Raw genomic sequence first — 71,569 nt, forward strand, 5'->3', positions numbered from 1 at the left:
AAATGGAGACCTTCGCTAACTCTCGGTCAACAATGAAGTAGGTACCTACCTCCACCTACATGTGGACAAAAAACAGGACAAAATTGGAAACTGGAGTGTAATAATAAGTCATATTACATTATATACCTAGTTTAATAAATCGTCAGTACAAATCAGACAATCGATTTACTTAAATACATATATTAATAATTTACTATCACGAGAATAGCTTAGTTAGTGTCAACATCAACATCATGCCGCACTTCGACATAACTGATAATATTATTTAATTGAGCTCTATGCTTACAAACACTTTCTTAATTAAAAAAAAATCAGTAGGTACCTAATATTATCCTTATGGGAAATTGAGCTTTGCTCGGAAATCATATAAAAAATTTAAAATGCGCGTTTTGCCAAAGATAAGAACTAGCTAGATCGATTTTTCGCTCCGAAAACCCCCATAGCAAATTTCATCTAAATCGTTAGAGCAGTTTCCGAGATCATAAGTATACAAGAATTGCTCGTTTAAATTAAATGTATAAGATGAGGTCTAAAAATATTTGTAAATGAGGAAACCTTTCCTGAGGTTCTAATTTTTATTGAGTAAGACCAACGAACGATCGAAAATGTTCGCGGTAAGCCCTCAGGCCGCGTAGCCAACTCGCTTACGCTCCGTAGCGATCGAAACGCAATTGTCACTGTCGCACTAACATGGAAGAGTGATAGAACAAAGCGTTTCGTTGTCGAAGCGATAGCGATTGTCAGCTTGCCTAGGCTGGCTGGTCGTGAGACCGTGGACGTGGACACGCGATTTCTGCAGTTAGCTTTTCAATCAGTCCTAAAAATTAGACATCCCAAGCCGCCAACCAAAGTGAATTTGCGCTTTCGTTTGAGTCGACTAAAAATGGTTTTGGCAATAGAGTTCTGTTAAGCCCTTGCTACACGGTCGCCGACAAGCCCCTCAGACCGCGTGGCCTTGGTCTGGACGGACCGTGTAGACAGTTGTTTCCAACAAAATTTGACCAAAACTGACCAAGGTCAGACCAAGGACAGACGGTTAGAAGGCTTGTCGGCGACCGTGTAGCAAGGGCTTTAGGCTCACCACACACGATACTGCCCCACCATGTCAAATAAAATGTATAATCGCGCGATATCTTCGTTTTGTCATATGATATAAATAATGTTTATTACTGACATAAAATTGAAATGACGATGATGAATGGAGAAAGAGGGAATAAAATCGAAATGCAAGAATACTATAGCATTTAGTTAAGTAGAAAGCACATAAATTTAATTATTGAGAAGAAGACACAAGTTTTATTTAAAAAAGTGATGATAAAAAAAAACAAAGCAAATTACACTAAGTAAAATGAACTCGTAGGTAAACATAATACATATTCATAAAAATCCTGAAATAAATCAATGTTTCCTCAATTCATCTATACAAAGAAATAACTACATAATTATAATTAACAAATAACTGAAATAATATAATACACAACCCGTACGTACGTATGAGGCTAATAACATTGATGAAATACCACTTCGGCGAGTGACGACACTGACGACCCACAGCAGCACACTAGTTATGCGGTGAATTTTATTTTACAATCCGAAATACGCTCTTTAGAGTATGTGCGGAAAGAGAAGAGTCATGGAATGTATGGAGCCCAATACATTCCACGACTCTTCTCTTTCCGAACAGACTCTAACACAAACTAATTTCATTTTCAGTTCGAAAATCTCTACATGTACAGTTGTGTGCAATATAATAGCAGTCAATAGGAAAATGAAAATTAGGGGAAAACTATAACTTTAGATCATTTATATTGGATATTTTCTTATAATTCTTCTGCATTACTTGACATTGTTTCAAAATTAGCTGTAGCCTTTACTTAAATAATATTGGAAGTAAAAAAAATATCATGAAAATCGGCTTTTTTACTACCTCGCGGAAATTCTTATAAAGACGTAAGAACCTACGAAAAAATACAATTGTGTAATATTATTGTAACTTAGTATTTTGCCTATTATTTCCAATCAATTTACATCTAAACCTATGTCATCAAGAAAAAAATAAACCTTTGTATAAGACGATCTTGTTTTACTTCCAATATTATTTAAGTAAAGGTTACAGTTAATTTTGAAACAATGTTAAGTAATGCATAAGAATTATAAAAACCGGCCAAGTGCGAGTCGGACTCGCGCACGGAGGGTTCCGCACCATCAACAAAAAATAGAGCAAAACAAGCAAAAAAACGGTCACCCATCTAAGTACTGACCCCACCCGACGTTGCTTAACTTCGGTCAAAAATCACGTTTGTTGTATGGGAGCCCCACTTAAATCTTTATTTTATTCTGTTTTTAGTATTTGTTGTTATAGCGGCAACAGAAATACATCATCTGTGAAAATTTCAACTGTCTAGCTATCACGGTTCGTGAGATACAGCCTGGTGACAGACGGACGGACGGACGGACGGACGGACGGACGGACGGACGGACGGACGGACGGACGGACAGCGGAGTCTTAGTAATAGGGTCCCGTTTTTACCCTTTGGGTACGGAACCCTAAAAAGATCTAAAGTTATAGTTTTCCCCTAATTTTCATTTTAATATTGACTGCTTGTTTAAGTAGATTCAAAAGTCTATGACAATCTTCATCACTATTATATTGCACACAACTGTACATCCATCTTAAAATACGCTTTACAGTTAGCGTACCTATTAGTCTAGTTGGAATCGCTCCCTTTGATATGTAAACTTTTGCCGAGTTTATCGAACACGTCATTCTTGCACATTATTTTAAGAGATCTGAGATAGTGACAAAACCGATTGTTTCTTTTAGAGTTAGTGTCAGTTTTCTCTTTTTCAAACCTGCATATCGCCCGGCAGGACGACCAGTAGTCTAACGCGAGGGCTCTCCTGTCCAGTGTGGCGCCTGGGCTTAGATGAGTTGATATGCTATCATGCCGTTTGACTATTCTGTCTCTATCTCTGTAATAGAAAGCAATTGTTAGGTAGGTATTTCTTTATTCAATATTTATTACAGACACCACTTTTCCATTTTGTCGTTGTCCTTAAAAATTACATTGATACAACGAGTTTGGTTCTCTTTTTCGGTGTTCATAGAAAACTATAAGAAACGGGGACCAAGAGAAATACACCAAGCAAACAACTGCTTAGGTATATTGTGAATGCAATATGGTCCATCAATGTTTTTGCGATTGTGTTAACATTGTTACTATAATAAATGACAAGCTATTAATAATGATAACCTCCTTACAAAGCTGCAATCGCTCGAAATAAGGAGAATCACTAGGTGACGTCTAATAATGATTTGAAAGTATGTTTTATCACCATCTTGCCTTCACGTTTGTTATTTCAAGTTCCAGAAATACATACTTATATTTTGTAATTATTATAATACCAACCTTTGCACCGCCATACTAGTTGGTCTCACATACAACTCTTCATTGTATTGTAAGCACTTCTGTGTGTTGCAAATCGATCTGACTACAAACGTTTTCGATATATCATCAGCAACATCGTGGCTTTTGTTGTAATAGTTAAAGTTTTCGAATTCTGAAGAACTATCACATTCAGTAGAGTACCACGGTTGTGAACAAATATTCATCTTTGTATCTGGTCTTAGACGTCCAAAACAATCTGCTGCAGATATGTTGTCAAAAATATTAGCTACTTCTTCTAGTTCACGGGTTTGACTATGTTTATTTTTTTCCTGTGTCCCATTTTGAGAAGTCATTAAAAAGCTTGGTATATTCCACCATACATGCCACAAGTCGGAAGGAAACCTGATGTGTAGCAATTGCGATTGTCGTTCCATAAAATATTTCCACAATGTGTCCCCCAACTGTATACTTTCACATGCTATGTTACGTTCATCTTGGTTTTCCGATGCAGCCCACGATAGACTTGACGATTCATCACATAAAGCCTCTATATTTTGCGAATTTTCTTCTATTTGTCTAGTCCCTTGTGTGTGGGTAGTTGCATAAAATTGAAGGCAATTTATGGTTTTCCTGATGTCCCCTTTGTATAAGTCTAACAATACTGAGCCTAGGCCTGGCCAACATGTGCCACTATCAGCTAAGCACATTATGTCTAGCCATGTGCCAAGCATTCTGGGTAAAAGTGGCTTCATAGTCATAATTTTCGCGCTCTGCAAAAACCTTTGAAGATGCGGACAAATTAAGGAACTTGTAACTAATATAACTGGCCGTTTGGAATATTGGACTAATTGACTAATAGCAGAGCAAAAGCCATCATCTTGATCAAACACAATGTCGGCATCATCAATCAAAATAAGTGACATTCCAGTCCTAGTAGTTTCTTGGCTATTAGTTGACTGACTGCCTGTATCATTTTTTGGTTTCGTTAATACAACATCTTTAACTTTTTTGGGCCTTCCTCGTTTCTTAGTTTTTATAGTTAAATCAACTTCAGCTATCTCCTGGGATTTTTGAGAATTTTCGGTGCTAGTACCTTTTCCTCTATTGACTTTGTGGGACTGGGTAGCCTCTTGTAAATCCTGTAACATTATTTTTCCGTTTCTCTTACTACTGGCATTCACTTCAATGACTTTGATGGCTAGATCTGCAGCTACCGCATAAACACAAGAGGTTTTCCCACAACCAGTAGGACCAGTCAAGATGAGAAGATTATCAATAATCTTTACACTATCTCTGCTATCTGTATCCGAATGGTAGAAATCAGACGAGTCAGAGTCAGCACCATTAGTTTTTCGCTTATCGTCATTTGCAGACCAAGATTCTAACCATTTTTTTAATTCTTTTGTGGTTTCAAAGTTTCCAATGATTTGACTAGTAACCATAGGCTTATATTTGTCTGTCCAATTCAATTTATCCACTTGGACTTTATTAATATCTACTGTATTATTCATTATTTCTATGCTGTTTTCGAATTCAGGAAAGTTGTTGCAGTCTCCAAACTCTCCTTTGCTTTTTTCTTTCAATAGTTGGTATGTACGGTAAACTGGAAATTTAGGATATGATAGTTTAATATTTTGCAAAACTTTCCTTATGCTGCTATCTGGTTGTGCAACATGTGAATTATTTGCAGGTTTTTCAGGGCTTAGTATAGCCTTGAATAATTTATCACTGCACTTCACGGGGCTCACATCAGGTGACTCGCATCTGAATGGATTAATGATTGGGCTGCTAGATATATCATCCATAGAGTCTTCCATTTGCTGTACATGGACAACTATGGAAAAACAATTACCTTCTGTCTCAACTTGTTTGAGTTGTTTTGCAATTTTCTTTAATTTTTCTGGCACCCCACTCTGAAGAAATCTCTGTTTTGCTTCTAATGCTGCCGGGTCTAACTGTGGTTTAGGTGCAAATATGGGAGCCAACTTAACATTGGTATTTTTATTAGCATCATTCTTTTTTGTAGATTTCTTAATATCTTTTTTGTTTGGCTTCATTTGTATTGTTCCATCACTTGTCTTGGATTTAAGTTCTTTGATCAATTTTGGAGTATCACTTTGTTTTTTCTTTTTTGGAGTAAATATATTATACTCTTCATCTGAGCTAGATAAGAGAAAATCGTCTTTATATTGTATAGGCTTTTTAACATTTCGCTTTGGCCTTTCATTTCTAATTTCATTTGCTTCTAAAGATTCGTTCAGACATTCAGTGTTTTTAACAATCTGAGTGTTTTCTTCTTTAGAGAGTTGCTCGCGCTTTCGTTTTCTCGACTCATTTTTAGTTTCTGCAGGAGTATTGTTTACGACAGACTCGTTTTTATTATCTGCAGCTGCAGATATATCAGTTACAATGGACTCATTATTATTTTTAGTGGGAGTGTAAGATGAGCCTACATCTCTGATTTCTTCACATGTATTCTTATCTTCTAAGTCGAGAGATTTTTTATCATTTAAACTTAATTTCTTCTTTTTTAGTTTCTTCTTGTTTCTGGCTCCAAACTTGACTTTTATTATAGGACTCATTTCATTGTTATCAGTGGTAACAGGTGGTGAGGAATCGCTATCCTTATCAATCTTTTTAAAATAACAAAGCATATTTTCCTTCTTTCTAATTGAAGGAGATAGCTTTTTGATAAATTCTAAATCTTCTTTGGGTACAAATTTTTCTTTTAAGCCGTTTGTAATATTTGACTTGCTGGTTGGTTCATCGAATATATTAATTAAATGGAGTGCACCATTGCTTTTTTTGGTTATTGGTAGTGTTTCAGGAAGTGCTGTTACATTATTAATTGTAGGCAATTTAATGTCTGCTACCTTTGTTGCTAATTTTGAATGTTCTTTTTTGGGTTTCACTTTCTTACTGCCATTATTAACTATCATATTAGTCAATCTTTCTGCTCTTTTATCCATTTTTCTTTTGATAGCTTCTTCCAGTAGTTCCTCTGTTTCCTTTTTCTTAAGAGATCCTTTTTGTTCTGCCATTTTTTGTAAAACTAAAAGCCTCTTAGCTTTAGTGTTTTTCTCTTCTGTTTTTAATTGTAGTTCAGCTTCATCGGTCGGTTTTTCTTTACCAGGTGAATTGCCTCCAATACTTTTATTTCTGGATTCCATCATCAATTTGAAAGCATTGGTATGCTTTTTATCTTGACTGTTAGGAGACTGTTTTTCTTTTTCAGTAATTTCTGTACATACATCTGGAATGTGTATAGGTTCATTTTTTTCCGGAACCTCCTTAAACAATGTTTTAATGGACTTGACATTTTCAACGTCTTTCTTTCTTCTCACCATTTTGGACAGATAATTCTTTGGTCTCTCTATATCATAAATATTTAGTTCTTCATTATTATTGATACTTGGAGATTTTATTTTTAAAGCGGTCTGAAATATGTGGGACACATTTATAACATCTGGATCTTCTTTGCCATCTCTTCTGAGTTTATATTTTTTTAACTTATTTTTAAGTGCTTTATTGCATTTATGTTTAAAACTATTTTCTTTATATCTTATTCCATGCCCTGTTTTATGCCTTATAGTAGCTAAATTTTTATTAATTCTATTACTTGGTTTTTCTTGCAGTTCCCAATCTCCGATAATTGGCGTAAGCACAGTGGACATTACTTAATCTGCAAACAGAAAAAATAGAATAAAGTTTTACATTAAATGTACATATAAAAAAACCAAAGAAACTCTAGGGAGTCTAGGGATATTACTATCCCCACTAATATTTAAAATGCAAAACTCACTCTGCCTATCACCTCTTCAAACCACTGACAAACTATTTCCACACCATTTCCATACCTACATTTGGAAATAGTTCCATCTAAATTGGTTCTGCGGTTTAACACTGAACAGGTAAAAGACAGAGATTACTTTCGCATTTAAAAGTAGTAGTAGTAAAAAAGTAAATTCCAATTTTGCATTATAATTTAGTGACAATATACTTTAGAATTCATCTGAATGTAAAGCCCGAGTGGAATACCATTTAAACAACTACATGAATAAGGAACAAAGAGGGTTTTCATTGTTTTATCAAACACTAAGGCCATTTGAAAATAAATTGCAGCGTATACAACAATATCCATTTTAAATGAATGAATACATTCTAAATCAATTATTTATTTCCTTTTTACTTCATCTTCCTCGCGTTGTCCCGGCATTTTTGCCATGGCTCATGGGAGCCTGGGGTCCGCTTGGCAACTAATCCCAGTAATTGGCGTGGGCACTAGTTTTTACGAAAGCGACTGCCACCTGACCTTCCAACCCAGAGGGTAAACTAGGCCCGTATTGGGATTAGTCCGGTTTCCTCACGATGTTTTCCTTCACCGAAAAGCGACTGGTAAATATCAAATGATATTTCGTACATAAATTCCGAAAAACTCATTGGTACGAGCCGGGATTCGAACCCGCGACCTCCGGATTGCAAGTCGCACGCTCTTACCGCTAGGCCACCAGCGCTTCTATTATTTCCTTTTTACTTAAGTATGTAAAATTAATTATTAGGAAATATTTGTTATTTTGGTGATTACCTAAATTGGAATTTGATTTATATCTAAGATATACAAGCATATATTACAGAGTTCCTTTCAGTATAAAGGTAAATTTTTAAATAACTAACTTTTTAAATCTTTGACATGAATCTGAATTATAAAAAATTTGCAGGAAACAATAGTAGAGTGGCACACAGAATCATCAGAAGCATGCATTGCAAATTGACGCATCCAAATCACACAGAGAACTTATCAATTAAATTGAAGTCAAAGAAATCCTGGCATGGAATCATCAATCATCATGTTAAAAACACAATAAGTAACTGTTTTTTGCCAAAACAGCAATTTTTTATAGTAGCTACATAAATATGTGCTCTGAAATTATTTATTTTTGGATTTACGTGGTGCCTAATGCATCATAACACTAAAATCTAATAAGATGAGATCAAATTTAGCAGCCATTGCAAGATAAAACTGTTATAGGTTACACCAAAGGATTAAAACGAGAACACTTTGATATTTTGACATGAACCACACGAAAGCAACTGGGAAATGGTAAAATATTCTTCGTACTAGCCCTTTATTACCCTTTAAAACCAATGCATTATCAAAATAAGCCACGCATACTAAACAAATGAAAAACGGTTTCAGCTCAGCTTAGCTTAAACCAGAGTCAGTGTGTTACCTAGTTATTACAGAGTATACGAGTAGAATCAAGTAATTAACACGTACACAATTATCGGTGTCGTTTTCTTTCCGTCATCACATAAAATAAATTCATAATTTTCTAACACAACAACAACTAAAACAGCAAAATTGGCGGTAAACAAAACTGTCAAGACTGTGAAGACTGTCAAGTGTGTAGTGAAATGTCACTGACCGCGGGCGAAGCGATCACATGGTTTGTCAAATATGCTATTTAAGCTACTTTTAAAAACACGTTCAGTGGCACGTACAAAAGGCGTACTTAACCTGCTTACTGCCAACCATGAAGTTATAATGTTAAGGTCCGTGCTGCCAACATCGAAAACCCGAAAATCAATATCTGCCTCTCTATCGCTCTTGATTATAAGAACGACCGAGGGGCAAATTTATAACGTTTTCCGAGTTTTCGTTGTTGATGGTGGGCCCTCTGTTTCTATTATTTTATTTCTCAATCAAGCTGTCTTGAAACAGAAATAAAATCTTTAATTTAATCAACCTGCTTAAAATCTACGAATCCAAAGAACAGTGAACTGACAGAAACTGTCAAATAATTAAAAATCGTATTTTTCGATCGATTTGGTGGTCGTGCCACTGCCAGTGTGAGTGCCCGAAAACCTTAAAAAATTGGCAAAATGGCATCAAACGCACTGAAAAACTCTATAATTCGTCACGCTGGGGTAAATATCACCATTCGATTATGACTTATGATAGAACTTCAAACCTATAATGTTCACCTTAGTACCTAGCTGTCAAATGCCTGTTATGTAAAAGATTTACCTATGATTATTTTACATAGACACCAACAGAAATGATAGATAAATGTATTTCAGGCGAGAGGTTACGCTCAGGCCGCCCAGGCTGCCGTGAGGCAGCAGGCTGCTACCCTACAGTTCGGTACGACCCAGAACAACACATTCGTTGCTGCTTTGGACAACGGGTCTCCAGTCACAAGGGTGACTGTAGCCTTCAAGTAAGGATTTTACTATGACGATATTTCTCTGACTTTGTTAAAAGCTGAGTCAAGTTCTAGGTGGTCATGGTTAACTTGAGAAATGTTAGGAAATTTCAAGGTTAAGTGTTACAAAAACTTAAAAACATGGGATACTGAATCTGTTGGAGAAAAGGACTGTTGAACAGCATACTATTGTTGTATAACAACCTAACTCTTAAGATTGGTTAAACTAAGCAATGTTAGTTTAAACTAACACAATTATTAAGACTAATTTAAATATAAAACTAAACTTAATTACTTGCACTTACTTTTATTATTTGGCCTGTTGTTTGAAATGAATATGTTGGGCCAAATAATAAAACTAAGTGCATGTGATTAAGTCCTGTTCACATTCTAATGCTACTTCATAAGCACCGCTGTGTTACTTGTAAGAAAACATAGCTTGGCTTAGCTCTAGTGGAAAAGCAGCCTTACCACATGCTTGAAAATCAATACTTTTGTGCCTTCTCGTTTGCTGGCTTCTACAAAGGGCAAAATCATCATAAAACTTTATTTTTCTCTGTAAATTAGTCAGATCATTTTCTTTGTTGTATTGTTCCTTACCTCAACAAAATTCAAAATAATTATGTTGGTTGTAAATTAACAAGTTGATAATGTTATAGGGGTTATGTGTTATTTTGTGTTCTCTTTTGTTAGTTTTTAAGTTTGTTATTGTGCTAATAAATGCTTTTTCTTTCTTTCTTTCTTTCTTATAGGGCTGGCTCCCGATTTGAGGCTCCGACTGAGCTTGGTCTGACGCATGTCCTGCGCACAGCGGCTGGACAGAGCACCGGGTGTGCCAGTGGCTTCATCATCGCTCGTAAACTGGCCCAGCATGGAGCCTGTGTCACTTGCTCTGGTGATCGCGAGTTCATCTATTACACACTTGAGGTGAGGGACAGGGAAAGAGAGATTATAAAATTGGATATAGATGTCAAATATTTAAAAAAAATCAAACAATGACTCTGGTGTTTAGGCTAGATTTGAGCTAGTCACAGCTTTCATAGCCTTTATCATTATTCCTTTAATAACGGTAATTTTTTTTAGTTCTAAAAATAATGAGAAGTGTTCTTTGTTGAACAATAATAATTTCTGAATTTAGTTGTGTTAGCTAAGTTATTGCACTATTACTTTGCTCATATTAAAAGAGCTCACATTATCATTATACAATACACTTGTGTACATAATTAAAGCATAAAAAAAATACAACAAAATTAAATGTTTATAAACAAGCATAGTATAAGGCAGGGATCGGAACCGGTTTTTTGCAAAAACTTAGAAATAACCATATTTTTCGAATTATTTTATACTCGAAATGTAGGACTCAGTTGTGTTTTTAGGTTACGACTTCGTATTATTAGATTGCCCAATTAGAAATGAAGTAATTAGCAAAGAACGAAAAACTACCGTTTCCGTTCCCATACAAAAAATACCGGTATCCGATCCCTGGTATAAGGTACACATTTATACCCCTTTTTTCAGATTAGAAATTTTAAACCTCAAAAGTAGTGGTAACTTTTTTCCTCCAAAATGAAATCTGAGTACTATGCACTGAATTAAAACTAGCTACAATAGTTATAATGGTCAACAAAATAACTCCTTAAGTGCCACTTCAGTGTGACAGTGTGACAAAGCCTTTACAGTGACCACCATAATATATTCTTTTCTCCCTAGACGACAAAGGAAAACTTGAGCCCGGCTCTGGAGTGCCTGAACAACCTGATCTCCAGCCAGGAGTTCAGGCCCTGGGAGCTCAGCGACAACGTGCCCCGTCTGAAATACGACATTGTTGCCCTCGCGCCTCAGGTAATTAAACCTACCTGTAATTTTCGCCTATATGGAAATAACACTTTCTTCATGACCAGGCTCAAATTAATTACAGTCAAAACCTTTTATAACGATTTCACACCGCTGTACTGGCCCCTGTCATGCCTCATTATTATTGCCCGTAAAGCCAGTCCCTATTATACGTCAATGGTTCGGATAAGTAACAAACTGACTGAAAAGAAATGAGAAAGCGGGCTTTGGGTTTCGATTATACTGCATATACGTGTACCTATTTTGTTTTTGAGAAATACAATAGACCCTAAACTCGAGTTGTTTTTGTTTACTTTTGCGATCTTGATGACTTTAGTGTGCCAGATGTGGGAAGGGGATACTGCCCTCACCTATTCAAATGTTTACAATACGGCTGGTCGTTCTAACAGATATAATTCTCCGAAAATATCAGTTAAATGTAGTCGCTTAAAGAGATATGTTGTAATAAGCGATGTCGTAAAAAGCGGTGTTATTTATAAGGCGGTCTAATAGACATCAGCCGGGACCTTTGATTTTGGTCAATATAACCGGTATCATTAAGACGGCGCGCGAACTCGTATACGATTTTATGTACATTGCGGACCATTGAGGTTACATCGACTCAGCCGACCGATCAAATGACATGAAATATGATAATGAAACTCGCATGCGAGTTCTCGCACCGTCTAAATGAGCCCTAAAGGTACACGAGGTTGAAAATGTTCCGAACAGATTTGTGAAGAGCATTTTAGGGCTGTGTCTTTGTTTTGGTTCGACATGACGTATTTTATGTTGCTACGCTGTATTTTATATTGCATAGTAGACAGCGCAAAACATTTTCTAATGTAGGGTAAAACACCCACAGTTAAAACAGTACAATTACATTTTAAAGTGTTATATTATATATTTTTATATGAAAGGTGCGCGCCGTAGACCTTCTCCACAAGGCAGCGTTCCGCAGAGGCCTGGGCAACTCACTGTTCATCTCGCCGAAGAAGATCGGTAACATCTCTTCGGAGTCCCTGCAGCACTACGCCGCCTCTACCCTCACCCCGGCGCGTTGCGCTGTCGCCGTAGTCGGCGAAAACAAGGTAGGTCTGATTTCAAAGGCCACGGAGACTTCATTTCATAGTGTTTAAAGTGTTAAAAAAAACTCGAGGTCCATGTGAACAAATGAGTTTAGGGAGATCGAACTACTCTCCATTTATAGTGTTTTGTTTTTAGGGTTCCGTACCCCAAGGGTAAAAACGGGACCCTATTACTAAGACTCCGCTGTCCGTCCGTCCGTCCGTCTGTCACCAGGCTGTATCTCACGAACCGTGATAGCTAGACAGTTGAAATTTTCACAGATGATGTATTTCTGTTGCCGCTATAACAACAAATACTAAGAACAGAATAAAATAAAGATTTAAGTGGGGCTCCCATACAACAAACGTGATTTTTGACCGAAGTTCGGACTCGCAACGTCGGGCGGGATCACTACTTGGATGGGTGACCGTTTTTTTGCTTGTTTTGCTCTATTTTTGTTGATGGTGCGGAACCCTCCGTGCGCGAGTCCGACTCGTACTTGGCCGGTTTTTATTAGTTCTGTCCCATCGACTTAACAGGAAAGCAATTGTTAGGTTGACGGCAAAACACGGTAGCAAAAAGCCGTTAGAGATTTAGAAGGTCCAAGGTATAATCTTTCATCAAATACCTAATAAGTATATACTATACGTGAAGATGGTTGGACACGTGAGTGTCGTGGGTGGCATAATTTCTATTGCACCGCAATTTCAATAAATCATTCTTATTCAATATTTATATTGGGTGTCCCTAAAACCAACGCTAAGACTTAAAGGTTTTAAAGATTTTTTTATAAGAATCCTGGTTATAAAAGGTAAGTGTACAAAAGTGCTGATAGCTCAAAAACTCTGAAGTTTCCTTTAAGGGTAAATTTGCATAATCTTGTAACCCATCAGCTGTTTTTGATTTTATTCTTTTGGCTTAAACAATTGTATTGTTTTAGGAAACTGCCACCATGATCGCTCAGGCTCTGAAGCTGAACTCCTCCTCGGACGCTAAAGGCGAAGCTGGCAAGTACTTTGGCGGAGAACTGAGGTAGGTTTGAATTCCCATTTGTCCTTATCTCTTTCATGTGGGACGGGAAAAACTTGATTAGTGCATAATTGCATATTTATGTACCCCTGCCCATTTCTCAAAAGCTTGTAACTTGTAATCAGAGATCGGCGGGGGTGAGCTATTTACCTTATAATTTGACATGTCTTACGTCATATTATAAGGAAAATAGCTCACCCCGCCGATCTCTGCTTGTAATACAAGTGGAAGTCCTTTTCTAACAAGATGTCAAAAAGTGACATCCGCTTGTATTACAAGTTACAAGCTTTTGATAAACAGGGCACTGGCGCCTAGGGTTGCCAACCGTTCTATATTATATAGTATTGTACTATATTTTGGCTCTCTGTACTATATACTTTTGGAAAAATACATAGTACGCTAAAATACTATATTTCCGATTAAACTACACTTATGTTTAGTATTTTATTACACTTATGATTAGTATTTTATCTAAAAGTACTATATGCCTTATTCTTGAAAATACTATATTCCACCAAAAAATAGTTGGCAACCCTACTGGGGCCCGTTTCTCAAAAGCTTGTAGGTAACTTGTAATACAAGTGGATGTCACTTTTTGACAGCTTTTGTTAGAAAGGGACTTCCACTTGTATTACAAGCTTTTGATAAACGGGCCCCAGGTCGTTTCACGACAGCTGGCACGAATGGAATGAACGAAACTTTCATTGTGTGAGTGACACATGTATCGGTATACAGTCAGGAGCCGCCATTTAATTGGTTACTGTCATTCACACATGGATATTTTGCATTGCCAGCTCTTGTGCATTGAACTGTACTTCTGTCTTTCCTGTTCACTTAAAATTAAACTGGCACAACACAAAGAGTCTTAATCTGTCCTATCCCAATGGCTCAAATATGGGTCGTAATAATAAGGCGTCGAGACACAAAATAGATACAGTACAGAAATCAATCTACATACAAAGTGCGCTCGAGCAACGCACACATAGACGCTGCTCACGGACACGATATCTCGGACCGGTTGGGACCAGTGCGAGCGCGAGTGCCATCCGCTTGAGACACGCGTCTGTGAGCTTTTTTGTGCAATAATGGAGAAACAAAAAAAAAGTTATTATAACTGTTCAGTGGACGGTTATTTAAATTCAACATTAAACGGTGAGTTGTCGTTTTTTAAGCTACCAGTGGTTTCAGAGAGGTAAGTAGGTATCTGCTTGTACTTCGATGGTTCGTTTTAACGTTAAACAGAACAGTTAGGTAGGTAGATATGCACCCCGCTCCGGCCACTACTAGATACGAGTGCCACTATCACGATAGTTTTTTTGTGCATAAATCATAGTTGACAACCCTAGAGCGACCGCCGAGCGTAGGTATGAAAAGTGAAGTACATACATGTGATTGACTTCTGTACTGTATCTATTTTGTGGTCGAGAGGTCGTGGGATCGGTAACATTCGTTGGTTTCAGGAAGGAGAGCGGCGGTGACCTCGTGCACGTAGCCCTCGGGCTGCAGGGCGCCAAGGCCGGCACCCCGCAGTCGCTCGCCCTCGCCGTCGCCGCTAAAGGTAAATCAAGTTTCAACAACCAACTTATAGGAATTTTAGACACTTAATTAGCGCCACTTGCACCAACCACATCCCACTAATCCGGGGTTAAGCAGTTAAACCGTTAACCCAGTGTCAAATTGTACTGGTAACCATGGTAACTCCAGATTTAACCGGTTAACCCGGGTTAGTGCAAGTGGCCCTTAGTGACCTTGAGCCCAATTAGAACACAAACACACTATTGATTTCAAAATGATGTGATTTTGCTGTAATTCGCGCATGATAAATAAACGTAAAGCTTTTAATCGTAGGGAATGTTATTACGCGTCAAAAGTGTCTATACCGTTCTCCAATTGAAATACCTTTGGGGCGATGTTTTATATGCTATATACATACCGTGGAATCCGTTTAATATGACTCCGCCTATACTGACCAACCGCTTACTATGACGTAATTACTGTGCGAAGTTTGGTTTTCATATAAAATTCTTAGTGACAAAGTCCGATAAGATGACTTCGCTTATAGTGACAAACCGCTTACTATGACCTATAAATCGTATTTTCATGAAATGATGTCCGGTTATAATGACACGTACGCTGGTTTTCTGTTTTCGTGGCCGTCCCACGTCTTTCCCTGCGAGGACGTTAGTGCGTGCGTGGCGTATAAGTTGTTTTCGTTTTGATTCTCAGTGACAAGTTGATAAGTGGTACCAGGTTATTAAAACTCATTTCTTACAAGGGAATTCGAGATTAATTCGGAAAAAAATAATAAAAATAAGAAGTTAATCAACTATGTTTTATATGACATCCGCTTAGTATGACGTGTTTGTCACTTCCCTTCGATGTCATTATAAGCGGATTCTACTGTACATTCATAAAATTGTTTTTAGCTTTGGGCAACGGTCCGGTAACCAAGTGGGGCGCAGACAACTCTGTGCTCGGGAAGGCCATCGGCAACATCGGGCCGTTCGCGGCGGCCGGGTTCAACGTGGCGTATTCCGACAACGGACTCTATGGCGCTGTGCTGTCCGTGCCTAAGGACGAGGCCGCACAGGTAAGGCCTTGGTTCCCGGTCAAACGCTGTAGGCAACGCCGTAGCTTTAGCGGTCTTTATATTACTCCCAGTGGTCGCTGAATTGCTGTCGAATGTGACCCAGCATTTTTTTGTAAATAAACGACGTCATAGGTTCGAACGCTCACTCTAAAACGTTTTGAATACCCTGTGAAAAGGTCTGACTTCGATTTGCATTTAAGTGGAGTCCAGACGAGACAATTTTTCGCCGATCTGATGAAATTGTCCGATCGAATCAGGCGATTCCCCAATCAAATCAGCAGGTGCGGACACAAAAATGCCAATTTTCGAAGTTAGTATCTATGGAATTCAAATTGATGATTAAATTGTGTACGTGTGGACGCTAGATGAGATTGTGTTGTGGGTACTCAGACAACGATATATATATATATAATATACAAATACGTAAATACATAGAAAAACCCAAGACTCAGGAACAAATATCTGCGTTAATCACACAAATAAATCCCCTTATCTGGATTCGAACCCAGAACCGCGGCTTAACAGGCAGGGTCACTACCCACTAGGCCAGACCAGACCAGTCGTCATCACTACATAGTATAAAACAAAGTCGCTTCCCGCTGTCTGTCTGTATGCTTAGATCTTTAAAACTACGCAACGGATTTTGATGCGGTTTTTTTTTAATAGATAGAGTGATTCAAGTGGAAGGTTTATGTATAATTTGTTAACCCGTGCGAAGCCGGGGCGGGTCGCTAGTTAATACATATTACAATTTTATTTCAGGCCATCAAAGCAGTAGCGACAGCTATCCGCTCGCCGCTATCCGCCGACGCAGTGAAGGCCGCCAAGGCCCAGCTGAAGGTGCAGCTGCTGAGCGAGGCGGACGACGGCACCAACCTGGCAGAGGCCATCGCCGCGCAGGGCCTGCACACCGGCTCGGCCAGAAACCCCGCCGACCTGGCCGGCGCTGTTGACCAAGTTACGGCGTCCGATGTTTCACAGGTAATGTGAAGTGTTGTTTATTTCTAATTCCTAAAGGAACCACGCATCTCTGTCACTATAAGTGCTCATTGCGCAACTAAAGTGTCATTCAATAGAACTTGCCAACTATGTAAACAAACCGCCATACTAAAATTGACACTGAATGTCAATTTACTAGGAACTTTTGTTTACATAGTTAGCAAGTTCTATTGAATGACACTTTACGCATATATGGCGCAGCATCTGGTTGTGAAGTGTCATTCAATAGAACTTTCTAACAATTTTAACTATGTAAACAAACCGCCATACTAAAATTGACACTGAATGTCAATTTACTAGTAACTTTTGTTTACACAGCAAGTTCTATTGAATGACACTTTAGGTAATACACTCATGGACAAATTTAGAGGAACGCAAAAAAAAAAAGTTTAATTACCAATTTTGAAATTACTTTAGGTGCTGTAATCCAATAACTAAACCTTTTTTTTTGCGTTCCTCTAATTTTGTCCATGAGTATAGTTATATATCGCGCGCGCGCCGAAAACAGAGTTGGTGGTAACTACTGGGAATTATTTACCCAGTAGTTACCAGTGGTAATAGGTGGGAAAAAAATTCCCAGTAGTTACCACTGGTAACAACTTGGTGGTAACTAGTGGGAATAACCCCTACAAGATACAGTCACAGACTTTAATTGTTGAGCCATTTTAGGTTTACTTTAAATACATTAGACATTTCATACCATTAGTATTGATAACCAAATTAGCTTGAACCTTAGATGTCCCAACAAAGTCTACAACTATACAACAAACGGTGATGCTTTGGATGCTTTATGAATTCTTGGCATTCAAAGGGTTAACAATTTCTGTTTTGTTTCAGGCTGTTGCGGCTGCCGCTAAGAGCCCACTCACCATGGCCTCCGTTGGAAACCTGGCATTCACTCCATATGTCGACGAACTATAAGATAGTGCTACACCACCATAGAAAATGTGTATTGTTTTGAGGCGATAATTGAATGAGAACATCTTAGTAATCATGGAGCTATTTATTGTTTTCCTAAATAAATAAATGATTTGTTATAGGTATACCGTTTTATTTCTTAGTAACAGAAACTAAGTTCAGAACCAACCAATGCAAATTGTTTCCACTTTTTTATGAGCTATGTACAGTCAGCTGCAGAGAGAGGTGACCCCCCCTTGCAAACAAATTTCACAGCAAGCAATGTTTTTGCAGGGGAGTTGCCTATGCAACTCCACGCAACGCAACAGGCTCCACGGAAGACCAGCGCTATAGCATATATATTATGTTAGAGCATATGCTGAGTGGTGTCCATTTGTAGCCTCTATAGCAGCATCAATACTACGATTATTATTGCATGTTAGTTTAAGCTACAAATAGTTTTAACTGTTTAGTGTAAAAGATCTTCTTTCTTAAATTTATATGAGTGGTGCTGTATGTAGATGGTTTTTGCAATAAACGTTTTTCTATTCTATTCTATTCAACTGACTGTACATGCCAAGAGTGATGCTTCCTCGGAGACCCAGGACCCAGACTAAGTAGTAAGTAGCAAGATTAGTATAAATTTATAAAAATGGTTCATGTAAAATCTTCTTCCTTCAAATTACATACACACATGATTGCCAAATTTAATGTCAGGGGTTAAAACCTAGAAATACTTGTGCACAATTCATATTCAGAATTATGATACTACACCTGGATCATCAAAAAGGGTAGGATAAAGAAACACATTTATAATAACTCATTTATTGTACTTCAGCTTCTGTTAGCAGCATGTTAGGGATACCTTTTGTAATTGGGAATTGTCTGCCCGACTCCGGGCAAGTTAGGTGACCTTCTTCCACTTCAATTTCTAGTAAAACTCGATGAGCTTTCTTTAAAAACTCTTGATCTCCTTCTGTATTTTCTAGTGTTTTAGGTAATCCTTCACTGTGTCCTATACTATCAGCTGCATTCCATAACACTTGCCAATCCAATTTTGGTAATACACGCGACACAAATTCTGGATTAAAATCAACTTCTGTAATCTTAACATCTGTAGCGCTTATAGCAAGTGGATAGCCGGTTGTAACACCTTTCAAGCATTTCGACGTTAACATGTTGTGGGTTATAAGCTTCATTTTGTACTGAGCTGTTCTGGTTACAATAATATTTTTATTAAGATAAATACGGTAATTAAGTTTACAACTTCAACTTCATAAGTATTTTATTTATAATAATTAATGAATCAAGTAATAATACATTATCATTAATCTGAACTAAATTCCACCTGCTTTTTGATTTGACGTTCAATTGACATTGACAATCATTATTGAATTTTTTTATTTAGATTACATTCGGAATTAACGTTTTGCGAATACTATTTAGCACTTATTTGGGGTTTAATATATTTTTTTGTGGATTAAACTGATACATATATAAATATAATTAAGAATTTATATCAAACTTGGTAATCAACGGCTTGATATAATTTTTGTGCTTTATTAAAAATAGTGTGATTATCACATATAAAATGGTTTCTGAACAATTCTACTGTAGGCAGACGATAGCCCTATCACACCTACCTACCTTACGCGACCTTGGTACGGTGCGGTGGTGTGTTATGACTTTATGGTCGCGGTGCCGTACGGTAGTGTGTTATGACTATAATGTTTCTACTCTGTGTTCCCTCTTTCTATCTGTCATTTACAACAGTGTTGCCAGATCGTACCTTTTAGTACGGTTTTACGTACTATTTTTTTACCTTGCGTACCTTTTTTGTACGCAGCGTACATCGTACTAAAACCGTACCTTTTGATGTACAATTGTTTATCAACTTTTTTTTTCGTTATATTGGTTCAGGATGGTTTGTTCAGGGCAAAATATCTAATCTGACAACAATAGCCACCATAAAAAAGTACCATGTACTATAGAAAATACACGTTTCTTTAGTTGCAGTCGGCAGTTGTGTCTTTCTTACCTGTGCTTTGCTAATAGTAATAGTAATATCGTTTATTGCATACAATAGAATAGATCTTACAATGGAAAAAGATGACATGGCACCCTGATAGGTTATTGGCAATTATCCATAAAACTACATTAAATAATTTATGTGTAATATTATTCATATTGCTTTGTGATTGCTTCTAATGCAGTTGCTCGAGGAATAATAAAAACGCTAAAAGAAGTAAAAAAATGATAAAGAATTTGTTCTCGGGCTGTCAGGTACCTAAATCCTACTTTTATTATTAAAAAGGGAAGTTACATAATTATTGTTACTTATCTGCCAACTTGTTTATCTTACCAATCTTATTCAAATGCATTTCTTTTTAATTTATATACTTATGTACATTTGCAAATCCAGTAAAAAGTTACTTATACTTGGTCAAGCAGATCTTGTCAATAGAAAAAGGCGGCAAATTTGAAAAAGTTAGGCGCGAATGGTTATCGTCTCATAGAATGTTTTAATTGCGCGCCTTTTTTTACTGACAAGATTTGCTTGACCAGCTATAGTCATCTGAGTGTATTTCGTTTTATTTGGCATTATTATCCAGATTACAAAACTCAGGTAGTCAAAATTCAGCCAGCCATTTATAGCCGGTCAAACAACTTAGTCAGTATAAAATGGCGCGAAATTTAAGTTTTCTATTGGACCATAACCCTTCGCACCATTTTTTTTAGATTTGCCGCTTTTTTCAACTGACGGAAATGGCTTGACAAATTTTATTTTTCATGTACCTATATCAATGCAAACAAAATTGGTTAACTATGACGTGTACACTACACTTATAGTTGGTCAAACCAATTTGTCAGTCAGTAACAATCAGGAAAACTATACTCATCCACCCACCATACCCCCCACCCACATAGAAATATTGTTTCTGTAAGAAAATTTTACTAATAAAAAAATCGTACCTTTTTTATCAAAATCGTACCTTTTTTGACGTACGACTGTACATAAGCTGGAACAGCTCTGGCAACACTGATTTACAATGACAGTTCAGTCAGTCAGGTAGCGACCAAAAATACTTACGTGTCGTGCAGTTTTTTTGGTAATCTTGGCCCAAAATTAACAGTTATCTTTTTATTTGTGAATAAACAGTACTTAACCTGACATTATCATGGCAAGTAGTGATAATTCAGCAGAACTCCAGGCAGAAACGAAAACTCCACCAGCATCTTCATCGTATGCTACTGCAACTCCACAACTTGAAACAGGAGTTACTCAAAGTGGGAACATCCGAGAGCTCTGCAAACTAACAAAAGACTTAGTATTACAGCCATCAACCCCTAAACCGATCCAAGGGGAAAATGTACCTGATACTTCTTCTAACCCATTGTTTACAAACGCAAGCCAAAATAACAATGAAGTGCTGAAAATGTTAAGTCAAGTTGCCGATAAGGTAACTGAAAACACTACGCCAAAAACTACGAAGAAAAAGAATGCAAAGAAAAAGAAAGAACGGCTGAAAAAACTGCAAATTACACAACAGAATGTTACACCACAGCAATCGCAGACAGCGCCACCAAGTAATGCTTCGGTTCAAGAATTATTTACTAGACAGATAGCCCCTATGTATCAACCGAGCCCATCATACTACCTGGAGAATTTAAGTTATCATCCTCACTTTCAGTACATGTATCAACAACAACCTCATAATGCGGCAAGTGTTCCTAGCTCACCTCTGGCTCAGCTACCTCTGTTCAATGCTCATCACCCTGACATGAGACAGGCAGACCCTAGTACTCCAAGATATTTGCAAAATGTCATGCAACACCCTTTGCTCAATAAATCATACTCGCTTGACAGTTACCAACAACAGCAACAGCAGCAGCTACAGAGGCAAAGCGTGGGAAATGTTACTCCAAACTCCAATTCCAGACACACACCAAAGTCTGACAACAAACGCAGGACTAGAACAAAAACCAAAGAGAACAACCAGAATGGTGATAAAAGGTTTGGACTTTACATGCCTCTTAGTGAAGTGGAAATAGGCCTAAAGAGCAAACAATTAATTGAAGGAGTTGTGAGGATTAATCCTAAACAGTTCACACATGCTTATGTATCAAGTAAGGATAGAGATGAGCAAGACATTCTTATAGAGGGGATCAAAGATAGAAACAGGGCTTTGGAAGGTGACATTGTGGTTGTAGAAATTATCACAGACAGCAGCAGTGATGAAACTGATGCAGAAAGCAAGAACAATGATGCAGTTAATGAAATGAATGAATCTGGAGATGTGCCCTTCGATGATGTCAGCAAAAATGCTGAAATAGATGGTAATGATACTCAGACAAGTTTTGAGGATGTAAATGATGATGATGAGGATGCCAAAACTAATACTGATATGACACCCAAACCAGACAAAAAACAGAAGAGAGGAAAAGTTGTGTATTTAAAAGAAAAAGTGCACAACCGCACATGTATTGGAGTATTGAAACTTATGCCAGATAAAAATAGACAAAAGGCCTTATTTGTGCCTCGCGATCACAGGATACCACGCCTCAATATTCCCTTTACAAGTTGGCCTGATAATTTTTACAAAGAGGCTAAAAGCTATGAAAATACTTTGTTTTTAGCCAAGATAATGGACTGGTTTGATTCCAGATTTGCTAATGGGAAAATTATAAAAAATATTGGCCAATCTGGGGACATCGTGACAGAAACAACAGCTATTTTGGCACAAAATGACTTGGATGTAACTCCATTCGGGCAGAAATATAGCCACTTGTACCCGAGACTTGACTATGTTATACCACAAGATGAAATAAAGTTGAGAGAGGACTGCCGAAATCTCTGCATTTTCAGCATAGATCCATCAAATTGCCGTGATATTGACGATGCTGTGTCTTGTAGAAAACTTGACAATGGGAATTATGAGATTGGTGTACACATATCTGATGTATCCCATTTTTTGACTGAAGGCACAGAGCTGGATGAGAAAGTATCAGAAAAAGCCACAACCATTTATTTAGTAGAAAAAGCTTACCACATGCTACCAGATGAGCTGTGTATGCTTTGCTCCCTGTTTCCAGGGGTTGACAAGTTAGCTTTTTCCGTTTTTTGGGAAATAACTGACAATGCTGAAGTTCTTAGTCATAGATTTGCTAAAACTGTGATTCATTCCTGTAGTCAATTGGCCTATGAACATGCTCAAGCTATACTTGAAGATGATGAGGACGAATCTGATTTTCCAGAGATATACAATGGCTTCCAGTATAAAGATATAAGAGATACAATTAAAATATTAGGCAAAATTGGTGCCAAATTCAGGCGAGGGAGTTTTGAAAATGGTGCTCTACGTATTGATCAACCAAAGGTTGCTTTTCATTTACACCCATTTAATGGGTTGCCTAAATCATTTTGGATTTATGAATCCAAAGAGAGTCATCAGCTTATTGAAGAGTTCATGTTACTTGCTAACATGACTGTTGCTGAGAGAATATACAAGGATCATCCGCAGCTAGCATTTTTAAGGTGTCATCCTCCTCCAAGTGGATACATGATGAAACAGTTAGCTAAAGCATTGAAGCCGATGGGAATTGATTTGGAAATTGATTCAGCGGGGAGTCTGCAGCGCTCAATATTGCCATATGTAGGTCCGGAGAATGAAGATAGAGGCAGAGCTATGGTGCTGAGCATGCTTTGTGCCAAGCCTATGGCGAGAGCAAAGTACTTTTGCGCTGATGGGGTTGATGATGATGATTTTCACCACTATGCTCTGAATGTACCTCTCTATACCCATTTCACTAGCCCTATTCGGCGATACGCAGACATCATGGTGCACAGGTAACTAAATAACTTCTAAAATTTCTATGATATATATGATTCCTATAACTTTAATGAATTTGTTAATTTTTCGATAAGTGTCGGTGCCTTAAGGCCGATTTTTAATTGGCAGTACCTGACAACCTGCAATACTTTTTGACTAAACAGAACATGGCAAAGATTACTTTTATCTTGAACTAAACGGGTCGTCTGTTGCTAAGCAGACAATATTATGCATCAGTACATTCATTTGTTCTATCCTCCTAAGGCCCAAGGTCCTACCCATAGTATTTATTAACTTTCTTATTCAGACCCAACTCCTACAACAATTGTGTAGTCATAGCGTACCACGGTCCTACCAGTAAGACTTAATAGAAAACCCATCATTTTGTTTTCAAATTTTGCGCTTATCGAAATTGGCGTGTACGAACTTCTGTTTTGTTTTGTCTGGAGCCCTTTAACAAGTTCGTAAAAAAAAATCAAAGTGCTGTACAAGGTGCTGTATAAGTACAATAACATTAAAAAAAGTCTTTTAAGTACTTGGGTCTGAATGAGTATAAAACAATAGTACTACTGGTAGGACTATGGGCCGTACTGACTACATACTCAATTTTTCGTTGGGCCTTAGGAGGCTATTGTTCATCATCATCATTTTTAGCCTTGTGTCACCCAATGTTGATCATAGGTCTTTCTTTGTGTACGCCATTTACCTATATCTTGGTTATCAGTGTTATCACTGAGTTAGTCTAAAGATTTTGAAATAACTCATTAGCTAAAAAGCAAATTAACCTAATGAGTGTAATGAGACTAATGATTTTCAAGCAAAGAAGTAGGTAATTACATCTTGAGTTTACTAAGTTGAGCACAAGTTGAGTAAATTAAATTTGTACTTTGGACTTGACCTCAGTACTAATATATTTTTTTTAATTTCAGACTACTAACAGCCAGTCTCAAAAACAGTGGTTCTCCAGAATGGGAAGTGGATAAAGTCCGTATGATAGCAGCTCAGTGCAACAAACAGAAATACAATGCCAAGAAGGCCGGGGAGATGTCCACTGAGCTGTACACGCTCAAGTACATTGAGATGCACTCGCCCATGGTGACGGAAGGGGTCGTGGTGGAGGTTCGGGAGAAGTACATAGATGTCATCATTGTCGCTATGGGGCTTAACAGGAGAGTTTACTTTAATCCTGTAAGTTTACCCCCTTATTCATGAAACTATCAGTAAAAGTATAACAAAACTAACCATGTGGGGCGTTAATTAATTCATTTATTTATTATGAATGATTAATACTTTATAATTATGTTGAGATGGTTACAGAAAGATTTACGGCCGACATTAAGCCAAAATTTAAATTAGACACAGACGTCCATGACGAAAGTATAAGGGAACTTTTATAAGATGAATAAGGGTAAATTTTCGGAAATACCCTAAAATTAAAGCCTTTCAAACACGCTTATAGTCACACCAAGTTAACTCGACACCGATTTTGATATCCCAGGCGGTCTAACCTAATGGACTCGCGCGTGAGAACGCAACTCATGCTAGACCGCCAGACTGCAAGTGTTATTTTAAATGTCAAACTTTTATTAAATTATGACGACTCTTAAGTTTCTTATTGAAAGTAGGTATGTATGAATATAAATTATATGTTTTTTTTACAGGACTTCCCAGGCGATTTCAAGTGCGTGAAAAACGACGCTGGCGCCAAACTGTCTCGAATGGAAGTTCTGTGGCACAACGGTAAAGACGCGCCCCCAGACGCGCCTCAGATCAAACAAGTCATAGAAGTATTCTCCATAGTCCAGATAGAAATGCACAAAGGCAATGAGATGGTCAAGGTTGAAACGAGGCTTGTCAAACCGGAAGTTAGTGTGGAAAATTGATTTTCTAAATCATATGTAGCAAAGCTGCCAGGTTGCAAGACTGCATTTTCTGTCTCTTTCGCACAGTTAAGAGGTAGGTAGTATAGCACGTGACTTGAAAAGTGTGTTGTGTGATGGACACGGACAGATCTAGTTTTATATTACAATTTGAATGACATCTAATTCTTCATTACATAATTTTATCTGAGCTATAATTGCGGGGATCTTTCTCTTTTACTCCAATGAAGACGTAATTAGAGTGATAGAGAAAAATGCCCGCAGTTCGCGAACTTCGATTTTCGCGGTAGACCCTCTGACTTGTGAAGTACAACTTAATATAGGAATGTGATCATGTCTGTTGTAAACTAGTATAATTTAAACCCAATAACTTTTTACTTTAAACTGTTGTTCAAATTCACTCTGATGTTTATATTGATATCAGTTTTGACTGCTTTAGAATAAATAAATTAGTTTAGATTTTATTATTTTCTCTTTTTAATAGAATGAAATTATAATGTGATCTAGATGCACAGCTAACTATTATTTCAACTGTTTTATAACATTTATTGTATTGTATTATTTTATAATTAAGGGTTTTAATGAAATTTGGAGTGTCTTGTAAGAGAAAATAATTGCCAATTTGGCATGCCGGCATTTATATTTATTATGAATGAAATTGTTTTGATTTTTTTTATCTGCTTGTATTTGTTGTGTATATGAATTAGCTTTATTTTATTTGAATTGGTTTATTGATTCAAATGCAGTGTGCGCCATCTGCGTGTAACTGTTGGAACTAAATACTGAAACACGGGTTGTGTCTTCGCAATTAAGTTTAGAAGCAAAAGGATGCTAGTACGGAATTACCTTGAGGCAGGCGTGACTCACTCCGCGATTTCGTCGCTTTGCTACAGGTAGCTAAAAGTACATCCGTTCCGCCCCAATTTTGGGGAAAGCCATAAGCCGCTAGGTGGCGCTGTCGTCGCCACCTAGCGGCCATATCTGTGCTAATCGTAACAGACGCGTTTTGTTAGAGAGTGAGTCTTCTGTACCTAGTACTATTATTTATTCTGTGCTTGAGGACAGATTTGGCAGCAACACATTTACAAGAAGTTCTTTATGGTGATATTAATATGTATGTACTTTAAAATAAGGAAGACGAAGAATTTCGTATATTGACCTGCCATTCCCTACTCTAGCGCACTCTAGTTATATTGCTATCTCGTTCGCACAACGGCATTGACCGCCAGCACGGGCGGCACAGCAATATAATTGGCGAAAGTAGGAAATGGCGGGTTATTAGTGTACGACATTTTACGTGCTGAGCGTCCTATTGAATTAAACGAGTGAAGTGTTTGCCTTGCAAAAAACGTTATTTTTATTATCATCATAAATTACCCGTCAACATATACAATTTGTATACAGTTTGTGTCTGTGTGATATTTCTGATGTTTGTAATATTCATTGTTTTTAATTCGAATCATTTAGTTCAGAAGTATCAGAATTCAGAACAAAATGATGTGGTAAAAATTATGTGTTTACGAAATATTTGTATTTAAATAATTTCGCTGCTTCAAAATGAAGGCACGATCGTATAGTATTAATTTTTTATAAATGTTTATGTTTTGGTCAGTCGTCTTGCCTTTTCTTAGACAATAACCGTCTCTGGGTTAAGTTTAAATGCTCAAACCGTACTTTTGTAACTTCTTTCATTGATGTTGTAGACCAATCAATACATTTTTGAGGATTTTTGGTTGTTTTCTTTTAGGCCTCATTCTCACGAGCGCTTTTTCAACGCGCGTTAAAATAGGTATATTTTCGATACAAGTGCGAAAAAGAGGAAATTCGAAACGAGTGGCGATAAATTAAAACACGACCGAAGGGAGTGTTTTAAATCGACACGAGTTGCGAATTACCTATTCGCACGTGTATCGAACAACGTTTTACAGTACATATGGCACTTTAAAGTTTCGACATACGCACGAAAAGTGCTATTTTACGCACTAGTGCGGAAAAGTAGCCCCATATGTACAGTAAAAACCTTTTCACACCACCCATTCGGAAAAGAGCTTTTTCTTCCCTGCTAGGAGGGATCAAAGTGCCACTTTTCCCCCCTGCTAGGAGGGATCAAAGTAACACTTTTCTGTTCCACTATTTTTACATTTTTTTAGCTTAAATAATCTGTTTAAGCATCAGATTGTGTCAACACTAAGATTTTTTTATTTTCCTCATAGGTAGTTGATGTGAAAAGCAGTATGTGTCACACGGTATCAAAATCATTTCGTCTTGGGCGTTAACACTTGAATCCCTCATTACGCTCAGGATTCTACTTTAGAATCGCTCACTACGTTCGGGATTCTATTGTAGAATCCATCGCTTCATTCAGGATTCTATTGTAGAATCCATCGCTTCATTCAGGATTCTATTGTAGAATCCATCGCTTCATTCAGGATTCAATGTACGCCCTTGACGGAAATATATCATTTTGATCCATTGTAATTGTAACACAAACTGCTATTAAATCCTTTGGGCCTTAATCTTGCAAGAATAAGCAGATTGGATATCGGATATCTCATCAGAGGGGCTACCGCGAAAACCGTTTTACGCAAATTGCGGGGATCTTTCTCTTTTACTCCAATGAAGGCGTAATTAGAGTGACAGAGAAAAATGCCCGCAATTTGCGAACTTCGATTTTTGCGGTTATAGCCCAGAGGGGCTACCGCGAAAACCCAGGTCGCTCGAAAGCTCGAATACGCAAGTGATAGAGAGACAGATAACGAAATTACGTGTTTCGCGGTAGGCCGTCTGTTGTAGATAGTAGTCTGGCGTTAAATTAAACACAAGTCGTCTCCTTCACGATTTTCGTAGACATCTCTTCTAAATACCTAAAACTGGTATGGATGTGTTCCTCGTGGTCTCTAGAAAACGAATTGACCGGTTTTAGTTTATGGAGAGGGGGACGTGTCGATAAAAAGGGGGGGAATGTGGGCGGCCGACCAGCATTGATATTTGTTCACATCTTGAGTCCTATGGGACCGATCGGTTCGTTTCAGGTGTCGTTTGAAAGAGTATTAAACGTGCTATTATTGCTTCATAATAACTGTAGTCATAACTGTAGTCGTTTAGAAAATATTTTAAAATATATGATTTTTACCGTGCATGGATGGCATAAGTACTGACAAAACATGCGTCTAACTCAATAAATTATAACTTTACCGCAATTAATGTTATTACAAAATATACGAGAAATTTCATTAGCTTTCTAAAAACATAAGGTTTATTGGTGTATGGTATTATATAACCATGTAATGATGAATTTTGTTCAGCATGGGTCACTACGCACCGTCACGTAAATGGCGGGCGACCGACCACAACCTGTTCATTGTTTCTCGGGTTCTATTTTACTGATCAATTGGTGATGGATACCATTAGAAAGAATGTTAAATGTACAATAATTGGTTTCTAATAACCGTAGTCATAACTGTAGTCATTTACAAAATAATTGAAAATATATGATTTTTACCGTGCATGGACATAAGTACTGGTAAAACATGCTTCTAACTCAATAGATTATAACATTACCGCAATAAATATTTTCAAAATATACGGGAAATTTTATGAGCTATCCAAAAATATAAGTTTTATTGCTTTATAATGTTGTATAACTAAGTAATCATGAATTTTGTTCAGCATGGGTACTGTGCACCGTCACGTAAATGGAGCCCGGCCATCGTTGAGTTTTCATTATATTTCAGGTTCTATTTTTCTGATACATGGTGGATACCATTTGCAAGCATATTAAATTTTCTGTGAATACTCGATTGTTTGAAATCTGAGGCCCAAAATAACCATTTTAAAAATATTAAAGAAAATGTTTAATTTTTACCTTAGAGGTTTGCTTAGTGAATGAAATAATTTGAGAAAGAGATAATGTAGTAAATATAGCGTGAAATTTTTAGAGTAAAATGAGCAAACTATTTATTAACTTTCCAAAAATATTGTTTAGTTACCGTACAACTATAAACATATATGTAGGTATGCCAGGACCAATTTCGCCAAGCAAGCAAACACACGGCGCGGCGAGCGCCTGGTAGACCAGCAGCATTCTATTATTGTTTGACAGTAAATTTTATAATGTAGGTATCCAAAATGATAAAATATCGATATAAATGATGGTTTGTTTTGTTTTTTTATCACAGGAAACTTAAGTATAGTTTGACTCTTTGGACAAAAGCCCAGTTCTAGGTTCATAACATCGTTAAGTTCGTAGCTTTCATGATTGCAAAACCACTGCATATGAAGTACTTAATATCTGTGTTGTTATTTGACTCACGCGTCTACACGTAAAACGTTTTTAAACCCACTCCGTAGTTAAAATTTAAAATCACCTTTTTAGTGGGATCTGAGGCTTGTGGCGTTAAAGAGATATTTGTCGCCGCACGCTCCAGGATGCAAAATAAGTGACTACTATTTGAGTAGCAGCGTATGTCCACATAATAACTATCCGTGAAGTCCGGTTTTAAGTATAGTAATAGTAAGATAAGGTCAATATTGAGTAAACTATCTATATTATATTTATTTACTATTTTATTTTACGGTCTAATTTATAGTTTTTGCTTACCTATTGATTCATTGGCGTTTGGCATTGTAGTTTTAGCTTGTAAGTATGACTCTATTGACAGTTATAAGATGTACTACGGTATTTAAATAACGCTCGTCTGTAACTACATGATCTTAGATCTATAATAGCGACTCATAACTTCTCTGTTCGACTGTAAGTCATACAAGAGAGTTAAGTAGCGATTGCGATATAAAAAGCTATAAGTAGAAGGCTTTATCACACGTTTAGAACCTTAAGTGCAAATTGCAGATTATTACTCATATAGATGTTAAGGTTGTTCAATTCACTTTGAGCTATAAGCTATAATACTAGCAGCTTAACATGCAATATAGCGCCCAAAACAGCTACTGTAGATCTTAAATCTTTAGATGAACCTTTTAAACACTTTTATCTCACCAGAGCCTGTAAACTGTAAACTAAGACTATAGATGTAGCTATTCTAGAGCCAGGCTGTCTTTAGGTAAGAAAATAGGTGCTAAGTGTCGCCTAATTGTTTGTTGGGATTTATATGACGGTGCGCAGTGACCCATGCTGAACAAAATTCATTATTACTTGGTTATATAATATCTTACACCAATAAATCTTATGTTTTTGGAAAGATAATGAAATGTCTCGTATATTTTGTAAATACATTAATTGCGATAAAGTTATAATTTATTAAGTTAGAACCATGTTTTAGCAGTACTTATGTGCATGCACGGTAAAAAATCATGTTTTCAATTATTTTGAAAATGACTAAAGTTATGACTACAGTTATTGAAAACCAATTATAGTACGTTTAATATTCTTTCAAATGGTATCTATCACGAACTGATCAATAAAATAAAACCCGAGAAATAATGAAAAGTTGACACCGATCTCCTGCCATTTACGTGACGGCGCTTAGTGACCCATGTTGAACAAAATTCGTAATTACTTGGTTATATAATATCATACACCAATAAAGCTTATATTTTTGGAAAGCTAATGAAATTTCACGTACATTTTGTAAGAATATTATTGGAGTAAAGTTATAATTTATTGAGTTAGACGCATATTTTATCAGTACTTATGCCATCCATGCACGGTAAAAAAATCAAATATTTTAAAATATTTTGTATATTACTAAAGTTATGACTACGGCTATTAGAAACCATTTATTGTACGTTTAATAACCTTTCAAATGGTACCTATCAGCAATTGATCAATAAAATAGAACCCGAGAAATAATGAAAAGTTTACGTCGGTCGCCCGCCATTTACGTGACGGTGCGTAGTGACCCATGCTGAACAAAATTCGTTATTAATTGGTTATATAATATCATACGCCAATAAAACTTATGTTTTTGGTAAGCTAATGAAATGTCTCGTATATTTTGTAATAAAATAATTGCGGTATTGTTGTAATTTATTGAGTTAGGCGCATATTTAATCAGTACTTATGCCATCCATGCACGGTATAAAATCAAATATTTTAAAATATTTTGTAAACGACTACAGTTATGACTACGGTTATTATGAAACAATAATAGCACGTTTAATACTCTTTCAAACGACACCTCACACGAACCGATCGGTCCCATAGGACTCAAGATGTGAACAAATATCAATAATGGTCGGCCGCCATCTTTGCCCCCCTTTTTTTCGACCCGTCCCCCACTCCATAAACTAAAACCGGTCATTTCGTATTCTAGAGATCACGAGGAACACATCCATACCAGTTTTAGGTATTTAGAAGAGATGTCGACGACTTTTCTCGAAACAGGCCGATTTCCACCTGTCTATAGGAAGCGTTATCGTTCCAATAGAACATATGAATTTCGCGCCTTTTCCTACTGACAAAGTTGTTTGACCGGCTATAGGTAGTATTCCATAATCAATATAATCATACCCGTTGATATAATAATTCAAACATAAAATTATGTAGGAATTTACAAATTTAATCAAAGAGTAGTAAAATATAATATGTATAGGACAATGACATTACGATCAATAAATGTTGGGTATAAATAAGTAAGAAAAGTTTCATAGTTTTAAAACGCTCCTTTGTAGGTTTTTGCAGCTGCTGTCATATGTCAAATTACTCAAATTCCTTTGCTATAGAAAAAAATACCGCGCTTTTGTATTTTGTGCATTTGTGATAAAAAAATAACACAATTAGTATGGAAAACAAGATAGTTGTTGATAATATATTTCACTCCGAAAAATATAATAGTTTAACAGCATTAGTGAGTGAACTGGACACTCTGTTGTACAAAAATTTACACACATCAGATACAATTGCAGCGGATCTCCTAGATGCCGACTTTATAGAAGAAATAAGGACTGCAACCAGACAAAATGATGTAGTTCTACACTTTGGGACCACACTGAGGGAGCTAAAATGTGTTATAACTGATGAATCAGCTTTTAGAGACCATACAGTTTTCATACGTTATGAAGGCCCTAAGAAATTGTGTGTCATTGATGCATCTATACCTCATGCAGCATTGCAAGACAAAGAATATAAAAGTATTAAAGACATAGTGAAAGCTTTTGAGGAACACGTAAATGCGCTATCTGGTTATTTTTATGAATTGGAACGCATTGACAGATACTGCACTGTTATGGAACCTGCTAAGCCATCATTTAGAGATGACTTTAGAAGAATATTACTAGGTGAAATAATGCATTGGCTCTTATCCACAAGTATTTAATAAGAATAACACTTTACTGATCTTTATCTTCGCCCAGACACACAGCTTGTTCTGTGTGGACCCTTCTATTTGTTATAAAATAGAAATTTTATTAAAAGGTTCCTATATCACTGTTAGGAAAAAACTTATTATTTATGATTTATAACAAACGCTTAGCAAATTAGGAACTTGGCTCAACTCTAGTGAACAGTCTGTCTGGTCGGTCTGGCTGTCTGTCATGAACTGATCTTATTGTGTTGTGTCATTGTCATGTCTAATTTTGAATTTAAATGTCCGTAGTCCTAAATATGTATGTCAGTCAGCCAGTCAGTTGGTCTATGTCAGGTCACCACGGAGGTTGGAAGCCACGACATCTAGTAAAACATTCTTGTTGCAATAAGATAAATGAAATCATGCCGACTTAATCGTAAGGTGTATCATAAGGCTTATAAAATTGGTTGGTAGTTTCTTTCGGTTGGGTTATTATACATCAAATGTACACAAGTACAGTTGGTTTAATTATTGATTTTAAAGGGATACTCATTTCTGGCAGATGACAGGACTTGGCTGCATGTTGAAGTGACCTCCAAGGGCTGCGCTGCAAACATTCACCTGCTGGGTCACTCGGAGCATTGGCATGACAAGTTACAAGCCGGTCTGCTTAACTGGGACCATGACAAGGATATTGTAGAAAATATTACAACTATGTTTGGTAAGAATTAAACTTTGTACATGATATTTTAAAACTCATGACTCAAGTAATTTTGTATTAAGCAGAAACATTTGCGAATGATACTATTAAGCTTAAGCCGCGTCTCGCGAGCAATGTTCGACCGCGGCAAACCTGGAAAAGCGTGGATGAAAAATATGTTTATGAATAGAATTCTACATGGTGGTGTGAGACTTATGGAGATATGAAGTTGATGTTACATTACAAAATTTCACAAGAATGACATCAGAAGATTACAAACTTTTAAAAACATTAATTCCATGCATCACTTATTAATGATCTGTTGCGATAATCACTACATTTACTATTCCATAGAAACTGTTTAGTTCCGTATAATTTAATTAAAGTACGACACTTCATTATCCATGTCTGCTGCCGCGCTCGCGAGCCAACTGAAATATGTACACATCCGTCCCAACTGCGCGCGAACATTCCTTTGCCGCGCGCCGAAACACCGACAATGAATGGTTCGTCGCGAGCCGCGTTCGAGCAGCGAATGATCGAGTTGGCTCGCGAGCCAGCCCGGTATAGAATAGATTGCGCGCGGCTGCCTCGCGAGCCAATGTTCGATAGCTTGCCGCGCAATATGGAGACGGGGCTTTAGCTCAGGCTTTAGGAATAAATTAAAAGTGGAATATTTTTTTTAACTCATTTTTATGAATTTAATAGTTTATACCACTTACTTCTCTCTCATTTACACTGGAGCAGTATGTGTATTGTGAACACTTCTCTTTCAGAGCAGCCATGCACTGATTCATATATACATACATGTATAGGTATGTACTACCAATGTCTTTTTTATTTTTATTTCAGATATAGCAAGTTTTCCTGTTATGGATAAACCTCCAACCACAAATAAAGGTTCAGAGAATTCACCTGAAGAAGTTGTTTGCAACATTTGTCTCTGCTCAGAATTACCTGAGATACCTGGTGTTCCTCAGCCTTTATGTCAGAATCCACAGTGTGTAGTTTATTTCCACAGGAGTTGCTTATTCCAGGTAATTTTTAATTAAAATATAAATAGATTAAAGTGGGTTCCCATACTTATTATTGTATTGTGGCTCCCTAGAATATGATTAATTAGACATATACCCGCAATTTGCGAACTTCGATTTTCGCGGTTATAGCCCTGTATGTGTTTGTCTATACTTCAGTTGCCCGTTAAGTTAGTTTTTTTCCTAAACAAATCTTTGTAATATCATCTTTTCCAGTGGCTGGTTGCCTGTTCTGGTGGACGTCCGCCGGTATTTGGAGTAGCTACAGGCAGTTGTCCCACATGCTTAAATCCAACGACTTGTAATGAAAATGATAATTAAACAAAAAATTATGATTAAAAATATTATTTCATAAAGTACCTGTACCTGTTATTTCATACGTATAATTCCATAAAAAAATGTTTTTCTACACACGTGTTACTAGTTTCCTTTCATTCCTTTACCGCTACCTGATGGTTATGGGTCAACAGTATCACATGCGCGTTGTCAATTCTGCTCAAGCAAATATCTTGAATACTTAAAATTTATTTCATTTGAGATTTGTGTAAAGGATTAAGAATCAATTTTTTAACAAGCAGTTTCGTCTGCGAGCGATATTCCAAATTAGGATTAAGAATATACTTTATCATATAACATATGAATAATAATTTATGTTAGTATAGTATAGTTGGCCCACTGTACCTACTAACAACAATAGGTACTAGGTACTCATCAGTGGACCTTACGACATTGTAATAAGGTTTAGGAAATGGTAAAGGCACAATTCATTATCACGCCGGGTCATTATTGTTATGCTCCGTCGACATCGCTAACGTAAAGATAAACCGACGAAATGTAGGTAAATAAAGGTCTAAATAATTGTAGTCATTTTGTGTTCTAGACCGTTTGCGATGTAGACTAAAAGGGATATAGGCAAAATATTACACTAGTCATTTTGTGTTCTAGACAGTCCGAGACCAACCCATCTAAATAACGTACATAGGTACTCGTTATTCTCAAATTAGAAGTTTTAATGTTGATTGATCATGATAGAAGTTTGAAATTCAATGTTCAAGGCTGTTGAAGGCAGATAAGTGAAATAGATTTTTTTGCAATTTACTACTTAAGTGCAGGGGAAATCATGCGAGTCCATAGTATAAAATTTAAATCAAGCCCGTTAACCGATATTAGAAAAATGAATGGTGATTGGTCGCCCAGTCTAAGGCCCCATTCGCACGAGCACTTTAACAACGCGCGTTAAAAAAGCGTTTGAATGACACAAATACGGATGAAATGACGGATACATGTGTATTTATTCACACGATGGCGTTGGCGCTTTTTACCAAGCGGTGTTGGATTTTCGACTTTAAGCCTTGGTCATTAAATTGAATTTGGCGTGCAGACAGATTCAAGCGCTTTTTTAACGCGCGTTGAAAAAGCGCTCGTGATGGGGCACTAAGAGGCGCGAGTTCGAGTCTCGCCTGAGGAGGTGAATCCTTTATTATCTATATATATAAATGCAAGTGTCCTGACTGACTGACTGACTGACTGATTCATCAACGCAGAGCCGAAACTACAAAAGCTAGAAAGTTGAAATTTGCACACTAGGTTGCATTTATAAAGTGTACAAGAGATAAGAAGCGATTTTGAAAAATTCAACCCCTAAGGGGGTTAAAAAGGGGATGAAAGGTTGTATGGGGTACAAGTTTTATTTAGAGCTAGGAATTTGAAACTTTCTAAAAATATATTATATTAAAAAACAAGAAAACTAATTTCAGCGTTTTTGAAAATTCATCCCCCAAGGTGGTGAAAAAGGGGTTGAAAATTTGTATGGAGATCAAATATTTTTGTGAGTGTGGGACTTGAAACTTTGTATATGGGGATATTATTATAAGACAGGAAAAGTTATTTCAGCGTTTTTGAAAATTCATCCCCTAACAGGGTTAAAAGTTTGAATCCATTACAAATGCTTTGAAACTTCTTAGAAAGGCATAATAGCCGATTACAAAATAAAGTAATTGCAACGTTTTTAGAAATTTAACCCCAAAGGGGGTTAAAAAGGGGATGAAAGTTCGTCTTGGGGTGCAAATTTCATTTTAAGCTAGGAACTTGAAACTTTGCAAATAGATATTAAATTTAAATACAAGAAAACTAATTTCAGAGTTTTTGAAAATTCATCCCCTAAGGTGGTGAAAAAAGGGTTGAAAGTTTGTATGGATATCAAACATTTTTTCGAGCGCGGGACTAGAATCTTTGTATTTGGGGATATTATTAAATGACAGGAAAAGTAATTTCAGCGTTTTTGAAAATTCATCCCCTAAGAGGGTTAAAAAGGGGTTGAAAGTTTGAATCCATTACAAATGCTTTGAAACTTCTTTGAAAGGCATAATAGCCGATCACAAAATAAAGTGATTGTGACGTTTTTGGAAATTCAACCCCTAAGGGGGTTAAAAAGGGGATGAAAGTTCGTCTTGGGGTGCACATTTCATTTTAAGCTAGGAACTTGAAACTTTGCAAATAGATATTAAATTTAAATACAAGAAAACTAATTTCAGAGTTTTTGAAAATTCATCCCCTAAGGTGGTGAAAAAAGGGTTGAAAGTTTGTATGCATATCAAACATTTTTTCGAGCGCGGGACTTGAATCTTTGTATTTGGGGATATTATTAAAAGACAGGAAAAGTAACTTCAGCGTTTTTGAAAATTCATCCCCTAACAGGGTTAAAAAGGGGTTGAAAGTTTGAATCCATTACAAATGCTTTGAAACTTCTTTGAAAGGCATAATAGCCGATCACAAAATAAAGTGATTGCGACGTTTTTTGAAAATTCAACCCCTAAGGGGGTTAAAAAGGGGATGAAAGTTCGTCTTGGGGTGCAAATGTCATTTTAAGCTAGGAACTTGAAACTTTGGAAATAGATATTAAATTTAAATACAAGAAAACTAATTTCAGAGTTTTTGAAAATTCATCCCCTAAGGTGGTGAAAAAAGGGTTGAAAGTTTTTATGGATATCAAACATTTTTTCGAGCGCGGGACTTGAATCTTTGTATTTGGGGATATTATTAGACGACAACACAAGTAATTTCAGCTTTTTGTAAAATTCATCCCCCAACAGGCTTAAAAAGGGGTTGAAATTTTGTACGGGGTTCAAATTCTATTTTAAGCTAGGAACTTGAAACTTCATAAAAAGGTATTATTTTAAAATGGAAAAAAAAAATTTCAGCGTTAATGAAAATTTTTATCTCAAGGTGGTGAAAAAAGGGGTTGAAAGTTTGTATGGAGTTCAAACATTTTTGTGAGAACGGGGCTTGAATCTTTGTACAGAGGCATATTATTAGAATACAAGAAAAGTAATTTCAGCGTTTTTAAAAATTCATCCCCTAAAATGGTTAAAAAGGGGTTGAAAGTTTATATAGGGTTCAAATTTTATTTACTTCCAACTTCGTAAATAGGTAGTTAGGTACATAGTAGGTTTTATTAAATAGATGACATGAAAATCTTCTAAAGGGGGTTTAGAGGGATTATGTCGAGAACAATTTTATTTAGTTAGGGGCTAGAAACTTCGTAGGTTGTGAAAGACAAGTCTCATGCGTTGTATAATATTAATAATTAACAAATGATTAACCGTCCTACTGCAATATTTTGCTGCATATTGTTCTAAGCTAATGTAGAATATATAACCACCAATATACAAATCCACGCGTACGAAGTCGCGGGCAACAGCTAGTTAATAATAATGTATAATTTAATCAGTAGGTACATAATAACTTTTTATTATTTATCGATACTGTTTAGCTTCATGTGAAGGAATCAATAAAAACTCGATAAATTACTTTTTAATTATATTAAAAATTACGTAGACATAATATTTTGTGGTTACATAGAATAATTCAGTATAAACAATGTTGAGAAATGCACCAGCTGTTAAGTTTTGTGATCGCCGATAAAACATTTTACTTAAATCAAATATAGCAATTTACGGTCGCATTATTGCTTTAACCACAGAGCCTACTCTCCACATCTCATTAAACAAAAAACATAAGCAGGTATTTTAGTATACAAAAGGTATTTTTTCAAACAAGTTAGGTTTTACATGACAATGCAGTTACAATTATACTTCTGATCAGATGGGACAAGTACGCCTACTTGGAAATACAGGCGAAGTTGAGGTTTAGAAGCACTTCTGCCATACTTCATTAAACATTAGGTATAAAAGTGTGCCCATAGAGAACTAAAGTTAAAGAGTAACAGCTTCAAACAATGGGACTGAGTGTAAGGCCTGAGTGGACGCTCGAAGCGGAGCGTTCGGCGGGGCGTGCAGCGTGGCGTCGGGCTCACAAGTAATTTGAGCAGCGTGCACTAAGGCCGCTCCTATACGCTTGCATTTGTTTAACATGCACGCCGCACGCCCCACCCCGCTGCACGCCCAACTCGAGCGTCCACTCGGGCCTTACACTGACTCCACTATGATCCACTGATGCTCTGTAATTTTAGTCTTCTGTGGTGGAAGTGCATCTATGCCTCATTATTGTTTGTTATACTTGTAAATCTTGTGTACGCGCGTATCCCACCTGATTTTACTTAGAATTATATCTACATAATTCCACAAAATTCACAGAATGACTTGCATTTTGAACTTCATGTGAGTGTAATTGCGATTGTCATGTAAAAGCATTAGAAACTATCATCTTACAGTAAGTTCATGACAAGGGCACTGTGTCAATAGTGCGGTGAGTCAAGCTAGTGCTGGAGCCTGGTGCTTCTCCGCTTTGAGGTCCCGTCTCACGACAAATGTTCTGCAGCAAAAATAATTGTTAGTTATTTAATGCCTAATTACTAATATTCAATGACCACAACCCTTGGCTTAAAGGATAATTATTTAAAGTAGGTATCTTTTTTAGAAATAAAACTAGAATAATGTAGATAATAAAAGTTATACCAATTTGAATCCCATTTCAGAGAGCTATGGGATTTTAATAGGATTTTTTTTACTTAATGTTCTGTAAAGAGGACACAGTAAAATTTTAAGAAATTGAGAAAGATCAAGTGAGGAATGGTGTGATGAGAGCGAAGTGTAGGGGAAATACATAATGTATTCATAAAAAAAAGAATGATTACAACAAATCCGAGTAGTTGTAGAGTATGGAGGACTACAACTTCAAGAGCACCATAAATCTAAACTGAAAAGACAAAAAAGGTTAATGAAAAGATGTTGGGTAGGAGTAAAGTAAGTGGAAGACTGGTACCAGTCTGTCTCAGGCCAGGAAACTAAGTTTTCCAAGATTCTATGCTAATAGATTACCTTGACATGTATTTGATTCTTGAGCATTGCAGCACGGAGGATTAACATAGAAGTTCTTCTTTGATATTCTTTCCCCATGGTAAGACTTCTCTCAAAAGTTGTGCTCCTCTGATCAACATCCTTTGCATACAAAATTTTGTTGTGGGAATCTATGCGAGCTTGAATCTGGCCATCCAGGATAAGCTGCATCAGCTCATCTTCAAGTGCAGTTACTGTGCGGTTAAACGCTGCGGCCATCAAGTGCATGTCAGCTGACAAGTATGGACTGAAGTATTGGATCAGAGCTCGGTTGCGTATTTGCATGTACAAAGAATTCAAATGTGGTGCTAAATACATATCTAACAACAGATTATCCCTTATCTCATCGAGTAACCTTAAGCATGAAGCATACTTGGATTCATAAAATTTAAATATTATGTCACGTAACTGCGGTTCTAGCTCTAAAAATAATTTAAAAGAACTGCTAACTATGACTTGCTTCTGAAGCTCGGAGCGGTCAAATGTAGCCAGTGCACAGAGTCCTCCGTAGATGGCAACATTGTTGCTACTAAGTAGTTCTGGATAGTCACAATGGTCAATGCTGGCCGCTAAAAAGTGTTTAGCGGCAGACTTGTACTTTTTCGTAGCCAGTTCTGCAAGTCCAGCAGCACATTTTAAACGAGTCAGGATGGTTTGGTTTGTATCTTTACCAGGTATTTCACTGAAGTCAGGTGTGCTCTCAGCCTTTGATACGTAATTAAGAACATGAGCCCAATTCTGCAAGTATACAGACACCTTAACTACATTGAGACACATCATGATAATGTGTTTTCCACTTGTGCAGTAGTCTCTGGCTCTGGAATAGCACTTCAGTGCACTTGTCAAGTCGCCACAATCCAAGTAATGGTCCCCTAGGTCATCATGCCCTCTCCGGATGCTTTCCTTAATAGAATTTGTTTTATAGTTTTTAAGATCAGTGTCTAATTTCTCCAGTTTTATTGCCGCCTTTTTAGTCTTTGATTCAACCCATATGGTATCAAGAACTGGGATGTCCTGAGAGCCCATTTGTACTGCTATATCTGGCAGGCCTGCACTAGCTATTGCGTCTGCTAGTTTCTTGTGTAAAGACTGATAAAGACTTACATTATATGTTGTCATGACATAGGATATAGCCATTTTGAGAGCTTCTAATCTCAGTGAGGGACAATGATCTGCTACAAACATTAATCTGTACAATTTGGCAAAACCTGTGTAAGCTGAAGCGTAAGTTTCGAGGTCTAAGGTGGGATTCTCAACAACATAGCACTCTGATTCATTGTTTTCATTGTCTTCTAGCGGAACATCTACCTGCATAGGCTCTGCGGCGTTCTGTAATTACAAGACTTAAGTTTAATACTAATGCTGAACCACATTAAGCAAATAAAAGGAGTAAATTAGGTAAAACAAGAAATCTGCTCACCATTTCGAACATCTTATAATGAGAGTTATTTACGATAATACGCGAATTCCACTGTCAACGCAGGAAACCAACCTAAAACACAAAGTATTACTTTGAATCTTTATCTTCACAGTTCAACGATGGATGCTAATTAAAACTATATAACCGCACTCACTATTGTAAAACAGTTATTAAAAACTATTTAACAGCAACAATTAAATACGAAAATACCTTTATCATTACGTTTCTTATTTGCAGCGGCATTTTTCTTTTAATTGAACAGTGAAAAGAATCTGTAACGACGCGCATACACGTTCAGTATGATAGACCAGGCAAATTTTCGTTTGTAATTGATTTACGTAATATTAACCAAAATATTTGGCATTTTTATCCTCAAACCATGTATTTATTCTATTAATTTTAAATAATTATAATAACTTTTACAACTTCTTCGAAGTGCGTGTACGTACAGCTTAAAAAAAAGCTTGACCACAGATAGGAATATACAGCGACCATACGAACATTATGCAAGAGCGATAGAGAGGCAGATAACGATATTTCGATTTTTGCAGTAGGGGGTCACCCATTAATTACGTCACACGTTTAGGGGGTGGGAGGGGGTCAAGAAAATGTGACATGTTGTGACATGGGGGAAGGGGGAGTCACAAACATTGTGATGTTACTTTAACTTCATCAGTAACCGAAAATTAATTTATATTTTTTTATTCGCTGTACAGTTAAATAATGAGATTTTGGATGTAACTTTCGTTGTGTTATAAAATTACTAATATTTTTATATGAAAAATATTTTTTTATTAAAAAAATAATGCCGAGTTAATATTGTCGATTTCGTTGAAAACAAAATTGCCTAAAATGTGACGTCACACCAGGGGTGGAGGAGGGGTTTGCAAAATGTGACCAAGTGTGACAAGGAGGGGGGAGGGGTAAAAAAAACCTAGAAATTCGTTTGACGTAATTAATGGATGATCCCTAGGACCTATTTGTACATGTACAGTCAGTAACCTATTAAAAACCGTAACACACTACCGCACCGCATCAAGGTCACGGTATTTATAGCTGGTCAAGCAGATCTTGTCAGTAGAATAAGGCGGCAAATTTGAAAAATGTAGGCGCCATGAATCTAGAATTTTAACTGGATCGGGCATGAGGGGTGGGGGGAAATGACCGAACGGGATTGGCTTATGTATCTTTCAGTAGGAGTAGCAGCGAAAGCGCTATTTTTGTTTGTCCTTGTCACAGTTTCACATTTTTTTATTCCCCACGTAAATTAGTATGGATTATGGTGGGCAATAAATAAATTCGACCAATCATAGTGTCGCATTGCGTATGTTTTGTCCCTCACGGAGGCACGCGTATACTACTTCTATAGGATCCTACCTTCTATGGCAGGCGCGAGATATCGTCCCATAGAAAATTTGAATTTCCCGCCTTTTTTTACTGACAAGATTTGCTTGACCAGCTATATTATTATTATACATATTATTACAGTAATATTCTTTGATTATTATTATTACATAATGAGGCGGACTGCAATGTAGGAGTGTGAATAGCGGGCTTAACTCAAGCTTAACTTCCGCTTCCGAGCGTTTCCTTCAAATCCGTCTTGTTTGTTTGTCTATGTTTCAAAACATTTTCAAAATATTGGTTGTTTCCATGAATCTAGTTAACTAATCCTACCATCTATAGTTGTTTCTGAAGTTTCCGTGATGTTGAAGTATCTTTAGCATTTTATTCGCGTTTGGGATTTCAAGAAAAGGTAAAACGCCATGCCATGATGGTTTATTCATAATTGTACTAACATTTTAATAACTAAAGACCTACACATTAGTACTTACTGCCGCTAAGAATATTGATTTTAGCCCCAATCTACATACATCTTATAAAAAAAACAAAGACCACCGCCGCGTCTGTATGTATGTATGTATGTTCGCGATAAACTCAAAAACTAAGTGTATTCGGGTATTTCCGAATGAAGAATAGTGGCGGATAATTCCGAAAGCTGACTCTTACTACAACGGAATATGAGTGATTTTACAATGATTTTCGGGATTACCCGATTTCCGGAATTACCCGAATAAACCTTACTGAACGGATTCTCATGCGGTTTTCACCTACTTATCAATAGAGTGATTCTTGAGGAAAGTTGAGATATATAGTTGTTAAGGTTTACTCGTGCGAAGCCGATATTAATTTAATTACTCTGCTATTACCCAGGGAGTAATCTGTCGTACTATGTATAACAATTAATAATGGTATTTATGTATGTATGTAAACACTTTATTGTAAGTCCATAAGACAGTAATGCAATACGGTTGTTATGCTTGATGGGAGTAGGTAATCTATATAAATAATTATAAGGTGGTAATTTTCCATACAAAAGTTTTTGCAGCTTTAAGTCGTATTTGGTAAATATTTTTCATAACCAAAAAACGTACATACTTAGGCACAACGCACGTACAACGTATACCTACCTACACTAATGAAAAAGAAAACGTTGGGGTAGTAGCATTAAGGCCTTGTGCACACCGGTTGCGTGTACGTAGACGTGCACGTGCGCGTGCGCTAAAATGTTGGAGACGCGCACGCACACGTCTCGCAAGGCGATGTGTCGTCTCTCATAAGGAACTGTATATTACAACGCGCACGTGCACGTGCACGTCTACGCACATGCACCCGGTGTGCACAGGCCTTTATTACCAAAATTAACTGTAACATAAATATGTACGAGGGGTATTCAAAATATTCTCGGTATGAGAATGAAAACAAACAAGTACGAAAAGTTTGATATTTTTATTTTTCAATATACTCCCCCCCTATGTTCATACACTTAAAAGATCGATCAATTATTTTTTTTAATCCCTCGTAAAAATATTTTTTATCTTTCGTGTAAAAATGCTCCTCCACTGCCGCCTTCAATGCTTCATCGTCAGAAAATTTATTTCCACGCAGATCCTTTTTAAGATTGGGGAGCAAAAAGAAGTCGCTGGGGGCTAAGTCCGGACTATACGGTGGGTGAGTAACAGTTTTAAACCCACGTTCAACAATAGCTGCCTTGGCAATATGAGCAGTATAGACGGGGGCGTTGTCATGCAGAAGCAGAATACCTTTGGTTAACTTTCCTCGCCTCTTTTCTTTAATTACATCCTTTAATTGACGTAGAATGTTAGCGTAGTACTGTCCTGTGATATTTACACCTTTTTCTTTATAATCGATTAGTAATACTCCTTCACAATCCCAAAATATCGTGGCCATGACCTTGCCAGCTGAAGGGATGACCTTCAACTTCTTGGGATGAGCTGAACCCTTAATGTGCCACTGCATGGACTCTTGTTTACTCTCTGGGTCATAATGATGAACCCAGGTTTCATCTCCAGTAACTATTCTTTGCAGCACCTCATCAGGATTTTCACCGCACAGGTCAATAAAATCGGAACAACAAGCTACACGCATGTCTTTTTGAAGCCGAGTCAGCATTCGCGGAACCCATCTTGCACTTACTTTTGACATATTAAGATGGTCATGTATAATATCATGTACGATACCAATAGAGAGATTGGTTACTTGTGCTATAGATTTTACCTTCACTCGACCATCTTCCAATATAAGTTTTTCCACTTTATCAATATTTTCTTGTGAAGTAGCTACTACAGGCCGGCCAGGTCTAGGGTCATCTTCAATACTCTCCCTTCCGCGTTTAAACTCGCTTGACCACTTTTGAATGGTAGATAAAGAAGGAGCAGACTCACGGTAAACACAATCCATTTCCTCTTTTATGGTTTTTTGATTTTTACCCTGTTTTGTCAAGAATTTTATCACGCATCGATGTTCTAATTTAGTTAACATTGTCAATTCGCACAGGATGTTCATGTTTGTTCAGCAATTGCAGAAAAACAAAAGACTATCTCGGTTCGAATTATACTTTTTTTTAATGTCAATGAATAAACCTTAGCGGCCAGTAACGAAAGAAATTTTAGAAGAGGTCGTAAGATATCAATACCGAGAATATTTTGAACGCCCCTCGTAGGTATATATAGGTACTCATCGCACATAGAGAATATTTTCGTCTAATCGAATAGGTACCTATTTCAATCGAACCAAAGCAACGTGTATACAACGTGTAAGGTCTCCTAAGTTAGAAAACTTAAAAATACAAACAATAGCTCTTATTAGGCGATTAGGCCGCCTGCCGTGTGTGTGTGTGTGTGTGTGTGTGTGTGTGTGTGTGTGTGTGCGTTTATGAGCTTAAAGGCCTGTGCACACCGGGTGCGTGTGCGTAGACGTGCACGTGCACGTGCGCGTTGTAAAATACAGTTCCTTATGAGAGACGACACACCGCCTTGCGTGACGTGTGCGTGCTCGTCTCCAAAATTATAGCGCACGCGCACGTGCACGTCTACGTACACGCAGCCGGTGTGCACAGGCATTAAAGGTCGTAAGTTCTTATCTAAGATAACCAGAGATGTGAAAAATACTTTATAAAAAGTATTTAAATACAAAATACAAATACTTCTTTGATATACTATTTCAAATGCAAAATACAAAATAGTTTTTGAATTTGTATTTAAAATACAAAATACGAAATTGGTATTTTCAAAATACTTTTTAAAAATACAAATACTTGCGATAAAAGGTACTCTGAATAGTGAATACCTAGTCTGAATTAAAAAGTATTACCTACTCAGAATATCCGAATTGAAAAGACTCTCTTTATTCTTTGAAAACAGTGTGTCAATCAGTCCTCTATCTAAAGTGCAAATTTCTAGTTGTTTGCTCATATTAACCGGAAGGATGGATGGATGATGGTTTATAACGGACAATTTTTATAAGCATTAATTTAGATTTGTAATGTTTTACAGCTAGTATAATGCCTCTCGTTAGTGTGATGAAAACGTCTCGTTTGTGTTTCATCAGGGCAGAAAAGTTTGTTCTCCTCTCGTACCTTGAAACCCTCGCAACACCCAAGATTCCACTTTTTTAACCACTCGCTACGCTTGTGATCATGTGCGACGTTACTAAACAGATTCAACAGTTCCATGTTAAAAGAATGAGAGAGTTGCCAGGATTGTAACATCAGAGGAGATTGTAACTCCTACCTACATTACCTACTATAAAGTATTTTGTATTTTGAAAATAGAAAATAGGTCCCAAAAACTATTTCAAATAAAATACAAAATAGTTTTCTTCAAAAGGTATTTAAATACAAAATACAAAATAGGTATTTTGCATTTTGTATTTGCATTTTAAATACAAGTATTTCAAATAAGTCACATCTCTGAAGATAACTTATGAAAACTCCGATCACAGTTTAACAAACCAAGCAAAATTAAACGTTAAAACAATTAGTATAGAGGCCCATTTGACATAAATTTGGGAGGGTTAAATGGGTATGAGGTATACAAATATTACCGTACATGTGGAATAACGACGTTTTAGTTGGGCAAAACAGAGGCAGGATCGTGCCGGCCACCACGTGAGCTAAGTCGTAATAGTACCTACTTGATAAGTATATATTGGCTACCTAGTCTATTGTTTTATAAAACAATAGATTACGAAGAAGTAAACTGGGATGGGTGTTATGGATCACCTTTGTTACGAATATACGGAATAAAGATCTAGGCCTAGGTACCTACGTCATGAAACTATGCCTAGGTTAGATATTTTAATTACAAATATCTAGGAGCCGCAAGAACCTACTATAGCTCTGTCATTAGGAACGTTTTTCGAGAAGAACTTTAAATTGTTTTAAAATGCTCCTAAAAATAGAGTTAGTTAGACCAAGACAAGTCTGCAACAATTTAGATAGAAGACTTGCACTGCAGTGTTATTTATTCGTCATAATTCCATAGAAGTTTGACGTTTAAAATAACACTTGCACTGCGTGTGCTATAAAAATCGTTGCAGACTTTTCATGGTCTAACTCTACCTATTCCCTGCACCTACCAATAAGTGTTTTTAGAAAGAATAACAGTCAGCTGCGCTTTTGCATTGCGCATGCGTGATAAGACGTCATCGATTCAGGTGTTTCATGAAAATCTAACTCATTTCAGCATTCAGTTGGTGCAATTATAGATTACGAACTGTAAAGTGGTTTTGATAATGATAATTTAGGAGAAAACTGGATTTTTTCAACGCCGCGTACATTTACAATTTTTTTAAAGAAGAGATGGAGCGATTGCCAGATGTTCTATACAAGAGAGAGCTTGAAGATAGCTGTAAGTTATTCTAACAAGATCTGTCCAGTTATTTTATTTTAGTCGTCATGCTAGTATTTTTTGTTATTATTTAACTTATGGCTCCATTTCGATGTACTTACCGTCGATATTGTATTGGTTGAATGAGGGGCTGGGACTGAAAGGTGGATTGTTATGTATTGTAATTATACAATCTACTATTTTGAAACTTATATACGTAGGAGTCGTAGGACGTGTCCCTGCATCCATCCTAATGGATCCCAGGGTCCGGTGGGCAGCTTAATCCCGGGTATTGGCGCAGGCGCTAGGTTTAACGAAAGCTATGTACTGCATACTTATCAACTATCGACCGTAAAGATATTCGGTTTTCATACTATGTTTTCCTCATGACTAGAGATCAAAGTAAATTATGTTATTACGTAGGCAAACTATGTACTATAAATACCTACATAACTCTTTAAATTATAATTGGAATGGATATTTCTCTTTGCATGAATTTCTTCGAAAGCAGGTATTTTGTATAAAATCAACATCGATTCATGCAATCTCACTTCAGAGATAAGTCCAACGTCGGATCAGCTGTTAAAGATAAACATTCTCATTGTTCAATCCACTCCACAACCCACTGATTGCATAAACTGACATCAACACATCTGTTGTTATAATTAGGTACGTTAAACTGTCCACACTCAGCAAAACGAATACCTGTTTTATATAATCTAGATTTTGAAATAATAGTTCAAAATAAAATCGATACCTAATTGAAATACTTTAGCATGAGCGGAGGTATTTATAACTAACACTTTTAGTACCTTGGGACTTACAATACAACATTGTGTTCATGTTTATCGAGCTGGTACGGAAATAGCTCTGTGTTTTGTGATGCTAATAACCCGTTAGAGTGAAGTCGATTTTAGTAGTACGTGCAGTGATAGACTGTTGTGCTGTATTAATTTATTTGTGTTGCTATTATTGTTATAGTGTAAATATTTTCTACAAGCAGCACTCATAGTTGTTTACATTCCCTAAATGAGCTGCCCTGATTAAAACGTTCACGGTCTTGGTAAGAACGCTTCGTATATAAACACTTTAGTGGTTTGATATTTTGAATATTTTGAACGAACCATAATTCTATTGTTGTAAGTACATGTTGCTTTTTGCTTGAAGTAGTGTACAATATGCCAGTAGTAGTGTCTCTCTTGTAAATTAAGTACCTTTAAGATTCATTATGAACCATTGATTGAATACTGTTGTTCACATTACTGTTGTCTTTTCAAACCCGCGATATGAACGCCGGTCAGGAATGTTAGAGCAAAGGACGTTTTACAAATTTTTGACCACGTCTATTCTTAAAGATTTCCGTCTATCATCGATTTGATTGCGTTTTTGTCACGGAGTTCCTAAAGTATTTGGATCTGAAGTCTTTGGGATATCGATCAATTCCATGTTAGCATATTATTAAATTGTCAACAAAATAAAGAAAGCGTTTCAAAGCGCTTTTATTTAAACTTAATTGTACAATACAAGTAACAGTACATTTTGATGGGGGTTGAACCGCTCTAACACTCATAGTACCTATCCATAAAATTATAGGTTGCTGACTAATCCCGAGATCCGTGCAATGTATTCGACTACGATGGGTGCCTTCCTGACGTTGGCGTATTTCTTGCACTGCGAAGGTGCAGCGCCGGCTCTCAACGACCGGCCTATCATCGGAGTGTTGGCGCAAGAACAACACTACAAGTTTTGGGATAAATATCCTGAGGACTACACTAGCTACATCGCGGCATCGTATGTTAAAGCTTTGGAGGCGTCCGGAGCTAGAGTTGTGCCTATAATGTACGTGAATCTTTTTATTTAATCAATCCTTTCTCGGCTTCGTGAATCTCTTCAGATCGAGTAAAAACTTTAGGAGCATTGCATTAATCGGTAGTCTCGATCAAAATGTTAGCGGGACGCGCTTATTATTTGTAGGTACATACTTGGCAGGAAATTGAATTGAATGGAAAAGTTAGAGACTTGATAGATACCAACTTATTTTAAGATGTCTCTGCAAGATAAAAGCAGCAGCTACCTATTTCAGTTAAACATTCAAAATGATAAATTTCCGCAAACACTTTATTAAGACATTAATACGTATAATTTTATAATTAGCAATTTAAATTTACTATACTTGCTACCTGACTTTGAACGTAGTGTTTAGATCCCTCCAAATTTTTTAGTAGATGGCAATAAAATAAAATAATATAACCATATTTACTATTTTATGAAATGATTTATTTTGTTTCAGGATCGGGAAAGACCGTACTTATTATAAAGATATTATAGGCAAATTAAATGGGTAAGTCTTGTTCATTCTTATAATTTATATAATAGTTAACAGTAGAAATATCTAATAGGTTTCTATAACCTATTAAATTACAATGCAAATACATATGTAAGATTGCCAAATTAAAACATTTACCCTAAAATGTTTTTAACCGATTATAAGAAGGGAGCCCTGAATTCGGTTATTTAAGAGGGCTTCAATAATACCGATTTATATTTTTTTATTTATTTTGGATAATAGAAGCTTTTTATGTTTTTATCTTTATGTGTTCGTGCACAAACTTTGTGTGTTGGTATCGGTTAATACATATGTAAAAAAAAATCAGTACCTACCTATATGGTATTTAATGGTATAATATACCAGCGATGGTTTAGATGAGTTAAAATTTACTCGAAGTCGACTAATCTATTAGTACATATTACCTAAGATGCTAGCTACTTACATTTTTCTGTTAGGTCAATGTTGTAAAAAAAATTTCAGTGTCCTTTTCCCTGGCGGAGCTACATACTTCAACCAGTCCAACGGTTTCGCGGACGCTGGCCAACACATCTACGAGTTAGCCACCGAAATCAACGAGGCAGGGGACTATTTCCCTATCTTCGGCACCTGTCTTGGCTTCGAGCTGATCATCATACTGGCTTCCGGTCGAGGGCCTGTCGAGAACAGGGTTACTTGCCACTCTTTTGGGAATAGTCCTCTTAATTTTACTAGTGGTAAGTTTTTTTATCTTCGGCACCTATTTATTTATGGTTTCGACTTGCTTTCTTTTTTATTAATCTAAGCTTTTAGGTTTTTTTTATTCCGTAGGCGGCTAGAGGTAATAAAGAACAGGGTCACTTGCCCCTCTTTTTTAACCAATTTCTAGATTACGAACGAAGAGGTTCTCAATTCGACGACATCTTTGTTTTATTTTTATGTGTTTCCCGATTTCGTGAAAACATAAATGACCCAGCTGATTTCAAAATGAGTATACTTGGTCAACCAGATCTTGACAGTAGAAAAAGGTGGCAAATTTGAAAAATGTAGGTCTAGGAAAAGTCTTTAATTTTATTATTCTGTATTTTTGTAGATTTCCGCAACAGCAAGATGTACAAGAGCGCCGACGACGACATTATCAATATATTATCCCGTGAAGACATCACAGCTAACCATCATCAGTATTGCATCGTGGATGAGGTACGTTTTTCAAATTTCGCGTATTCGGCAGCTGTCTGTTTGAGTAGGTACTTAGTGAAAAAACAAATAGCGATCCGATAGATTCCGTGTGAAAAAAAGAAACTCACAGTAGTTGGCTATTAATTAGTCATGCGCAAAATGTTTCACTAAAAAGAAAAGATTGATATGCATCTTTCGTAATACGCTCTGAAGTACTTCACTCCTTTAGTTCACTAGTTCAGTTTAGTTCAGTAGCTCAACAGATCCATCTATATCAACAGTACTGGTTTCATTTCTCTCATTTGCGGATATATTGAGTTGAGTGAAGAATTTGATAGATAATTTCATTCAATATGAATCACTCAAACAAATTAATTTATGAATCGTAGGTTTAACATGGCGTCCTTGTTACTCTCTAAACAAATGAGCAAGTAAATGAAAAGGTTTTTAAACTGAACTGCTGAAGTAATTAATTAAAGAACTAAATGAATCCGAACTGAACTAGTGAATGAACGAGTGACATCAAGTGAAGTACTTCAATTGAATCTTTCATTCGCGAACTACCCATGTCTACTATTAATACTGCTGGCGAGACCGGCGAATAGGTACGTACATATATTATGTACTTTTTATAATACATAATAGGTACTCACCTTTGAAGAAAAATCTCGTCAATTGGTACTCGCTCTGAATGTCGTCGGTTAGATACTAGCTTTAAATCCAAATAACTTGTTGACTCTAGTCTCAAAGCTGAAAATTTTAAAATAATGCCTCCCTCTCGCACCCATAACGATACAAAGTGCACACTGCAGTATTAACCGAGATTGCAATGTGTTATTATTATATTATTTTAATCAAATATCGCTTTAGCCAGTGCTACGCTTCGTAGCTGTCGCAGTGCTTGTTGTAGCATACTTTTCCGAAATGGTGGAGAAAATAACAATTTCTGAAAAATAACACATTCGTAGTTGTATTCCATATAGTTGAAATCCCTTTTTTCAGCAATTTTTAACGTAAATTTTCAAGTTGTTTTCCATTATGAGAATTTAAGATTTACAGGACTGTGTAGGTACCTACGTCTAATAATACCTAGTAATGAAAATGCTTTTAGTAAATTTTTGCGAATGCCTTCTATGATACAATTTTTTTATATATGTTAAAATAATAATTCCTAGACAGAGGTAAAGGCAGTTCCTAGATTTTAAACAGCAGCCATACTCAAGCTTTGAAACCTAAATTGAGCTTAATTTGATACTGATATGATATAGCTCATTCACCTTGCTTGCTATCATGTACAAATTACACTGTTAAATACACGCACTTATAACTATAGGTAATTTAAATATGATTTCAGAATCTAAAGTCTCACAACTTGACTGAAGACTGGCGGGTAACTGCACACAGCAACGACGCCAATGGACTGAAGTTCATAGCTAGCGTCGAACATAATAGGTAGGTAGGTACCTAATTTACAAAAGGAACTTTCCGCTCTGTGCGAAGTAGGTACTAAGTCAACAGTCGCCATGCACCAAATATAGTGACGGCACAGAATAAATAATAGTACTAAGTACAGAAGACTAACTCTCTAACAAAACGCGTCTGTTACGATCAGCACAGATATGGCCGCTAGGTGGCGACAGCGCCACGCGCGGCTTATGGCTTTCCCCAAAATTGGGGCCAAACGGATGTACTTTTAGCTACCTGTAGCAAAGCGACGAAATCGCGGAGTGAGACACGCCTGGTGACGGCCAAAACGGTGGGTATAGTTTTTTATGGTTCCTAACAAAGATTAGGCCACATTGGCCGTCATCTATTTGATGCTGACTGATGTACAGACTACTACAGACTAGGAATTGGATTACTATGCCTTTTCGTACCTTGTCAGAGTGAATCAATGTGAAAGTCAATAATCTCGTATTATTGTCACTGTGACAAGGTGACGAAGTGGCGCACAAATCTAAACATGTAAACTTAATATAATTTTCACACCTCCTATTCGGAAAAGAGCGTTTTCTTCCCTGCTACGAGGGATCAAAGTGGTACTTTTCCTCCCTGCTAGGAGGGATCAAAGTAACACTTTTCTGTTCAAGCACACTATTTTTACATTTTTTTTAGCTTAAATAATGTGTTTAAGCATCAGATTGTGTCAACACTAAGATTTTTTTATTTTCCTCATAGTTGATGTGAAAAGCAGTATGTGTCACACGGTATCAAAATTATTTCGTCGTGGGCGTTATCACTTGAATCCCTCATTACGCTCAGGATTCTACTTTAGACTCACTCACTACGTTCGGGATTCTATTGTAGAATCCATTGCTTCATTCAGGATTCAATGTACGCCCTTGACGGAAATATATCATTTTGATCGCTTGTAACACAAACTAAGATTGTTCCAGTTTATCTACACTCAAAAGTATGTAATGGAATCGTTTTTATTGTTTTTTTTTGGAAAATTCCTAGTTGAAACAAGTTTTCACCTAAAATTAATTTTTAATATTAACCATAACTAGTGTTCACCAAACCGCGCACTTAAAATGGATTTTAAAGGTAGAAATATTTCCCTAACTGAGCTAAGATAAAATACCTACATATATACCTACGCTCTAGAATAAATATTTTACTGCCACATTGAGTCAAGAAATATTAATATATGCTTTCAGGTATCCATTTTACGGCGTCCAGTTTCATCCAGAAAAAATCTTCGAATGGAAACAGACCCAGACTTACCCTCATACTTTTAATGCGATCAAAGCGAATCGTCACTTCATGGATTTCTTTGTGAACGAGTGCAGAAGGAACCACCATTCGTTTGCTGATGCGGAAGAAGAAAATAAGTGCCTTATTTATAACTATAACACACATTTTACAGGCGCAGAAGGGAGCGCATACGAACAGTGTTATTTCTTTGAGCCTAGAAATGCTGGAAAAAGTAAAGAAAATTATACAATTGTCGCAATTTAAGTTACGCCACAGAATAAATAATACATAGTACTAAGTGCAGAAGACTCACTCTCTAACAAAACGCGTCTGTTACGATCAGCAGAGATATGGCCGCTAGGTGGCGACAGCGCCACGCGCGGCTTATGGCTTTCCCCAAAATTGGGGCCACAGACCTAGAATCCGCGCTCGCGCTTGACAGACAGCTTAAGTGTGCGAAAGGGAAGCCATCACGTATATGAACATCCCATGAGTGCGAAAGAGTCAGACTACCAATGAGAAAACGTAACCACTTTTGAGTTTGACGACGGCCGCTGACGGCCAAGAGCGTATCACGGTAATTTTCAAATTGAAAAATATACACGGATTAGGACGAAAAGTATTAAATAAAGTAATTCAGTGAAGATGGTGTCTTGTAGTGTGCCGGGTTGCAGTGTCACAGGGCCAAATAATCCAAGCAAATACTCATTTCAGAGGATTTATGATATTCCGAGCGTAATTTTCATAACGATATTTTGTCAAATTAACAGCGTAAAAAGTGTAAGAAGCCGGTTTATACAGTTGATTATAAGTTTTTCTTCCTTTGTGTGCTAATATTTTATCATTATACTCGATAATTTAAAATATTTTGTGTAAAAACATAAACTGTCACTTTACGCTAGGGCTTGACAAAATGTTCAGATGACAGTATCGATAACTTGTCGGTATATTAATAGCTATAGCTGGTCAACCAAATCTTGTCAGTAAAAGAAGGCGCGAAATTCAAATTTTCTATGGGACGATATCCCTTCGCGCCTACATTTTTCAAATTTGCCGCCTTTTTCTACTGTCAAGATCTGGTTGACCAAGTATATGTAATCATTTCTTCACAAGACATAATTAAGATATTAACCTTTATAACCGACTTCAAATAATAACGATTGTTATACCTTTTTGAAGGTGCAGATGTTTAGCAGTAAATTTAAACTTCACTTTCCAACACAGTAAGAGTTAGACTAAGATAAGGCTGTAACGATTTTGATAGCACACGCAGTGCAGGTGTTATTTTATACATCATAATGTCGTAGAATTTTAACGTTTAAAATAACAAATTTGAAAAAGTAGTCGATAAAGCAATCAAACACCGACAGATTATTAATATGTTGTAACATGACATCACTATTTTTGATCTCCCATAGACAATTTACGCACACACTTGCATTTCATTTTTGGTCGCACTTTTTAAGATTGACAGTTGTTCTTGTCTATTCTAATTCTATGATTGGGGCCGAACGGATGTACTTTTAGCTACCTGTAGCAAAGCGATGAAATCACGGAGTGAGACACGCCCGGTTACGCTGTGAACATGATTATTAATTAATAATCTAAGTATGATCTATGTATATTGAATATTTAAATTAATAGAGATTCATGAGTTTTTTATGATGAAGTTTTATTTTTCTTGCATATTGCACTACAGTGTTACAGTCATAGAACTGTTTACCGAGAGTGACTGAAACAGCAAGACACGTTCGTACGTTTCCGTAAAAATACGAAGGAAAATACTTAAAATGCACTATACATGTGTACATTGTTTAAATTTGATTTGTTTTAGGTTTATTTAAGTAAATTTGAATAATGTACCTACCTTTTTAGGTACATAGTTAAAAAAAGTCTGTTAATTTAATAAAGTTCCTGTCATTTTCGTATTCCGGCCGCATTCCTGACAAACGGCCAAAATTCCAGACATCTCGTAACCCTACTGCTGCGGGCTCAGCGCGGTTCCATTTTTATCGACTATGCCCGTCACTTTCGCACTTACATACTTGTTAGAACGTGACAGCATGGTGATAAACGATATGCGACCGTGCTACGAGGGCTGTTGTCGTCATGTTGTAAGTACTATATGTATTATATGCATATTCATCAATAACACTGCTTTTATTTGAGCGCTTATAATAAAGGTGATTTATTTTGATATCACTGGCAGTTCTTTAATTGACAATAGAAGCTGGAATAGAAAAATATCAAAGCCTATAATACTTCTTGGTTCGTACCTATGACTTAGTTACATCATGTAATAAAAATCTGTAACTCCCTAGGGCATAAAATGGGCTAAAACTTCCGCTAAGTTTCAGAGTTTAACTATAACGTTCACAACTTATGAGCACGTGTGATGAATATTAAATGTTTTGTTTCACCATGGTTTCACCACACCAACTGGTAAAGGCTCTTCTGATTGTTCAAAAACCGATAGCAAAGTTGCATTTTATTCACATGTGAGGCAAAGTAATCAAATGCAAATTTTGAGTTGTTATGTTTGCTGGTTGAATTGACTTTAGAATGATGATTTTGAATGATAAATATTTAATAACATTCATTGGGATTTGATTTGATTTGTTTTTGTTTGATATCTTTAGGTTAATATTTTCATCGGGTTGGTGTGGTGAAAAATGTTGTGTTGTGTTTCACTCGGGGGCAAATTTTGTTTAATCCTCGTGCTTTGAAACCCTCGCAACGCTCAAGAATCTTTCGCTTGCTCGGGTATCAATATTAGCACGAGCGGTTAAACAACAACTTTGCCCCCTTGTAAAACAAATAACTATTGAAATTTAAATGTGCAACTCTTTTTTTTTTAACTTTTTTTTGCTTGTAACTACAATGCCAAAATTGGCCACAATATAAAACGTTGGCACAAACGAGGTCAAACTGAATCTTACAATTAGTATTATTATTGATGATAGTTATCTGAAGATTAAAAGTTTATAAACTCTTAAACATAAGGGCTCCCAAAAGTTTGTAATTAAATTTCGAGTTAGTTACGAGGAAAAAACCCAGCGCGCTCAGTGATTGGTCTTTGACCTCTACGTGAATGCGGAGTAGGGCACAAAAATATTGGATGTTGTCTGTCTGAAGCCAAATGACAACAGATAATGTTATCATCGCTTATAGATCGAAGGCGAGTATCGCTAATGGCAAACCAATGGAAAGTAGGTACGCGGGAGAAAGACTTCGTATATCAAAGTGAAATCGCATACTTTTTTCACTATGGGACCCCAACTCGACTATTATATTCATTTCGATACAGTTTAGTCAACTATAATACTCATTTCGATACAGTTTAGTCAACTATAATGAAATTAACCAATCACAGCTCGCCTCGGTCAAGAGGACGAAACAAAACGATAGCTCAAATTAATTATTTTAGGTTGTATAGTAGAAACAATTGCTTCATAAGTCAGAAACGTGTATGTGACACCCTTCATATAGGTAAATCGAGAAAAAAGCTGTCTAAAAATTGAATTTAGCGCGGAGCAAGTACCAGGGCCTCACGAGTTACGAGAAGGTGTCGTTGACCAACCCGCCGTGGGGAGCGGGGCGCGGCGGCCGGGTCGCGTACGAGTAGGAAGGTATCGCGGCTGCTCGCGCATCTTAGCTATATACTTTTGTTTTTTTTACCTACATATATGATTCTTCTACTAGTTTTAAGTATTTTTTTTGTCGACTCGTAGAAAAAGTATTGTAAACAATAGTGATATAATCAAGCTTTTCAATCTCGTACCTTACTTAGGCAACTCAGCAAGTTTCGTTGCCTAAACACGGTACTCGACTGAAAAGCTCTCCATTATATCACGATTGTATAAAATACTATTAGCGCGGTCTTGATTAGCAAAACTCTTAAATAAAGGTTAGGTTAGGTTAGTCAACCTGTGACACTACTCAGTATGTTGCTACTCGGTTTTTAGTTCAAAAGAAAATTATACATATAATAGAGATCATTTGACTTATGAGAACACGAGGTATGTTGTTTTTACGTTTACATACCTACTTATATTAGACACATCTATCCCGCAAACGGTGACCACTGAAAATCGAGTAGCGATGAGCGCGGTTATAAAAAACGCTAGACCGGGCCGGGCCCGGGCTGACGCATCCGACATGTCATTTTCTATGATGGCTAATCGGTGATCACGTGGTGCTTTCCATAGAAAACGAAGCACCGGAAGCTCCGGCCCGGCCCAGGCCCGGTCTAGCGTGAGTCACCTTTAGTCAGAGATCAGAGATGGCAGTCTGAGATCAAGGATTAATATATTCATCTCTTCCTTCAAGTGAGTTTCACAAAAAAACTTCGCTTACTGACTTAATTACGCTTACGCTCCGTAAGCTTTGAGAATATAGGTACTGCTAGGCTGGGGGTTAAATTACGTGGTAATTTTGTTTAAGTTTAGGTCGGTACACCCCAAATTGTGGTCGGAGAGGACTGTAAATAGCTAGAGGGCGGTCTCAATGCTCTCATTAGGGCTTGTCGGGGAACCAGTAACAGCGGGGTGCCGACTGTGAGGACAGGTCGGTTTATTTGTATACAATATACAGTGGGCCAAGTTCCTTTAGATATTAAATTGTTACAGTATTTTTCGAAGTTGGATGTGAACGCTAGGTAGATAATTCTGATCGCTTGTCAGAAGTGTCTTTATGTCATAATCTGTAATCCAGTTAAATTACTAATAGCTACTAGGTAGGCTATTAGCTTATTAAGCTACCTATTAGCTAATTCTTGAGTAATTCTAAAAGATATCTACGTTACCTTTCCAGTTCGTATCTTATTGTTTTTACTCGAATATCGATTCCAAGAACGAGTATGTTTGACGATGCTTGCTAAGTAAGTATGGTAGGGTATTTGCGCTAGTTTCCGCCCATGCTCTAGTTTTCGTCCACTTCACAGATCATTTTTATGTCGATAGATAAGACAAAAGGACTGCAATAAGTCCAAATTTGTGCAGTAATGTAGGTTTATATTCAAATTTCGTCAAGTGTACGAAAACTAGAGCTGGACGAAAATTAGCGCAATGACCCTACATGTATTTAACTTGTGTATGTCGCAGTCGGATTGTATAATCCGCCGTATTACATTACGGCTAGCCGTTTTACAAAACAGGGGCGTTTTGAAATGCGGCGGTTCAACGATAAGCCGGATTGAGTGCAGCTGAATGAAAATCCGCCGGATTGTATTCGGCGCCATACGTTCTTCAACACGGCTAGCCGTAATGTACCTAATACAGCGAGTCATTAGCCGCCGCTTTGACAGTTTTTAGTTCCCATTTTTAACACTCGTGGCGCTGCCTGACATAACAACAACAAACTATGAAAAACGCTGGGGTGTCCATCAAATCTGGAGTTCGTCGGACTGTTTCTTTTCAAAAAACATTTCCTTCGCAACTTAACTAGACGGAGCCCCGCGAAGCGGGGCTCCTATTTCTGAGCGGTTTGCCCTTCGGGCATCTGAAGCTACCTAACGAACCTAATAACCTACCTCTTGATTTAGTGAGACGTCCGTGAAAACATTACACTTTGGGGAAAAAAGCGTAGGTAGGTAAGTAGGTTAGGTTCGTTAGGTAGCTTCAGATGCCCGAAGGGCAAACCGCCCAGAAATAGGAGCCCCGCTTGCGGGGCTCCGTCTATTTAAGCTGTGAAGGAAATGTTTTTGAAAAGAAACACATGTAGTGCGGTGGGACCATGGTAAAAATAAATTAAATTGCAAACATTGTCAAACTCCGGTTACGTAGACGATCGAAATAACTGGTCACTCTACAATCTAAATAGTAGATACGATGCGGCTAAACGTAGGCCGCCTTATTGAAGAACGTATCGCAATGACAATCCGGCTAATCGTCGAACCGCCGCATTTCAAAACGCCCCTGTTTTGTAAAACGGCTAGCCGTAATGTAATACGGCGGATTATACGATCTGACTACGACATATGTCTTAGTGTCTGTAGTAGACACTGTATTCTAATCGGTTTAATGTTCCTTGGCGCATCCTTGACGTAAGTAAGTACGAGGCGTCAATAGATTCACCCCAGTTGTGCAATTGCTTACTTATTGTTAGTTAAATTATATTATTAATTAATGTAAACACTGTTTCATCATGCAGCTGAATACATATACATAATATATATCTACTCGTCTTACTTTCTTTGGGTCGATAACGCAAGCGTAATAAAAGAGATAAATATATATACAAAATGATATATTTATTGGCGGGTTATAAGGTAGGTACATATTTACTTGGCATAGTGACGTGAATATGCGAACTTGGCGTTAACACTGGACTTACCGACGAGCATCCCTATATTTAAGCATGCAATAGCACTAATGATGTTATGAGTTAACGAGCTTATGTAACATAAGTACCTCAGTATGTACTGCTTACTATATGCTTTGAATGACTGACGGCAATGGATTAGTGAGCACAACTAGGTACTGAAATAGCACGCGATGGTTTTAATTGCGTAATGTCATGATACTCATGATGCAATGACATTACGCAAAACCATGATAGTTATGATAAATTCACTTCTTTCTTGGTGTTGCATTATTTGTCCGAATAAAAAGTGTCCGGAATATTTGACTAGGTATATTTGCTTAGGTATTTGTACAAAGGTTCGTCTGCCTGTCGGTTTTTAGGGTTGTGTACCCAAAGGGTAAAAACGGGACCCTATTACTAAAACTCTTCTGTCTGTCTGTTTATCACCAGGCTGTATCTCATGAACCGTGACAGCTATCGTGATAGTTGTCGCCTTAGCCTAAGCCAGTCGCGCAATATCGTGGCCAGCGCGATATGCTTCAAGTGCAATAAGGACGTTTCCATCTGAAATTCCAACAGTTATTATACTATGTTTAGTTAAAATATACTTTGACGACTGGTCTGGCCTAGTGGGTAGTGACCCTGCCTGTTAAGCCGCGGTCCTGGGTTCGAATCGTGGTAAGGGCATTTATTTGTGTGATTAACACAGATATTTGTTCCTGAGTCTTGGGTGTTTTCTATGTATTTATGTATTTGTATATTATATATATCGTTGTCTGAGTACCCACAACACAAGCCTTCTTGAGCTTACTGTGGGACTTAGTCAATCTGTGTAAGAATGTTCTATAATATTTATTTATTTATTTTATTTCATACATAAACTAAAGTTACTAGCTATTAGCCATGCAGGCTTTAAAATCGTATTGCTATCACACAGGTGAAACAATATTGTCGCTAGAAACTTTGGTAGTAAAATGTTAATGATTTTAATTTACTCGTGTGTGCTAATCGTCGGACGTTGAACTGAAAACTTGGACTTAAAACACAGAACAGTTATCACCACCAATGGCAAACAAGTTTTAATTGGCAGAATTTCCGATCGAATTGCCCGTAGCATTAAATTAAAATTAAAATTAAATTAAATTTATTTAAGACCAACAAAGGATCAATTTCGTTAGGACCTATTTATGTTAAATGTTAATGAATCTATTGAATTATGGTTTCGTAAAGATAGTTTAGTTATACTAGAATAAGTGTTAAAATATCTCTACTGACAAAGCATGTGGAACTTAATACCTCTGTATACCTTTGTACTGACCGTGTTTTAAGCAAATACATTTCTGATTTCTGATTTCTGAAATTGTCGTCTGAGTTGTTTTAAAACGATAGCGCTGAAATGTCGCTAAGTTAGCGATGACTCACGCTAGACCGGGCTGTGCCCGGGCCGAGGTGTTCGACATGTCATTTTCTATGATGGCTGATCGGTGATCACGGGGTGCTTTCCATTAGAAAACGAAGCAGCGGAAGCTCCGATCAGTACGGAACTTTTTAACAACGCATAGTACACGTTTGGTGATTTCGATTTTGACTCCGACCCGGACCCGGACTCTGTCCCGGACCCGGACTCAGACCCGGACGCGGTTCGGACCCAGATCCAAACTCGGACTCGGACCCGGACCCGGACTCATACATAATAGTTCGTTTTCTTTAGCATTACAAAAAAAGGTAAACAATCTTGACGTGTCTTTTTATTGAAAAACACTTTTGAAAAATAAGGCACGGCAAATATGTAACAAATTATGGATCGTACCTACAATTATTTACATTATTTTGCTTTTAAGTCATAGTTACTGACTTTTAAAAAGCGTTTTTCAATTAAAGAACGCGTTACACGTTAAGATCGCGTAGTCTTTTTCTAATGCTTAAAAAAAGACGAACTTTTAGTTTCCTTGCGAAACAGCTCTACAGTAGGTAATCATCATCATCAATATTTAAGAGCTATGCTCTTGTCGGTGGAGTAATCGCCACTCTTCTCTTTTCGGGCCTTTGAACTCCCTCGTGGGTAATACATAACACTGAAGTTACGCAAAATTTCAACGCAATCGGATAGAAAATTAGTTTAAAATGCTCCAAAGATTTGGCCTTAATCATGACTATGATTAATTGGTTTGTAAACTGCTAAAAATTATACTGGTTAGGTATTTACTGCAAGTTTTCATAGACTGAATATTCACATGCAGTTAGTATCAGTAGGTACTAATGTCTAATACCTACTATTGATAAATTTGACAGTGCAGTGATTGGAATGAAAATATAAGACCCAATAAGTATAATCTTAATCGTATTACGTAGTCACCTACAAGTGTACTAGATGATGTTTCCGCGAAGGTGCCTACGCCTATCTTTGGGAAATCGAGTTAGAATAAAAATAACTTGACACTGGTCACAAGGGATTACACCCGCTTGAGTCCGAGTGCGGGAGATTGAAAACATTCCGTGACCTCACTTAAAAAGGGTGGAATAATACCGAGATAAATATACCTATTATTCCGAGACATATCGACCGGAGTATGGACCGGAGTACCTATTTGCTTGTTTCCACAAGTTTTACATGTACGTTAAGATTTACGATTGTGCAACAAAGATTCAATTACTTAAAATAGGCTTACCTAACGTATTAACTATCAAATCATAAAAACTATACTCTAATATTTTCGTCGTTCGTCGTACAAAACCCATTTTTAGTGAATACGCCTTTTCCCTATTAAATCTAATACTTTTCCGGAATGCCCTCTCGCCGCTCTCTCTATGCAATGGGATATAGGTAAATAAAACCCCCCAAAGAAAATAACGTTCTTCAAAGTTAGGGAAGTTCAAAAGTTTGGATGCATATAATATTTGCATTATATTTACAGTGAACACCTATAGTTCGTTTTTTTTAGCATTAGAAAGAAGGTAAGCGATCTTGACATGTCTTTTAATTGAAAACGCTTTTTAAAAATCAGTAACTTAGGGGAAGTCCGGGCATAGTGAACACCTTTACCTTTGACTTGACATAACAGAAAAATTGAACGAGGAAGAAATGAAAAAAGTATCAATAATAAGTCTTTATTTAATAATCTTGTAATTTAAAACAACACTAGCCTCCAATGTTTAATAGTTGCTGCAATTTTGAATAAAACGTAAAAAAAGATATTTTATTCGCTTTGCCCAGGGTGCCGGGCAAAGTGTAACAGGCCCCCGGGCAAAGCAAATATTACTCATAAAGTCTTAGTGAACTTAATAACTAAGTGAAAATTAATCAACATAAGATCATTTCAATAATATTAATAAATTCAAAGTGAACACGCTATCCGCTTTGCCCGATCCACTTTGCCCATTCAGTCAGTTAAAGAAATTAAGAATTAAAAAAAAAATAACCGTTGGATTGTTGTAAAAGAAATGCGTTGTAAAAGGAAGATACTTTAATAAGCAATAGAAGCATCTTGAATTAAAATTCGAGATAATTACTGTGACAAAATAACATACAATGTACTTACCTTTCAAAATCGAATATTTTGCACTAAAAACACATTTTGACTCGTCACCGATGACGCTCACAGCGACCGCTCCCTGTGACGCTTGCCGCTCATAGAGCGAAGGATCCTGAACATCATATAGGCGCGTGGTGCGACAAAGTCGAATAGTTTAGAATTGGGAGCCCGAATTCGCTTTGCCTGGGGTGTTCGCTTTACCCGGAGTTCCCCTATACTTATGAAAGCAGAAGAATATAAATAATCGTATTAGATTCATAATTGTTACATATTTGCCGTGAATTATTTTTAAAACATGTTTTTCAATTAAAAGACACATCAAGATTTCCTAACCAAACTTTCAACTTTTCAAGAGACCTTTTTTCTAATGCTAAAAAAACGAACTACATATATGTATTTGAAGATGTTTATTCATATTTCGTCGGGTGAGAATACGTTTGGGCCATACGCCACTTTTAACATTGGTTTACAGGAGATCAAAAAAAAAAGAGGAATGAATTTCGAATAGTTTTACATTTAAGAAATATTGAACTTATTTATCATTTAGGCACATATTTTTACTATTTCTAGTACCATACGAATATTGTGAATTAGTGGTAATAGTGAAATAAAAGCATTTTTATAATTGCCATATCCGTTTATGATGAGGAAATGTTCATTAAACGTACCTACATGTATGATTTGAAACAAAAGTTTTGTATACTTATGTCACACTTTTGTGATAATTTTCTGTTAACAGAGTGTAATCATCCCATAGTAAAATGCGGATAAGGCACAACATTTTTTCGAAAAATATTATTTTTCAAAAACCGATTAGTGTCAATTATAGCATATTTTTTGAAATCATTAAAAAACTGGTTTCCTCAAAAATGGATATGGCACAAACGTATTCTCAGCCGGCGATTTGTTCGTATCTGATCACAAAAGTGTCTCAGTGTTTATTATGGCACGTGCAGCAAAGTTTCGAGCACATTTAAAGACCATTAGGATAGAACTTCTGTATTTAAATCACGATCTTATCTTTGAAAGGGTTTGCTGGAGGCGACGCAGATTCTACGATAAATGCTTATGTCAATACACCTTGATACCGTAAACCGGGGTGACTTTCAAATGCAGGGGCGACTTCGATATTTCAGTTTTTCAGCCGTTACATATTTTTATTCGGATTTTTTAGTAGTAGGTAAACAAGTATGTATAATAATCTAACTTGTTACACGAACAGTTCGAGAAAATAATGAATAATGATAATTTAGTGGCAGTTTTAAAACTATCAAAGTATCCCCAAAATTTCCTAAAGTCACCTCGTTTTACGGTACTACCGTAGTTAAATCTTTCAGGTCAATGACTTTGAAAATAAATAAATAAACTTTAACTCACGCAGTTCACTCATATATTTCATTGAATAAATACCACACATATACATTAAAATGTTAACAGGTAAAGCATCTCAACAATATAAGCGATGATGGATTAGCGATTTGATTAATGCAAGACGCGCAACATGACTCTTTAACGGCGTAATGAGAGGGGTGAACAACCTTTAAACTGGCCTTGACTGGCTACAGGAACTGAATATTGGCCACGTGTAACATGTCCCGGTGACAATATTGGATTGCTGTAAATTAGGTGGACGTGGCATGACTGACTAACAGGGGCACTGGCCTATAGGTTTGTAAAGTTTGTTTGTACACCCTGATTGGATAAAGGTTAGATAATTAGTCTAACAAATGTAAAATGGCTGTCATTAGTCTCACAACACAAATAGGTAGCTAGTGTACAAGGTACCCTGATAGTACCTATTTGTTTACCATTTTTTTCGTGCCAGTCAAATTTCCCCACTGTCAGTAAAATGTTAGTATGTACATAGTTAGATTATATATATGTCGCAGACAACTATCACGTTTACGTTGACACTATTGAGCGCATTAACAATTTGCCTTCGTCAATTTACAAACGTGAAGCCGTTTGTAAATTGACGACGCTGTTTGTAAACGGCGGATTCTTACAATTTGCCTGCGACATAGGTATATTATTTTTATTTTTACACGATGTTTCACTCAGTACACGGAGAAAAGGAAATCCAATGATAAAGGACTTCATGCGCCACCGATTTGACTGATGATTTCTCAGAAACCATTAAGTAATTTTTGCTGAACATACATGGGGCTCGAGTCGGTAGCATGTATGGTCTATGGTCTCCTATCATTCTCTCCTACCGTTCGATCAGTACTAAAAACAACACCTTGTAGGTAGTTAGTTAGTTAAGTTATAAGAAAACCACCTTGAGTAGGCAAAATTCATTAGTTCTCAAGTTATAGGCATCTGCGATGAGCCATAGTCGATAAAACTGTTTATAGTCTAAAGCGCTAGTGTTTCAATAACTGGGTATGAACTTTATACCCACACCTTTAATGAAATAGTTGCGCCTACGACCAATAGCCCGACACCCCGATATGCTCTTGGTCGTTTTTTTGGCTCTAAAGTAATATTTTGTTATGTAGGTACGAGTAGGTATATTGATTTCCTTAGCACGCTGTAACCCCAACAGTTTGCGGAAATGAGGAGGTGCTATTTATGAAATCAGTAGGTATTAAGGTCAAGGAATTTGATGTCTGTACCATTTCGTACCTTGTTACATTTAGAAAAATGAGATCCTTAGCGCATTCATATTGATCGTCACGTGACAAGGTACAAAACTGTAGGTACATAAATGAAATCCCTTGATTGTACTTAAGATTAATTTCATTTCTTATACCTTCAACTATAACATGTCGTTATATCTAAAGTAACTATATCACATGTCGATTGGTAATTCCTCTAATTACAATTATTTTATAGTTCCTAAACATTTAAGTCTTGTTGATTATAAGAAGGCGCTCAACGTCGGCGGAAGACTGAATGATTTGTAAGGATCAAAAAGGCTTGTCATATGTCTTGTACATATAAGTTACGTGTATAAGGTAAATATTGTATATAGACTATATATAGTCACATTGTGAGCCGTGGATTATCTAATACAACTAAAGTAATAACTATTTTGCATATTCTTGAGTAGAATATGACTGAATTCTAATTAGTTTCGAGTGATCGTGTTTAGAATTTCAGTCCCTTGAGTAATGACGAAAATTTTATAACGATAATAAACGTGATCATCATCGTTACAGTTATATAAATTTATATTAATATTTGTATAAAATATGTTAAAAAAATGCTACTATTCTGGTCAGTTTTATTTAAGCATCGTGTTTAAACTTTAATTTCACATTAGGTTTTCTTTTTGCCTTTTGCGCTTCTACCTAACCTACCTACCTACATCGCAGTAGGACTGTGATCATCATGTACCATCACGATCCGCGCTTGTTGCGCCATTTAGGGTCCTATCCTAGCTAAATTGGTTTTTCAATACTTACGCTATTAGAATTTCCAATTGAGCAAGAACCCAAAGTTGCATAACAATCTCGTGTCGTAACTGTAGGTACCTACGAGTAGTTTCACTGCAAGTGAGTTGTCTGTCATATAATGTAAGTACCTAATGTAGCCTAACCTAGCTGCATACTTCACAAGACTAGGACAGTTCACAACTCATAAATAAATACCACGTAAGTGACGTCTAAGCGATTCTCGTGTAACGCCTACACATCCCCAAGAAATTATTCTGATCCGTGCATTTAAAGAGCATAATAGTGGCACTTCAATATTTACTAGCAAGCGCGCCATTCTATTTACGGAGACATACCTAGATACGAAATGACTAAACCTTGTATTTAGGATTAAACCTTACCTATTGTATTCGGTCGCTAAATATAATTCTTGAAGACATTGACGTCATACCTAAACCTTATGAAGATAATTTGGATGATTTTAGTGTTGACAGTTAGATTTTGCAGTTAATCATATTGACGTAGTCACCATTTACTCGTAGAATTGGTTGGATGATAAATGATAATTTGATAAACCATTATCTGATTTTGTTTTGTTACTAACTAGAGTAGTAGTGTTAACCACACAAGTGGTTTCATAGATAAATACTCGTATGTTTTTAATTTTCGACGCATTGATATACTTATCAATAAAAATAGATCGGATAAAATATTTCGAATTTCAAGATGGCGGCCCTTTTTAGGGTTCCGTAGCCAAATGGCAAAAAACGGAACCCTTATAGATTCGTCATGTCTGTCTGTCTGTCCGTCTGTCCGTCTGTCCGTCTGTCCGTCCGTATGTCACAGCCACTTTTCTCCGAAACTATAAGAACTATACTGTTGAAACTTGGTAAGTAGATGTATTCTGTGAACCGCATTAAGATTTTCACACAAAAATAGAAAAAAAACAATAAATTTTTGGGGTTCCCCATACTTCGAACTGAAACTCAAAAATTTTTTTTCATCAAACCCATACGTGTGGGGTATCTATGGATAGGTCTTCAAAAATGATATTGAGGTTTCTAATATCATTTTTTTCTAAACTGAATAGTTTGCGCGAGAGACACTTCCAAAGTGGTAAAATGTGTGTCCCCCCCCCTGTAACTTCTAAAATAAGAGAATGATAAAACTAAAAAAAATATATGATGTACATTACCATGTAAACTTCCACCGAAAATTGGTTTGAACGAGATCTAGTAAGTAGTTTTTTTTTTATACGTCATAAATCGCCTAAATACGGAACCCTTCATGGGCGAGTCCGACTCGCACTTGGCCGCTTTTTAATTTAGACGTCGTATAATATAAATGGTCTTTTGGATCCTCAGATATATCAGTACGTCATGATCAGACCTAAAAATGAACTCGAAAAATTATCCACCTATCAAAACATGGAAATGCCGGGTCGTACATACCTCTAGCCCGGAGCGTTCCAAGTTGAATGTAAGAACTTCGCTTCGCATCGGTCGCTCGTTCGACTACATATATTCATTCTAACTTCACTAAACAAAGCGTGTAAGTATATCAGATAGGAAAAAAAGCCAATGGGTTTTCTGAACGCTATTGTCCTGGCAAAAGCATAAATCAACCGTTATATCGCGAAAATCGGCCACCGGAACTCAAATAACGGTACAAGATCAGATAAAAAGAAAAATACCTTCTATTGTTACAGGGGAAATAAATAACTTTCCGGTAATATTTGATTTATAGCATAGAGTCGTTGAACTCATAAATAAATGCACCCTTTGTTATCGGTAGGCGTCAATCCGGTGACCCTGTTTACCTCATTTGAATGAGTTAACAAATGATCTCTAAGACGGTTTGATAAGGATTTTTACATCATGTACGCCCATCAGATATATCGGAGCGGCCAGTGTGTTCAAAAAGATCTAAACATGCGCTTTAACGATAATAGAGGCCTTGTTCAAATATTTGAGAACACCTTATATCTGATGGCGATTGTAGTTGTACTACATTTCAAAACTTCAGGCACCTAAACTAAGAGGCCAATTCGAACGGATACTGACATCAAAATGATATCTAAATGATATCGTCTCGACGCCAATAGGTATGTCGCAGGGAAATGATCAAAACAGAGATTTGAACAAATCTCTAAGGGATATGATCAAATCACGCAGGATGTTAAAATGGCGAATCCATATCATCATTTCCCTAGAAAAATTCAGTCATTTGACCAAATCACTGACTCTGTTTAGTGAAAAGACAAAATCGGCCAATAAACGCGAAACGCTTTTTCATTTCACTAGATTTGTTTAGGAATTTGACAAAATCCCTAACCACGACAGTAAGTTGACGAAACGAACTTAAAAAGTCAACTAGTTTTATCATTTCGCTAAACAGGTTTAGTGAAATGATAAAGTCTCAACTGGAAGATGGTATATATGGTGATTTGATTAAATCTCTGAAAGGTTTAGTGAAATGACGAAAGCAAGTACAGAATACAACAGTTTACTCTACAGTTAAGCGATTTGATCAAATCTCTGATTATTAAGTGAAATTTTTTGAAATTATGATGCCGACAGATGTACCGATTTGGTACAGATAATTTTTAATACCTATTTAAAACAATCCCCGGTACATTACTTCCACCTAATGGACCTCTGTCTACCTTAGGGACGTCGACCAACACGCTTGATTTGATTAGCAACTCTTTAAATTTGTGCAGAGAAGTCTCTTTTATTTTTTCAGCCGATATTTTCAAAAATTTTCACTTAATCTAGAGATTTGATCAAATCGCTTAACTGTAGAGTAAACTGTTATATTCTGTACTTGCTTTCGTCATTTCACTAAACCGTTCAGAGATTTAATCAAATCACCATATACCATCTTCCAGTTGAGACTTTATCATTTCACTAAACCTGTTTAGCGAAATGATAATACTAGTTGACTTTTTAAGTTCGTTTCGTCAACTTACTGTCGTGGTTAGGGATTTTGTCAAATTCCTAAACAAATCTAGTGAAATGAAAAAGCGTTTCGCGTTTATTGGCCGATTTTGTCTTTTCACTAAACAGAGTCAGTGATTTGGTCAAATGACTGAATTTTTCTAGGGAAATGATGATATGGATTCGCCATTTTAACATCCTGCGTGATTTGATCATATCCCTTAGAGATTTGTTCAAATCTCTGTTTTGATCATTTCCCTGCGACAGGTACATGTACAGACAAGTACGAGCGAAATGCACGGTAACTATATGACATTAAGTAATTTAGCTATATCATTCTGATTCTGTGTACTATAAAACTATTAGTATAAAAGTAGTGTACACCAATTTTCCTTATACTGTGATAAAACTAGGGACTTGGGAATAGATTTTGGAAATTGCTATGTCCTGCAAAACGCCGTTAATTACAAGGGTTCAAAGAGTGGTCCCAGAGGGAATAGTTAGCAGTTGGAACCGCGGCTAAATAACAAACAGGAGTTTAGGCCCTCGGCACCTGAGTTCGTTGACTTTCTGTGTGTTATAATTATTTATGTAATGTTATTTCGTATATACATATAATATTATTGTGTTACTGACAAAATACAGTCATTGTATAAAATGACGAAAGGTAATTTAGGAGTAAAATAAAGCCCGCCGCATTATACCTTAATAACAACATGTACAGTCACCGGCAATAATATGTTACTCTTCGAAGGTTGCAAAAATATGTGACACGCTCTTATGGCTCTAGAAATAAGATCGTGTTAGATATTTTTGCGACCTTCATTGTGTAACATGTTATTGCAGGTGACTGTACAACCGAGTTCGTTAATCACTAGCATGTACTAATTGTACTAGAATACCTAAGCTTTATATATAGACCGCGGTATTCGGAAAACAAGATCCGTTCTAGAGAAGAGAACGATACGATATGTAGGTACTAGATACCTTGGTAGTTTAGATGTCAACTAGATATCTTTTGCAGCTCAATTCGGGCAACCAATGTCACTTTTACGTTAAATTATCGTATTAAGATCGTTTCAAAATCGTTTTGAGATCTAAAAATACATAACGAGACGTTGTAACATTGTGGAAATCTTTCAAGAGTATCTCCAGAATCGCGGAAATGTCAAATTTGACAAGCTAGATCTTAAAAATATCGTTGTCGTATCTTGGTGATGTCTAATAGATATCTAATAGATGTCTAGTTCAAAATCCGAATCGAGCCCAGAGTGCAGGAAACAATGCTAGCTACGGCGTAGCACTCGTAGCTCTCTCAGGTTTTAAAAACACGATACCTTATCAATGAAAATCTACTACCAGACTAGCACAGTGCCGTTCGCATATGCATTAGTAAAATAACGTTTTCGAACAATCCTTATAAGATGTCACACCGATACGATACTGATCAGTCAGTGTCAAAAGTGACATTTTTTCAACCCCAAACGTCACTTTTGACACTGTCAGATCGGTATTGTGTTGTGGTGTGGCATCTTATAAGCATTGTTCGAATTGGGCCGATAGAGACACGCCACTTGCCCTTCGGGTAGCAAGAGGTATTTGACTTCGCGAAACAAAGTTGAGTT

General features: G+C 36.8%; 7 protein-coding genes across 10 annotated transcripts; 4 read left to right on the forward strand and 3 right to left on the reverse strand.

Annotated features, from left to right (window-relative positions):
• Positions 1-2,665: 2,665 nt before the first annotated feature.
• On the reverse strand, positions 2,666-8,774 carry LOC134651906 (enhanced level of genomic instability 1). Of its 3 annotated transcripts, none has more exons than XM_063507010.1 (3): positions 8,668-8,774; positions 3,411-7,071; positions 2,666-2,973 (listed from the first exon to the last, which is right to left on the reverse strand). In XM_063507010.1, exons 2-3 carry the CDS (start codon positions 7,061-7,063, stop codon positions 2,709-2,711), a joined length of 3,918 nt encoding a protein of 1,305 aa, XP_063363080.1. In that variant the 5' UTR covers positions 7,064-7,071; positions 8,668-8,774; the 3' UTR covers positions 2,666-2,708. The 3 variants fall into 3 exon arrangements, with proteins under 3 accessions (XP_063363080.1, XP_063363081.1, XP_063363079.1); XM_063507011.1 differs by lacking the exon at positions 8,668-8,774 and adding an exon at positions 8,337-8,512; XM_063507009.1 differs by lacking the exon at positions 8,668-8,774 and having other exon boundaries at positions 3,411-7,104.
• A 385-nt stretch (positions 8,775-9,159) lies between these two features.
• LOC134652456 (cytochrome b-c1 complex subunit 2, mitochondrial) lies at positions 9,160-18,153 on the forward strand. Its single transcript, XM_063507646.1, has 10 exons — positions 9,160-9,317; positions 9,471-9,610; positions 10,348-10,522; positions 11,306-11,437; positions 12,349-12,519; positions 13,437-13,528; positions 14,986-15,083; positions 15,952-16,115; positions 16,878-17,096; positions 17,952-18,153. The coding sequence occupies exons 1-10, from the start codon at positions 9,273-9,275 to the stop codon at positions 18,033-18,035; spliced, it is 1,320 nt and encodes a 439-aa protein (XP_063363716.1). The 5' UTR covers positions 9,160-9,272; the 3' UTR covers positions 18,036-18,153.
• Positions 18,154-18,820: 667 nt separating this feature from the next.
• Positions 18,821-19,306, reverse strand: LOC134652203 (multifunctional methyltransferase subunit TRM112-like protein). Its single transcript, XM_063507371.1, has one exon. The coding sequence runs from the start codon at positions 19,208-19,210 to the stop codon at positions 18,836-18,838; it is 375 nt and encodes a 124-aa protein (XP_063363441.1). The 5' UTR covers positions 19,211-19,306; the 3' UTR covers positions 18,821-18,835.
• Positions 19,307-21,068: 1,762 nt separating this feature from the next.
• Positions 21,069-25,759, forward strand: LOC134652457 (DIS3-like exonuclease 2). The gene is made up of 3 exons (XM_063507647.1): positions 21,069-23,859; positions 24,772-25,030; positions 25,504-25,759. Exons 1-3 carry the CDS (start codon positions 21,191-21,193, stop codon positions 25,723-25,725), a joined length of 3,150 nt encoding a protein of 1,049 aa, XP_063363717.1. The 5' UTR covers positions 21,069-21,190; the 3' UTR covers positions 25,726-25,759.
• A 6,655-nt stretch (positions 25,760-32,414) lies between these two features.
• LOC134652204 (E3 ubiquitin-protein ligase Fancl) lies at positions 32,415-35,033 on the forward strand. Its single transcript, XM_063507372.1, has 4 exons — positions 32,415-32,958; positions 33,529-33,687; positions 34,519-34,703; positions 34,917-35,033. The coding sequence occupies exons 1-4, from the start codon at positions 32,463-32,465 to the stop codon at positions 35,019-35,021; spliced, it is 945 nt and encodes a 314-aa protein (XP_063363442.1). The 5' UTR covers positions 32,415-32,462; the 3' UTR covers positions 35,022-35,033.
• Positions 35,034-39,140: 4,107 nt separating this feature from the next.
• On the reverse strand, positions 39,141-41,710 carry LOC134652458 (COP9 signalosome complex subunit 1). 2 transcript variants are annotated; one of them, XM_063507648.1, is made up of 4 exons: positions 41,628-41,710; positions 41,418-41,489; positions 39,980-41,326; positions 39,141-39,473 (listed from the first exon to the last, which is right to left on the reverse strand). In XM_063507648.1, the coding sequence occupies exons 2-4, from the start codon at positions 41,427-41,429 to the stop codon at positions 39,378-39,380; spliced, it is 1,455 nt and encodes a 484-aa protein (XP_063363718.1). In that variant the 5' UTR covers positions 41,430-41,489; positions 41,628-41,710; the 3' UTR covers positions 39,141-39,377. The 2 variants fall into 2 exon arrangements, with proteins under 2 accessions (XP_063363718.1, XP_063363719.1); XM_063507649.1 differs by having other exon boundaries at positions 41,572-41,641.
• Positions 41,711-47,509: 5,799 nt separating this feature from the next.
• LOC134651968 (gamma-glutamyl hydrolase A-like) lies at positions 47,510-54,053 on the forward strand. The gene is made up of 7 exons (XM_063507113.1): positions 47,510-47,629; positions 49,202-49,447; positions 49,899-49,949; positions 50,418-50,650; positions 51,007-51,113; positions 52,447-52,544; positions 53,753-54,053. The coding sequence occupies exons 2-7, from the start codon at positions 49,230-49,232 to the stop codon at positions 54,051-54,053; spliced, it is 1,008 nt and encodes a 335-aa protein (XP_063363183.1). The 5' UTR covers positions 47,510-47,629; positions 49,202-49,229.
• The last annotated feature ends 17,516 nt before the right edge of the window (positions 54,054-71,569 follow it).

The sequence above is a fragment of the Cydia amplana genome, chromosome 11, assembly GCF_948474715.1.
Source record: "Cydia amplana chromosome 11, ilCydAmpl1.1, whole genome shotgun sequence".
Taxonomy (NCBI): Eukaryota; Metazoa; Arthropoda; class Insecta; order Lepidoptera; family Tortricidae; genus Cydia; species Cydia amplana.

Coding starts and splice junctions, on each gene's coding strand:
- LOC134652203 (XM_063507371.1), bottom strand. CDS start 19,210: ATGAAGCTTATAACCCACAACATGTTAACGTCGAAATGCTTGAAAGGT.
- LOC134652457 (XM_063507647.1), top strand. CDS start 21,191: ATGGCAAGTAGTGATAATTCAGCAGAACTCCAGGCAGAAACGAAAACT. Junction 23,860..24,771: donor GCAGACATCATGGTGCACAG/GTAACTAAATAA, acceptor TTTTAATTTCAG/ACTACTAACAGCCAGTCTCA. Junction 25,031..25,503: donor GGAGAGTTTACTTTAATCCT/GTAAGTTTACCC, acceptor TTTTTTTTACAG/GACTTCCCAGGCGATTTCAA.
- LOC134652456 (XM_063507646.1), top strand. CDS start 9,273: ATGGCATCAAACGCACTGAAAAACTCTATAATTCGTCACGCTGGG. Junction 16,116..16,877: donor CTAAGGACGAGGCCGCACAG/GTAAGGCCTTGG, acceptor ATTTTATTTCAG/GCCATCAAAGCAGTAGCGAC. Junction 17,097..17,951: donor CGGCGTCCGATGTTTCACAG/GTAATGTGAAGT, acceptor GTTTTGTTTCAG/GCTGTTGCGGCTGCCGCTAA.
- LOC134651906 (XM_063507010.1), bottom strand. CDS start 7,063: ATGTCCACTGTGCTTACGCCAATTATCGGAGATTGGGAACTGCAAGAA. Junction 2,974..3,410: donor ACTAGTATGGCGGTGCAAAG/GTTGGTATTATA, acceptor TTTCTATTACAG/AGATAGAGACAGAATAGTCA.
- LOC134652204 (XM_063507372.1), top strand. CDS start 32,463: ATGGAAAACAAGATAGTTGTTGATAATATATTTCACTCCGAAAAATAT. Junction 32,959..33,528: donor CTTTAGAAGAATATTACTAG/GTGAAATAATGC, acceptor CATTTCTGGCAG/ATGACAGGACTTGGCTGCAT. Junction 33,688..34,518: donor AAATATTACAACTATGTTTG/GTAAGAATTAAA, acceptor TTTTTATTTCAG/ATATAGCAAGTTTTCCTGTT.
- LOC134651968 (XM_063507113.1), top strand. CDS start 49,230: ATGTATTCGACTACGATGGGTGCCTTCCTGACGTTGGCGTATTTCTTG. Junction 49,950..50,417: donor ATTATAGGCAAATTAAATGG/GTAAGTCTTGTT, acceptor AAAAAATTTCAG/TGTCCTTTTCCCTGGCGGAG. Junction 51,114..52,446: donor AGTATTGCATCGTGGATGAG/GTACGTTTTTCA, acceptor ATATGATTTCAG/AATCTAAAGTCTCACAACTT.
- LOC134652458 (XM_063507648.1), bottom strand. Junction 39,474..39,979: donor AGAATCAAATACATGTCAAG/GTAATCTATTAG, acceptor TTTTTGCTGCAG/AACATTTGTCGTGAGACGGG.